At 44.6% G+C, this 72089-nt stretch overlaps 1 long non-coding RNA gene across 1 annotated transcript; it reads left to right on the forward strand.

Moving 5' to 3' along the window:
• Window positions 1-16492: 16492 nt before the first annotated feature.
• On the forward strand, window positions 16493-23968 carry LOC115086032. The gene is made up of 4 exons (XR_003855020.1): window positions 16493-16679; window positions 22389-22459; window positions 22547-22600; window positions 22690-23968. It is a non-coding gene; the product is annotated as an uncharacterized LOC115086032 (long non-coding RNA).
• Window positions 23969-72089: the final 48121 nt, after the last annotated feature.

Below are 72089 nucleotides of genomic sequence, written 5' to 3' on the forward strand. Positions count from 1 at the left end.
CACAGAAAAAGAGTCTTGGAAACAAGGCCCATCATGTTTCTGAGTTCAATAGTCAATGCAAACACTAATAACCTAACTGAGAAAATGAAGCTGAGTTATTTTCCATTCCCACGTCGCCAACATTTGCTAATAGCATGTAACCCGGTTCTCAAAAAGTACCTCCCCTCCCCCCTTATACTATACCAGGACTAGGAACTCAGGAAGCCAAACTGATTTTCTTTTTATTAGTGATTCAGACTTGTTCTACTGAGCCTGGGGTATTTAGCTTCTAATTGCCACTGGCACCAAGGAAAGAGAAATCAAGAAGTAGTTTGGGTAAAACTGAATGTTTTGTAGCACTCAGTCTCATCCTTGTCCTGGCTGAGAGTAAAATTGAGCTAAACCAGTTACTTTAATATCTTGGAGCTACAGTCTGCTGAATCTACCACTAAAAGGTTAACATGTGAAAGAGACGAGCTGTGGGTCTCAGCTTCTTTCCTTGAGTAGGAAACAACTCTCTTCCTCAAACCTTCCCTGACGAGGGATAAGGCCTTTCAGTTGTCCTCTGCAAAAAGATACATCTGCTCCCTCAGCCCTGTTATAAGGCTGATCCTTGATTCCCCCTATGCCATGAGCATAGGAGTTTTGTTAAAAACACAGACTCCTCTCAATGGGGAGTGGTACACCACACTAACTTATAGTATACTGACTTTATATATAGGGGCAGGATGTGGATGGAGAACTCTGACTCACACTGCTGGAAGGAAGACCTGTTGAGGCCACAATTGCCATTCCACTAAAGGGCAAATGCTGTTAATATGGAGCAGATTTTGCAGTCCCCTTACATAGAAATCTAAACTTTGCACTCAGATGGCTGTTTGGATGAATTTGATTTCAACCTAATTTTCAAACATCTCTAGTTTTTGCTTCTTAGACATCTAATAGAAAATGTCATAATGCCTCTGCATCGCTCCATGGTGAGACCGTACTTGAATACTGTGTATAATTCTGGTCGCTGCATCTCAAAAAAGATATAGTTGCAATGGAGAAGGTACAGAGAAGGGTGACCAAAATGATAAAGGGAATGGAACAGCTCCCCTATGAGGAAAGGCTGAAGAAGTTGGGGCTGTTCAGCTTGAAGAAGATACGGTTGAGGGTGGATATGATAGAGATATTTAAAATCATGAGGTCTAGAATGGGTTAATGTGAATCAGTTATTTACTCTTTCGGATAATAGAAAGACTACGGGGCACTCCTTGAAGTTAGCATGTGGCACATTTAAAACTAATCGGAGAAAGTTCTTTTTCACTCAATGCACAATTAAACTCTGGAATTTGTTGCCAGAGGATGTGGTTAGTGCAGTTAGTGTAGCTGTGTTTAAAAATGGATTGGATAAGTTCTTGGAGGAGAAGTCCATTACCTGCTATTAATCAAGTGGGAGCACTGAGAGGAGAGGATCACCTTGCTGGTAGCTGAAAGGAATCAGTAAGTTTTTGCTTAGGACATTGTCTTTTTTTAAAGTATTGAGGCAAAGTTAACTATTTGGGAATATTATTTAGTGTGTTTGTGCTTTTAATAGTCAGTAAGGCAGTGAATAAACAGAAGTTAGACTGTATTTTTAAATAGTCAGTCAGTAAGGCAACTAGTAAGCAGTAGTTAGTGTGTTTATTTTTAATAGTCTGTAAGGCAGCTAGTAAGCAGAAGTTAGTGTTTGTATATTAAAAACAAAACAAAAAAAAAAGTAGCCAGAAGCTAGAAATAAGCTAGGAGCAGTGTATACCTAAGTAAAAAGGTTGAAAAGGTCAATTCAGTTACTCACCTTGGAAAGGTGTTGAGGTAGTGTGATTTGGTTTGATTAGGTACCAACATTTGTTAATCAAGAGAGCAGTGAGTCACTCTGGCTGACTAACTGAAGTTAGACTGTTTGTATTTTTAAATAGTCAGTCAGTAAGGCAACCAAAATGATAAGGGGAATGGAACAGCTCCCCTATGAGGAAAGACTAAAGAGGTAAGGATGTTTCAGCTTTAAATCTGGGCGCACATGGTTGGCGCCACACGCCGGGCATTGCACGTACAAAGAAGGGCAAACAAAGGGGCAGGCCCCTTTGTGTACCCCTTTGTGCATCAGGATCCTCAAAAGCCAGCCACCCAATAAAGCCTGAAACTCTGGTTCTACAAAAATCCATGCATACACGAGATTTCAAGTGGACCAACAACAAGCACAACATACCCAACTAACGGATGTAACAAAATGAATACAACTACTCATCAACTAGAAACTAAGCCTCGTGAAGACTACAGAAGTCTCAAGAAAAAATGTGAGTACAACAGATCAAACATCTCATACAGGAACTTGAAAAATTAGAACAAATGTATGATGCTATCTTTCATACTAGTAAACACACAATCCATAGTGAAAGAAATGCCCATTCTCACAGATAACAAACCAGACTTTATAGCAATCACAGAAACCTGTATGAAAAACTCAGACAACATCCTAATTAATCAAAAAAAAGACCCAAACTACAAAACCATCTCGATCCCCAGACTGAAAAAGAAAGGTGGAGGTCTCATGCTAATCAGCAAAAAAAAGCTTGTAGATGAAACTAATCACCTCCAGATATCTACAACTTTTGAAATTGCAATTTTTGATGCACTTAATTTACAAATCTGTCTAGTATACTGTCCTCCTAGCTCATTGGAATGAAACTGCTCTCCAGTAATAGAATTCTTCATAGCCAACCTAATGCTCAATAAGCCTATCATCATATTGGGTGATTTTAACTTGCATATGGACTCACAACCACTCACACCCACATGCAAAATAATTATGGATGCACTAGCAACAATGGGTCTAGAACAAATCATCGAGGGACCAACTCACAAAGCAGGACACACCCTAGATCTAATTTTTATCAGCAAGGAAACCTGGGATACACACCATTTCAAAACGAAACTGCTCTCCAGTAATAGAATTCTTCATAGCCAACCTAATGCTCAATAAGCCTATCATCATATTGGGTGATTTTAACTTGCATATGGACTCACAACCACTCACACCCACATGCAAAATAATTATGGATGCACTAGCAACACTAGTACATCCATAATTGCACTAGCAACTAGCACTAGCAAGGGGCAGGCCCCTTTGTGCACCCCTTCGTGCATCAGGATCCTCAGAAGCCAGCCACCCAATAAAGCCTGAAACTCTGGTTCTACAAAAATCCATGCATACACGAGATTTCAAGTGGACCAACAACAAGCACAACATACCCAACTAACGGATGTAACAAAATTAATACAACTACTCATCAACTAGAAACTAAGCCTTGTGAAGACTACAGAAGTCTCAAGAAAAAATGTGAGTACAACAGATCAAACATCTCATACAGGAACTTGAAAAATTACAACAAATGTATGATACTATCTTTCATACTAGTAAACGCACAATCCATAGTGAAAGAAATGCCCATTCTCACAGATCTACTCACTGATAACAAACCAGACTTTATAGCAAGTCTGGTTTGGATTAGGGAGTGGTCAGACCACTCCCTAATCCAAGCCTCCCTTACAACAAAAACCTCACCAAAGGTGAAAACAATAACATGGGAAATTACACATACCACCACCCCTTTGATAGTGAAATACTCCATCAAAATCTACAAGATGAACTCAAGAACATTGACTTTACAAATGTAGAAACAGCCATAAACTCATGGATCAACATCACCAAAGACATAGCAGATAGAATAAACCCTACCATCATAAAGTCAATAAAAAACCCAAAATACCAAAATCAATGGTACATCGATAGCATAAGATCAGCCAAATGAGAACTCAGGAAAAAAGAGAGCTCCTTGCGCAAGAGCAAAACTGACACACTACTCAATGCCTACCGAACCCACCTAGCAAATTATAAAATCTTATACATAATGCAAAAATAGATTTCTACTCGAACAAAATAAACAAATATTACCATAACCCAAGAATGCTGTTCAACATCGTACAAACACTCTCTAAACCTGCAAATGAACGAAGAACACTCTCCAGCACTAACAACAGCAATGACTTTGCGGATTATTTCACCAATAAAATAAAAAATCTAATAAACAACTCCATCACCAACAACCCACTCACCCAAACACCAAAAGCGCAACAGAAAACTACATCAACATGGACTAGCTTAGACTCTGCATCCTCTCTGGAAATCCAAAATATAATAAAAAATGAACCCAGCAAACCATCCTATCGACAGTAACCCCATTCAGACAATTAAATTGATTATTAACTCAATAAACAAAACAATAACAGACATAGTCAACCTTTCCCTCATAGAAGGAATATACCCAAAATGCTTAAAATCAGCAATCATTAAACCATAAATAAGAAAGAACCACCTAAATCCAGAGAACATTCAAAACTACCGACCTACAATCGAACTTACCGTTCATTGCAAAAATCTTAGAAAAAATCATCCAAACACAACTCTCCGATTACCTTGACACAAACATTCTTCACCCTTCTCAATTCAGATTCAGGAAAAGCTTAAGTATGGAATCTCTCCTGCTCTCAGTAAATGACACAGTGCTCAGAGGATTTGACAAAGGAGAAAAGTACCTATTAATCCTCCTGGATCTATCAGCTGCATTCGACACAGTAAACCATTCTATCCTAATTGACAGATTATCTGAAATAGGAATCATGGGGAACACATTAAAATGGTTCTCTTCCTACCTATCACATAGAAGCTTCAAAGTAATGTACAACAACAACCTCTTGAAGAAAGTTAACCTCAGCACAGGAGTACCACAAGGATCCCCCCTATCAGCCACACTCTTCAACTTATACCTGCTACCAATCTGTCATACACTAGAATGCCTTAACCTGCTATCTTGCCGCGTCTTTAACCTACTAATTTACTGCCTACCCTGACCCTTGCGTTAGTGTGGTTCACTGGTTGCTCAGCATTTCCTTTATGCTGACGATATACAAATACTGGTCTCTGTACAGAATTCTCTGGAAGATACATATGATAGAACTGCTATGTACCTTGCAGAAATAAAAAAGCAATTAAATGACCTGAAACTAATAATAATTGATAAAACTGAATTAATCATCCTAGACAAAATAATAACAGCGCCCTCATGAAGCCACTCATAACAGATAACCCAAAAACTGTAATCTCACCTGTCACCCATACAAGTAATCTGGGAATCACCATGGACAAGGAACTTTCATTCAAAACCCACATAACTAACAAGATTAAAGATGGATACCACAAATTACTGACACTCAGACATCTTAAACCATTCCTCACACAGGATGACTTCAGAACAGTTCTCCAACTACTCATCTTCTCTAATCTAGATTACTGCAACACCCTACTCCTTGGGCTACCTCTCACTACCATACGTCCTCTGCAAATCCTACAAATACAGCAGCCAGAATTCTGACTGGTTAAAAAAAACATGAACACATCACACCAATACTAATCTCGTTACACTGGCTCCCAATAAAATACCGAATTGAATACAAAGTTCTTTCAACCATGCATAAAATAATCATAGGACAACAAAGCAACAGGCTAAGCAAACACATAGTAACATACAATCCAAGACGGAATTTACAATCTAGGAATAAAGGCCTCCTCAAGCTACCTCAGGCAAGAATCACAAGACTAAACACAACACGTGAGAGAGCCATATCCATTGCCTGCCCCAAACTATGGAACGCTTTACCAATTGGAATAAGAACTCAACCAAACATAAAAATGTTCAAAAAACACATAAAAATCCTGGCTGTTCATGAGAGCCTACTCAAACTCACTCAATCAGCCACCAGACACATCAAAAACGCAACCTAACAACATAAAAAAGATACATCCCCAGCTAAGTAATATGAATGCATAGGAAATACTTTGGCAATAAGAAAAACTTACAGTATGTAACAGTGTGTAGGAAATATCTTTACAGTTGGATATAACTTGCAGTATGTAACACTTTGCAGAATGTAACAACTTGATGCGCAAGAATCTAGCAGATAATACTATTTAATGATACTGTTATAATTTGTTGCATGTTTCTGTAAACCGTTCTGATGGCGAAACGAAATGACGGTATACAAAACATATTAAATAAATAAAATAAATAGTGTAATTTGGTTTGATTAGGTACCAACATTTGTTAATCAAGAGAGCAGTGAGTCACTCTGGCTGACTAACTGAAGTTAGACTGTTTTATATTTTTAAATAGTCAGTCAGGCGACCAAAATGATAAGGGGAATGGAACAGCTCCCCTATGAAGAAAGACTAAAGAGGTTAAGACTTTTCAGCTTGGAGAAGAGACGGCTGAAGGGGGGGATATGATAGAGGTGTTTAAAATCATGAGAGGTCTAGAACGGGTAGATGTGAATTGGTTATTTACTCTTTTGGATAATAGAAAGACTAGGGGGTACTCCATGAAGTTAGCATGTGGCACATTTAAAACTAATCGGAGAAAGTTCTTTTTCACTCAACGCACAATTAAACTCTGGAATTTGTTGCTAGAGGATGTGGTTAGTGCAGTTAGTATAGCTGTGTTTAAAAAAAGGATTGGATAAGTTCTTGGAGGAGAAGTCCATTACCTGCTATTAAGTTGACTTAGAAAATAGCCACTGCTATTACTAGTAACAGTAACTTGGAATAGACTTAGTTTGTGGGTACTTGCCAGGTTCTTATGGCCTGGATTGGCCACTGTTGGAAACAGGATGCTGGGCTTGCTGGTCCCTTGGTCTGACTCAGTATGGCATGTTCTTATGTAACTTTAGATATCTATTTATACAGATAAAGCTTTCCATGTATTCATCATTGATGTCAAATTGCACTCTCAAAACACAGACGACAGATTTACTAAGCATGTCTCCCATAGACATGAAAAATGAAATGAATGAAAATATGGCCACTTATCCAGCTAAATTCTAGCTGCTGTATAGTTTTGTCCTATTTGTACATCTTAATGATTTTGTGTGTTTTTATGTTCCTCACATACAGGCCGATACAGTAAAGCGCGGCCGCAGTTACCCCGTTTCTAACCCGCTGTTTACTCACAATTTCACCGCATAAGTCTAACCCGCAATTCACTATCTGTTTTTACTGATCCTTACCGCTTCTTTAACCCAACTTGTATCCCTTTCCGCCCACGGCATGTACATGGTATGTAAACGATCCGATTAGCTATTCCCTCCATACAGTAAAGTGCGCCCCAACTATCGCCTTTTTAACCTGCTATCTTGCCGCGTCTTTAACCTACTAATTTACTGCCTACCCTGACCCTTGCATTAGTGTGGTTCACTGGTTACTCAGCATATTCAATTTAAAGCTTTAACCTTGGTATTTAAGGCTCAGCATGATCCCATACATTCCATTGCACTGTCTGTATTCACAAGAATGTAATTATCTGATTCTACCACCAAAAGCCGCCCAGTCCCAAACCAACCCAATCCACAGAAAAAAAAAATGCTTCTCGCACTTAGCCGCCCAGTCCCAAACCAACCCAATCCACAGAAAAAAAAATGCTTCTCGCACTTAGCCGCCCAGTCCCAAACCAACTCAATCCACAGAAAAAAAAATGCTTCTCGCACTTAGCCGCCCAGTCCCAAACCAACCCAATCCACAGAAAAAAAAAATGCTTCTCGCACTTAGCCGCCCAATCCCAAACCAAACCAACCCAATCCAAGCCCCAGCAGAGAAAGACGAAATTTCACAGTCCCAAACTTTCCCCCAGTCCCCGCTCACCTGCCCTGGCCGCGGCCACACAAGCCCCCAGCAGCAGCAGTAGAAGTAGAAGGGCGGCGAGAGAGAGCGGCTTCAGCAGCCCTGCCGGCGAAGATGAATACGTGCACCCCTGTAGGTCCAATATGGGCGCTCAAGGCAGCAAAGGCGCATGCGCACATGCTGTGACCTCCGACGTCCAGCCGGTCACGGCGTGTGCGCAAGCGCCTTCGCTACCTTGAGCGTCCATATTGGACCTACAGGGGTGCACGTATTCATCTTCGCCGGCGAGGCTGCTGAAGCCGCTCTCTCTCGCCGCTCTCTCTTGCCGCCCTACTGCTGCTGCCTGGGGGCTTGCGTGGCCGCGGCCAGGCAGGTGAGCAGGGGCTGGGGGAAAGTTTGGGACTGTGAAATTTCGTCTTTCTCTGCTGGGGCTTGGATTGGGTTGGTTTGGTTTGGGTTGTCCAGAGGTGTTCCAAGGAGGAGCTGTTAACTGATATCATCTAGCTGTCCTAAAGTTAGCTAGATAAACTATCCAGCTAATTTTAAGATAGCTGGGTATATTCAGTGGCATGGCCAACTAGCAGAGCCGCACTGCAGTTGAATGTGGAGTCCAAGATGTATTAAAGGGTTTTTCATATTTGCCTCTAATTGTAAATTTAGATATCTATTTCTGAATCCAAAATGAAAGTTTTGATGGGAGTATTTTTATTTTTTAATAAATTAAGATAGTTTAGGTAAAAATGCTTGTAAGGTTATTAATTCTTATACAGCCTCTGATATTTACATTTGATAATACAAATGTGCTGTGGGGAGGACAATTTTCAAAGCAATTTATGTAGGTAAATATTGATTTATGCATATAAATATGCTGTCTAAAATTTGTCCTCCCTCAACATGACCAAAGTATGCTTACTTGTTGTAGCATTCAGGGGAAGTATTCCAGGTGATGTGTTTTGGACATAATCAGGAAATAATGCATGTACAATAAATTGTATTTTCAAGTCTACGCTGGTTATTTTAGGAAGAAAATCTACCAGCATGAACAAGACAGTGTAAATGTTCTTGGGCGCTTTGTACTTGCAGCAAGTTTCAAAGTGACAGGACATGCATATTTTCTCTTTGAAAATTGGTGTAATGTTTCCAACTAAAAAGTTTGTCTGCATGTAGCCAGTATGAATATTGCCTCCATAATGTGCTTATTTTTCTTTTCATAATTATGTAATTTCTTGAGTCAGCTCCTAATTGTATGAGTGTAAGACGATATGGAAAAAAAAAAGTTTCAAGATATCACAGAGAGATCCCTAGAAGGGGGGGGATATGCGATTAAAAAAATGCTTAAGTTTAAAGTCCAAAAAATCACTGTAAATACATCTGATTTCAAAGGGACAAGCTTGATTATGCTTAGGGCAACATATTTATTTATTTATTTAGCATTTTTTTTTCTATACAGACCTTCATGACATATACCCATGGATGTCTAACACTTGTATTACCTGTAAGAAAATGACTTTCGAATCCTCTTCCGAGGATTCTTTGGAAGACAAAGGTCCCACTACACTATCCTCTACAGTTTCCTCTGCTGCATTCTCAATTCCTTTTTGGAGGCCCTGTTTGGACCCACGTCCTCAGAGGAACTTTCAATCATGCAACTGTCTTCAGCTTGGCAGTCCTCCATGCAGTGGCGTAGCCACGAGTGGGCCTGGGTGGGCAGGTGCCCACCCAACTTAGACCCAGGCCCACCCAACTGGCAGCGGAACTGCAAGGCTGTCGCGGGATCCCATCCCCGCGACAGCGAACAAGAGAACCCACGCCTCGCGCGCCATCACGGCACAGGTGGGGAAGCGCTACTGCGGCCGTATGGCCAACCGGTCTTCCAGTTCGGGGGGGGGGGAGCGGAAGCGCCGCGCGCAGCTTCCGCTTCCTCCCCCCAATGCAGGAAGATCAGCTGCCTCTCCTGCTGCCACCCGTTCTCCTGCTATCTTCAGGTCAAACGGCCCGCCGAACTTCCTGTTTGGGGGAGCGGAAGCGCCGCACACAGCTTCCGCTTTCTCCCCCAAAGCAGGAAGATCAGCTGCCTCTCCTGCTGCCACCGGCCTCCTGCTATCTTCTTCGGGCGTCGGGCCGTACTGACCGCCGATCTTCCTGCTTGGGGGGGGGGGGAGGAAGCGGACGTTGTGCGCTGCGCTTCCGCTCCCCCCCCCGACAGGAAGTTCGGCGGTCAGTATGGCCCGACGCCCGAAGATAGCAGGAGGCCGGTGGCAGCAGGAGAGGCAGCTGATCTTCCTGCTCTGGGGGAGGAAAGCGGAAGCTGTGGCACGTGCTTGAATGTGTATGTGTGGATGAGAATGGGAGTGTGTGTGGGTGAAAAACTGGAGCCTGGGTGTGTATGTGGGTGAGAATGGAAGCTTGAATATGTGGGTGAATGGGAGCTCGAATGTGTGTATGTGTGGTTGAGAATGGGAGCCTGATTTTTGTGGGTGGGTGAGAATGGGAGCTTGAATGTGTGTATATATGGGTGAGAATGAGAGCCTGGGTTTGTGTGGGTGGGTGAGAATGGAAGCTTGAATATGTGGATAAGAATGGGTGCTTGAATGTGTGTATGTGTGGGTGAGAATAGTACCTTAAATGTGTATATGTATGGATGAGAATGGGAGCTTGAATATGTGTGGGTGAGACTGGGAGCATGGGTTTGTGGGTGAGAATGGGAGTCTGGGTTTATGTGTGTGGGTGAGAATGGGTGCCTGGATGTGCGTCTGTGTGTGCATAAGAATATAAGCCTGGGGAGGGGTGAGAAAGTGAGAACTTGAATGTGAGCTTGTGGGGGGGGTGGGGTGGGGGAGAGCATATGAGAGTGACAGCTTGAGTGTGTGAGAGGGAGTCTGTGAGCGAAAGCGTGTATGTGTGTGTGTGGAAGGGAAGAAGACAGTAATAGAAGAAAGACACTGAAAAGGAATTAGGAAATGAGCTATAAGGGAAAAAATGGGAAAAAGAGACCAGGACCAACTGATTAGAAAAATACAAAGATCAGACAACAAAGGTAAAAATATATATCTATATTTTGAGATGTTAGCAATTTAAATATAAGCAACACAACCGCTCTCTCAAAATTTATGGACAGGTAGGAGCCGTGTATAAAATCGTAATAATAAGAAGGCTAAAGTACCACAAATCACCGTGAATTATGTTTGTATCATTAAGTAAACCTCATACTTAGGCGTAGATGTGAATGCTATGCTGCATAATTTGGCATTATTTATCAGTAAAAAAACAACTAGTAGACCTGCATGCCTACAGCCCATCCATGTTAACCTTGTGCCCACCCAAAAAATCAATTCTGGCTATGCCACTGCCTCCATGGGACCAATGATTCACTCATTCACAACAGCAGTGATCTCAGTGTTACTCCCCCTTTGTTTGGTAGACTGAATAAAGGGGGCACACAGTTCTCAGGATGCTATCAACACCCAGGACCACTGATTCTCTCTGCCACCAGTTAGGATTATTTAGTGTGTGGGCCCTGGGCCGAGGTGAAAGATGGTACCGCCCACAGGGAGGAGCCCTGTGAGCCTCATCATTGGGAGGTGGAGTCTCAGCTGATGTCAGACATCGTAACAGTAGAGTCTTTACTAAAGAGATAGTGACACTACCCGTGGAGTGGGTGGTGCCAGAGAGGAGGTCTCACTGATCCAGAACACAGGGGCAGTGGAATGGTGGGTACCCAGAGGGGATACCTCCGTAGAGTTGGTAATGATCCACAGAGCGGGATGCGCTGATGAGATCTTCAGTAGAGGTGGTAGTGGTTCGTGGAGCGGAGAATGCCGAAGAGGTCTTTGGTAGAGATGGTAGTGGCCCGCGGAGCGGGGTACACCGCAGGAGGTCCTTAGTAGAGACGGTAGTGGTCCACCGAGCGGGGTATGCCGATGAGGTCCTTAGTAAAGATGATACTGGTCCATGGAGTGGAGTACACTGGAGAGGGTCCTCAGTAGAGATGATAACGGTCCGCCGAGCAAGGTACACAGAGGAGGTGCTTAGTAGAGATGGTAATGGCCCGCAGAGCGGGGTACACCAGCAAGGGTCCTCTGTAGCGATGATAGTGGTCCGCAGAGTGGGGCACACCAATAGAGTTCTCAGTAGAGTTAGTAAAGGCCTGCAGGGTGGGATAGGCCCGAGGGAGTCATCAGTAGAGATGGTAATGTTCCGCAGAGTGGGATACACCAGAGAGGTCCTCGGTAGAACTGGAAGTGGTCCGCACACGAGAAGAGTAGCGATGGTTCCAGAGAAGCCCCGAGGAATGTGGCAGGCAGCAATCCCGAGCGCAGGCCCTCTGAGGAGCAGATAGCCAAGACAAGGAGAGGGTCCCCAAGATATCTTACGCCAGGAAGCAGGAACTGGAACAGAGGGTCCTCTGAGAGCGAGGCAGTTTTAGCAAGGATGAGTCTCTTTGCCAAGTCATCGGTAGACAGGGCCAGCTGGCTTAAATATCCTGGAGGGGTGATGTCATCCGGAGGGGATGCCCTTGAGGTTCCCGCCATGATGTGCTAGATTTTGGTGAAGGCACCTTTTCTCTGGGGAGTCAATAGAAGCCATGTACGGTAGTCCAAGTGCAGCAGTATGAACATCTCAGAGTTCTAGAAGTCTATAGACGGTGCATGTTGTTGTATCCAATGAGTTAAAATACATTTCCGTGCTTGACCCAGTGCTTTACAAAAAAGTAAGCCATTGTGACCTCTCCAAAATATTTGCTTTTATTTCAGTTACTGTCTGCCAGTTTTCTTTTTTCTACCCTCCAAAGTTAAAATTTATTTTTAGGTAAATCAAGCCATATTATAGCTGACAAATATTTATGAATGAATTCTTAAATAATTTGTTCTATTTTCTCTGTAAAATGTAAGAAAGGAGGAATTATTAAAAGTGGCATATTCAGATTTGTTAGGTTCCTTTTGACAAGTGTTTGGCTATTTGCGTGCTTGTGTTTTAGGATCGTGCACAGAATTGCCACACAGTCAAGAAGTTAGTCTCCTTTTTTTTTTTTTTTTTTTTTTGAATGGATGCTTATTTTCAGACCTCCAAGCTCTACAAATGTGACAAAATGGTAACAGTGATTGACATCATTTGCATTCTGTTTCAAAAACACAGATGTAGCACACAGAATAATCACATAGTTGTTTTGTTCTGTTTTGTTGGAGAAGCTTTTCTGCTACATTAATAAAATCCTGTTGAGTGAAAACATTTATTTTTATTTTGCCATTTTCAGTAGGAGTTTTGCATTTTATCATTGATGCCAAGTAAAATGTTGTCAGCTCTGCAGTATGAAACTTCTTCTTTTCATTCATATGATCAGTGGGTCACTTCTTCTCCCTGGGAAAGGCAATATACAGGGATTCATGGAGAGAGTCCAAAATGCGTAGAAGGCTGAGGTATTTTCTAGAGATTGAACACCTTCTGTTGTATTTATTTGATAAAGTTTTGCACAGAAAGATTAACTTGCACATTTTTTTACTTTGACGGTTTTGATATGCATCTAAACAAATTAATCTGGTACTGAACATAAGACCAATGCAATTTATTTCCTATAAATATAAGATGAAATTAATATAAATATAAAATGATAAAATGAAAAAAAACAACACCTGTATATAATGTTTGGGGATCCACAAACAAGTGAAGTACTATTTTTGGAAAGGCAAGAGATGATGAAATGCCATTCTTGTGTGCGTCATATTAACTTTCTGTTGTGCTTCCCGGGTACTTGTGCCTCACAGCTGGGCCTGCTCACTTCTCCCGGCCATCCACGAGCTCAGGCCTCTCCTCCACTGCCGGTCCTGGCCATCCCCGTCACTCTCCTCAGCCCGCTCCGACTCCGGCAATGTCGCAGACCTCACAGCGGAGCTCCCGCCGGGGCTCCGCGTCCAGCGTCTCCTTGGCCCCGCCCCTAGGCTCGCGTGCAGCCGACCTCCTTCAATTTAAAGGGCCAAGCGTGGGAAACCCGGCCGGGTCGCTCTGTGATGACATCCTCCCTGCCTAGTGTATAAGAGAGGCCCTGTCCCCCAGGACCTTGCCTTGGCAATCGGGTCGATCACTCTGTGATAGCAAGTTTGCCTTCCTGTGTTTCCTGTGAATCCTGTTCCAGCGTCTCCTGCTCCTTTGTCTTTCCATTCCTGGTAGTACCCTTCGGACTGATCTCACGGTACTGACCTCTGCTTGTTCTTGACTACTCCTTGATTGCTGCCTGCCCTGACCTCTGCCTGGAACTCCGACTATCCTTGATTGCTGCTTGCCCTGACCTCTGCTTGGAATACAGACTACTCTTGTCTGCTGCCTGGAACCCGACCTCCTGCTTGACCTCACTATGTCTGGACTGACATTGCTACTGATCCTGCCTGGCTGACCATTCTGCATATAGACTCTGGCTTTGATTCTAGCTATACACTTGGAAACTCTATTCTGGCCTCCTGAGATCTCCTTATCTGAACACCTATTGCGCACCCTTGTTCATGGTGGGCACTCCTGTGAACTTCCTCTCTAGGAGACCCTGTGAGGCCCACCTAAGAAAAGGAGGCCTGGGAACCAAGGGCTCAATCTGAGGGAACCCCAGATTGCTACTGGTGAAGCTCCAGCCAGCCTGTGTCTCCTCCTGTGCTCCGCTTCCTGGTGGCAGGCGCTCTCCGGTCCGACCGGAAGGCCGTACCAATCCTGCACCAGGCCAAGGGTCCACTCCCAGGGCAACACTTTCCATGCAAAGGCCAGGGTTCCTATGTTTATCACAAAAGGACCAGATGTACTAAACATTTTTCCAATAGACAAGGGGAGAGCCATTTTCACATTGATTTCTATTAGAGATGTGCATTCGTTTTTGCCGAATTGGACAATTTCAATGAAATTGTCCAATTCGGCATGGATCGGAGGATCTGAAAAACAATCGGGCTTTCCCCGAAATTTCAGGGAAAATAGTTTTTCGGGTTAGCATGGGGGGGGGGGGAGGGGCACATTTATTTAAAAAAAACAAAAAACAAACCCAAACCCACCCCAACCCTCAAATTTACTTTACAACCCCCTCCCACCATCATGATCCCCCCCAAGACTTACTGAAAGCCCTGGTGGTCCAGCGGGAGTCCCGGGAGTGATTTTCTGCTCGCAGGCCATTGGGCCTGCCAGGAATCAAAATGGTGCCGGTGGACCTTTGCCCTTACCATGTGACAGGGACTACCGGTGCCATTGGTCGGCCCTAGTCACATGGTGGGAGCAATGGATGGCTGGTGCCATCTTAGATAATGGTGCAGGCCATCCATTGCTCCTTCCATGTGACAGGGGCCGACCAATGGCACTGGAACAGGTTTTGGCTGTATGTCCTGTGACCAGCCTAGGCAAAGCCTATTTGGTATCTATAAACTGTTTCACCTGCCCTATGGTCTGCTTGAGTTGGGGCACCTATTCTTGAACTCAGGATGAACAACCACTAAGAAATGTGGGGTGGAGTGGTTATTCATTTGCAGTCATTGTCAACAGGCATCCAGTGGTCCTGCACCACTGCTCAAGGTTGTGCCTGGGCTCCCATTGCATAAGCTGAAACTGCCTTATATGTCTCTGGAGTGATCACAAGTCTGACCAAGATTGCCATTTTTACTTTTTTATAGTTGCAAGCCTCCTTGCCCCTGAGAGCCCATTATGCTGTCTGGGTACCTTCTGTGAGGTACATAGCAGGATGGCTGGTTCACTATTCTATCTGCTACCCATGCTGTCAGGAAGGACTTGGACACCCAGATCTATGTGATGACTCTTTGGATTCATTACCAAAAGGGCCTAGTCAAATCTTTTGAGCTAGGAGAGGTAGCAGTAGAGAACAGGGGAGGTACCATTTATAAAAAAGCTCCTCCCTTGAGGTTGCTGGAATGGCCAGCCCCTGGGAGTATAAAAGCAGCATGCAACAGTGCAAGAGTGGGCGGCATAGTTTGAGTTTTGGAGTTAAAAAAATCAGGAGCGTTTAGCCTAGGTTGTTTTTGGGCCTACCCTTCAGGCTTAGGCACTTTAGTCTGACATTCTCGGGAAAAGGTCAGGAAGCTGTCTTTTGTGAAGGTTTGCCACTCCCAGGAAGATCCACAGCTGCTCTGGACCACCAATGCTTCTTTTCCCGGCGTATACCCTCCGTAAACTCAGCAGTAATTAACTTCTCCGACTCTGATGTGGGCCACTGGTACCTTTACAGGGCTTGCACAAGTGCTGTAAAGTCCCCTGCAATAGGTCCCTACCAGCTCTCAGCAAAAATAAATGCAAAACACAGTTTGTATCACCAAACAGCCCTTTTTATAATTCCAACTGGAACTCCACAATAAGTCCCCAGACTTTCAGTTCATAGGGGAAAACACCTCTGCCTGGCTTTCTCAGCCAGCAAAACACCACCCTGCCTGGCAGTAGAACAACTCTCCCCAACTCCCCTCCGTTGTGCTGCAATCCTTAAAACACAAAACCACCACCTGACCAGGGCTTAAAGAAAAACAGTCAAAAATTCCAGAGTAATCTTTCACTGTCTCCATGTCTGTGTCCTGAGCTTCCTCTGCAGAGACCTCCAACTCCATGGCATTCTCCTTGTCTGAAGAGCTGAGCTTTTCTTTCAGCTCCCCCTCATCTGCAATTATTGGGACAGGTGTGTGCCTTTCCCTGGTGCCCTGTTCAGCTGTATAATCAAGCTCCTCCTATCCCCATTGGTTCAACTGAGGCTCAAAGAACCTGGGAAGGGTAGTTTTTGTTTGGCTTGCAGGCAGCTTCTGCTATCTGGAGGCTGCTGGTTTGAGCTTTCTCTGAGCAGAGAGGAGCTGCTTTTTCTGCTTCTTTTCAGGGGAAAGTTTTCTTTCCTCTGGTTCTTTCTCCTCTCTAAGAAGGGGAGAATATTCTTTTTTCCTTTCTGTCTTTCAGAGGAGTTGGATTTGTTGCTGCTGCTACTGCCTCATCCAAGGTAAAACCATTTTCAAATGTTCTGCTGAGGTTTTCCAGGCAAGGCACCTGGGGTGGGCAGTAATAGCTGCAGTTTTTCCCCTCTCCCCTCCCCAATTTTCTTTAGTTTCTTTAGTTATATTCCTTTAGAGTTTATTTTGAGAGTTTTGTCTTTGTGCTTGATTTGGTTTGTTCCTTTGTTTGTATAATTTGTAGGGTTGGTTCTTGCTTGTGGGTTAGTTTTGTAGTTGTGTGTTTATTCCTTTGTTTCTTTAATTATGTTGAATTAATTGATTTTGCTTGTCCCTTTGTGGTTGTGTTTGTTTTATGGTTTGTTCCTTTTGTGTTCTTTGAGTTATAGTTTTAAGTTCCTTGTTTAGTTTTGTCACCCATTTTGTTTGAGTTTTCCTTCCCCCATAGAGGCAATAACAGTGGTTCCTCCACAGTTCCTGATTTCCTGAGTTTGTTCCCTTTCCTCGTCCACATTACCCCTGCTTTTCCCCCTTCCCTTCCTTTATTATTTTAGTTTTTTTCAAGCACATTGAGGACCAGGAGGGCTGTGTTCCAGAAGAGGTTTCACCAATTGTGACACAATTAAGGCCTCTGTATTGTGGAGAGGCCCCTCCCCTGGTCATCAGCGGCAGTGCCACCAATACCTCAGGACCATACTTAAGGTCGTTATGCCCTGGAAGGGCCCGGCCAGGTGGAGGCAAAAGGACTCTGGCGCACAACCTAAGTTCAGGAAGAAGAAGGAGCCAGGGAAACTGACCCAGGTGCCCTGTCAAGAGCTGAGGCCAGAGAGTCCAGGGGAGAGAACCTGTGGAAATTTACGGAGACCTTCAGAGATCAGTATCGCCCAGCGAGTGCAGTGGGCCCATTACCATGGACAAACCAGGGTAGAGATAACCCTCTCCGTTCCGCACCCGATTGAGGCACCCGTCATGGAGGAACCCCTCCCTTGAAGGAAGTCCTCAAAAAGGTAGATAAACCCGGGGAAGACTCAAGGCTGCACTTGTAAAACCCACATGTGACCCCAGGGTAAGCAAACCAAGACTGATATCGGTAAGAACCTCAAGAGTGGTTTAATGGATGGACACCCCCCCCCCCCCCCCCCCCAGCCTAGCACCAGCAAAGACTTCATGGGTAACCCTCATGGGGCATCCACTGCAAGAGTTCCTGATCTTGTTACTACACCGGAGGTCAGCATTCTAGCAAACAGCAACAAGTCTGAAGGCAGGTCTATTCCTCCCACCACCATACACTAGGGCGCAGACAGCCAGGACATCAGGGGTCCTGGAGGAGAAGCCCAGGGAGGAAAAAGAAAAAATCAGGAGGAACCGAGACTGAACACACCACCCTAAGGCTGTACATTATATACAGACATTGTGGCTGGAACCCTCCCCACTCCTCCCACCAAAATGACCAGGAACAGGCCCCCCCCCCCCCTCACATGTCATCACAAGGGGCGTTGTGCCTGAGCTGCAAGCATGCGATCTGGTGCGAGATGCTGACCACGGATGATTATCCATGATACGCACTGGCGGCAGCACAAATTGTAGGGGCAGGAGAATGTCCACTCTGCAAGCAGGGGAAAGGGCAGAGCAGGAGCGTGATTTATTTACACTCCCTAGCTGCCGTCCCTAAAGCCTTGATCACCGGGCTAATTGTGGAAGATATTTTCCATTCTCTGGAGCCCCTGGACACACAAAGGGTACGAATCGTACTATCGAACATGCCACTATTCCTGATGGAGGCTGGACTGAAGCAGCAGCTCAGCTCCCTGGGGGAAGTGAGACTCCTATTCTTTATTGTTTGTTTTTTTTTCTATACCGACGTTCAACAAATGGGTATCACATCAGTTTACATGATAACTTGTGGGATAGTTTTGACAACAGGTCATATTATCTTTACAGTGTAACACACCACATCTTATTATCATAACAATATAACGGTAATGTTTACAGTATAACAGGTGAACTTATAATATAACGGGTAAACATCTTAACAAAGTAACAGGTAATATTCATAAACAGTTTGGAGATTTGTTTGGAGTCTTATGTGTAGTAACGTAACTGCATTAGATCATTGAGGTGATTGTGAGCTCTTGGTATGAGGTATGCAGCTGTTCTGGGGGGCAGGGGGCTTATTTAGATCAGTTTGGAGGTCAGTCTATCTCAGTCCTTCCCCTAGGTTTTAAATCAAGGGCAATGAGGCATGTGGAGTCTCATAGGCGTCAGGCTTGGAAAGTGCTTCCAGGGGGAAAGATGGCATCAAGGGATGGTTTCCTGTGTGGGATGGGACCGCTCTTCTAAAATATTACACCACCCTGGAGGACAGTGCTACCTATGTAAGGAGGCCAAGACATATCAGGAGATAGTGTCCTCTGTGGCGAGGGCAACCCCTGAAGGGGCGTGAGACCATCCTGCAATCAGTCCTCCAAGAGCTGCAGAGCTCTTGAGCGGTACCCCAGATGCCAGGACCGCCCTCCACTCCTGGGAGAGCCATCCACAACACCTGCTTCATTAGTGGAGCCTAAAAAGAAGAGAGCTGCTTTGTCTCAGCAGGCCCTCGGGGATCACCTCCCCCCGTCAGAGGTAAAGGGGTGCTCAACACATACCATCTTTTTCTGGAGAGCTGGCTGGAAAGCACAGTACTGGAAAAAATATTATAAGCAGGGAGAAGAGGACTAAGCCGCCCCCTGCTTGTAGAATGGACACCTCTTCCCTCCCCCCTCTTAGCAGTGAGTCAGAGGCTTCCGGGCCCCCACCCAAGAAGGGAAGTGGAGCTTGTACCAACCCAAAAGGAGATACAGTTGAAGGTTGTTCGGGATTGGTTCCATACTGTACAAACAACCCCTCCAGGGATCCAGCAACGGGGAGGGTCAGGAAGTTAACATCAGGCAAGGAGGTGGGTGAGAGGAAAAAATGATGGAGGGAAGGCACTCGATAGCGCACCTTCATCTGGTCAGGCAGGGCATGAGGTTGTCATGCCCACACAAAACCCCCTCCCCCATCACCTCTAATAACAGGAACAGGGGACTCCTAGAACATGGGTCAAATCACAAGGCCTCTGCAGATGGGTCAGCTTGGAACTTTACTTCTGAGGCTTGCCCACCCAGCCCTAAGAAAAAGGCCCCTCCGCCTATATCCGGGCTACCTGCACTGGATGCTTCAGGGGCACCCATCCACAGCTGGGATGCAGACAGTTTCCTGGAGCTCATCTGTGGCAGTCCTTTGGAGTCCCCCTTACCATTTACTTCCATTCTAGACCTCCCCCTGTATAGGCCACTCCCTGGCGAAGGCTCCAAAGAGGTGAAGGCTGGAACATCTACCCCTTCCCTCTCACTGAAGAAGTTGAACCCATCCTTCGGGGAAGTGATAGTGGGGAGGAAGGCCTCCGGAGTCCGAGCCAGGAATCAAATGGAGCATAGAAGCTTTAGACACTCTGACTGTGCATCGGCAGACAGGGAGGTGCATGGATGGAGGTGCAGAGCCCCCCTCCCAAGTGTTTAGCAGCTCCTGTTGTAATTGAGTGGAGATCCTCCATGAAGTGCACCTCTATCTGCTAACCCTATGGTTCCCACCTCAAGCTCCAGGGGGAGGTCCGATTCCCCATACAGGGAGGTAGGGAATGAAGGTCAATCCACTATGGGAGGGCCTACGGATTCCGCGGAGTCCCTTGGCCTCCCAGAATCCCTCATTCCCTTGGCTGAGCCGACCTTTTATCATCTGAGGAGGTGCTCGGCTAGCCTGACGGGCTGGAGAAAGAGGACCAACATGGAGCAGGTGACACCTTGTAAGTTGCCACCCCATGTGGCCATCTGCATTGCTGACAGACAATGGTTTTGATGTTTGGCACTTTGAATGTCAACAGCTGTAGGAGGGGTCTCCGGAGGCACTGGGTGCTCTCCTTCCTTAAGGAAGGAGAGCACCCAGTGCCTTCCTACAAGAGACCCTTTCCACCCCGGAGTCTGAGATAGCTTGGCTCCTGGGGTGGCGCAGCAGGGTGGAGCTCAATCACTCCTTCAGGCGATCCGGCAGGGTGGCCATCCTGCTTGCTGAATCCCTGCAGGCCGAAGTGCTGGATGTAAAACCTGTTGTGCCCGGTTGGATGCTTTACCTTCGGGCCCGGAACAAGGGTTACACGATTAACCTAGTTAACGTGTAAGCCCTGAACACTGGATCCGAACGTGCGGCATTCTTTCGCCGGATGTCAGCCTATTTGGACACCTTGGATGCAGACGAGGAGATTATGCTCGGGGGGTGACTTTAATTGTACCCTCGAATGCGGCGACCATATGGATGTGAATGGCATCCCCCCTCGTCGGCTGTCCTGTGGGAGATGGTTCATCGCCTCTCCCTGGTTGATGTCTGGTGACAACATCACCCCAGGGCAACTGATGGCCACACCTTTATCAGGGTATCATATTGTAAGAGGGATTCACGAGGGGAAAATTTGGCTCTTTTGTAAGCCCTCTTTATCGTAGTGGTTGGATATCCCCTTTCCTTAAACCTGTCACTCAGGGCTGCGCTTTGTTGAAAAAAGTCTTGTTGGTCAGAGCAAATCCTGCGAATGCGGAAAAACTGTCCCACAGGAAGACCCTCCTTAAACCTTCGTGGATAATGACTTTCAAATTTTAAAAAGTTGTTGTGATCAGTAGGTTTCCTAAAGAGGGTTGTCTGAATTATGCCTGCTCTTTTGGAGATGAGAATATCCAAGAAGGATAATTGTTCTCTATCAAATGACATGGTAAATTTAAGAGCCAAATTTTCCCCTCGTGAATCCCTCTTACAATATAAGAGCAAGAAACAGATGTCACAGATAGTGTGTGTGTTGGAACACATGGATCTTACCCAACAAATTAGGCAGTCCATACAGCGTAATTGGCATGTCCTTAGCCCCCACCAGATCTTTTGTACCTCACCCATGTTTGCATATAGTCGGGGCACTAATATTAAACAGCAAGTGGTTCGTGCCACTCAAGATCAGGATCATGCTCCCGGTCCTCCGGGTCAGACACAATGTGGAAATTGCAGTTTTTGTACACAAGCAATTACAGGTATCGAATGGCAAGATCCTAATACTCAGGTGCGAATTATACGGCGACACTCCGTTCACTGCAATTCTGACTTCGTTTTGTATGGACTCATATGCCCATGTCATAAAATATACGTGGGCAGAACCAAACGCAAAATTAGAGTCCATCTTATTGAACATAGGAGCAGGATCAAGAATTTGAACCTTAAGGCCCCCATGGTGCAACATTGTGTTACGTATCAACACACGTTTGAGCAATTCCAGTGGCTTATTATCGAACAGGTCATACAATCATGGAGAGGGGGGGACAGACTTTCAGCCTTAAATTTAAAGGAACATCAATGGATTTACCGCCTTCAATCTGTGGAACCACGGGGCCTTAATGAAAAGATTGAGTGGTACACCCTCATTTAGACTCTCTTCATATTCTGCCCTCACATTATGTTTCCCCTTTCCGCAAGTTTTTCACTTTTTGAAGATACCGATTTCCCTCCCTTCAAAGATGGCGGACAGTGACGTATTTGCCAGTACAAGGACAGTTTTGGGGCGGTCCCTTGATTGAGAGTTTCCAAGATGGCCTCCGACGTCATTTTCCTTTTATGGATAGTTCACGATCTCAAAATGGCACCGACTGTGACGTAAGTGCCCATTTTTGGACACACTCACTGGTTTGGCGCTCTTTTTTTCTTTAAAGGTCTTTGCGTCTTTCCCTGCCGATAGATGACTCACGGCCCAGCGATTGACTACGTTCCAGCATGGTTGCAAGTTAGTAATATGTGGGGACCAGGTATTTATTTCAGTATAAAATTATGTTGGCCTTTTATTATGCATTACATATTGCTTCATTTACAGAGCCATATCGAGACGCCTTTCGGCGCAGCCATATAAATAACAACTTTTGCACCAGTAAGTGTTCCTTCAAATTTATATGCCATCACTTTAATTTTAGTGGGATCAATTATGCACTTATTCTCTTGCATTCATCTTATCCACAGCAATGTCAAGTACCTTTGGACAGCGATAAAGCCGGTAATAGTGGTACCCGACCCCCTGAGGAAGGAGGTTTCCTCCAAAACACGCCGTGTCGGAACAACGTCGGACTTTACCATTTCACCATCATTACTTTGTGGCTTGACGACGGACAAAGTTGCAAGTTAAGTACGATTTTGAAGTACATTTAGAGACTTTAAGTACATCGGGGCAGCTATATATTGCATAGCGCCTTTCATTAATAGCTCATTGAGACCAATGATTAAAAGAACTAAAGAAAAGCTTGCGCTATTAAAAGTTTACACCAGCTTAGCCTTTGGGCACCTAATTATGAGGTCTCTCTGAGCTTACCCACTTCCTATGTGTTTCAGGAATTGTTTATTACGGGTTTAAATACCCTGCAGCATCTGACGTCATCCGGGGCATCCACTTTGTTTTTCCCGCGCTGGCCATGAGGATTTTGGATTACAGTTTACTAGTTTTGACCCAAGTTTGGGATTATAAAACTGTTTTGACTTTTTGGAACCCAGTTTGATATTTCGTGCTTGGGGAATACCTTTTCCACCTGGCCAGTTTTTATGCTGGAGCTGGAGTTACACTTTAGTTATTCCACCCTCATTGGTGAGGATATATTTTCTATGGATGAAGGTGCAAAGGGTAGGAGAGCTGAAAGAACATCTTCAATTGACGAGGAAACCATCTGCTTTATTTTGGTGTTGAATGCTGATTTTGATTTTTGTAATTTTGGGCTGGATTCTTTTCTTTAAGTTGCAGTAAAGACTTTGTTTTAGATTCCTTTTGATTTTTCCTGCAACCCAAATGCAGGAACGGGATGGATGAACACAGATTTTTTTTTTTCTCCCTATTATTAGTTCTGGTTCCTTATTCTTATTTTGGACAATTTGACATCTTCAGGAGATTCTAAACCTAGAGTGTGAGATAAGACTGAGACAGTGATTGACACTGCCAGGGGCTTTGAAAGATATTTTTTCTCCCCTATCCAGACTTGGACCGAGGCCCATAGCATCCCTGGTTGAGGCTAACCACCCCCTTGGGGGACCGGCTAGATACATGTGTACTTCACTTTTTGAAAATTGGTGCACAAAGTCCATAGGTAAAATGTAATACTTGGATTTTGACCCAAGGCAGACAGCTTGCAAATTGCTTTCATTATGTTAAGTACATGAAATAGACCTTAACTATGTGTCTACAATCTGCAGTCTTCTCTATTTGGGGAACTTCAACTTCACTTGTAGTACATGCACAGTGAAGGTCCCAATATCTTATGTTTTAGAATATGCATTAATTTAACAAAAGCATTTTATTCTTTATCAAATACTTTCATTTGGGGGATTTTTGATAATGGCATTCTAACCCTCAGCTGGAAGCAGAACCTTTCTGAAAAATGTGAATGAAACAGGAGTCAAGAATATTTTAGTGCAGATACCATCTGCCACTGTCACAACAGAAGTGAGCTGACAGTTTGGGCATTCATTTTTACATCAGTATTATTAATTTTTGATATTCTATGTATTCACTTGAAGGGACATGTGTTGAAATGCTTTCCCGTGAGATTTCAATGCTTTTTATGGTGCTATCTGTAAGAAGAAGCTAGTGAAAGCTATCAGATTCTAAAGAGCCTGTGGTCTATGTTTCTCCATAGTGTCCCACTCAGGCTCCAGTGCATGCTATTCTTTGGCACACACCATTCTCAGTAATTATTTCCCAACCCTCTAAACTAAATAAGCCACATCTCTGCCAAAATCCCTCTGCACCCCCAAATTGTCATACCCCTACTTCTAGTTGTGTCCAAGTAACAAGGAGGGAAAACAAAGAAAGCCATGCATACTGCAACACACAAAGACATCAGTACAATCCCATAAGCCTTTGGATAGAACCTAGGCCAAAAAAATATGGCTGCCAGAGAGAGTTTGTTCAGAACTGTGAAATAGATTACTCCAGAATTATTGAGCTTCCTCTTAGGTGGTGCTCTAACCCCATGCTGGACCTTATCAGCATACCTGGGAACTTTTTGAGTTGTGGTCACTCTGAGATTGCTGTTAATTAGCAGATGGCTGGTAGAAGGAATGGAATAATATGTATCAGCTTTCTCTTTTCCACTCCCCCCCCCCCACCACAGCTTTCTCTCTACTACCCCACCCCTAAAGTTTCTCTTTCTTCCACCCACCATCATCACCTGTCCCCCCTCCAGAGATGATCCCAGCATACGTCCCCTTCCTCTCTCCCTGACCCCAGCATTCTCTTTGCTCCCACCCCCTATAAATCACAGCTCCATGACTCATGCATTCTCATTCTACCTTTGGCTGAGTGAGTCCCAGGTCCTGGGATCACAGCTGCAGACTTTGTAGGTGTTGTAACCCCTCTCCAGTTTCTTCCCACAAGCTGCTTGCGGTGTCTGCTCCAGACTCACCTTACTTCTCCTGTTCTGTGCAGGCTCACTGAGAAAGGGGAGAGAGGCCCTGAGATTTCTGGTGTCCCTGCCACTGATGCAAATTCCTTGAGTCTCAGGGTGAAATCCTGAGAGTTCCCAGGTATGCTTATCAGAAGTGAGTACAACCAGCTCCAGTGTGAGGGTCAAATAGCTGCTGGCAGTGCGGCCTCCAGAAGAAGCTGCAGAATCTTTCAGGCTGACTTCATGCTGATTTGACATAGCATACATAACCTTAAGCAGCCTAATCAGTAAAGGGCACTTTCAAAGAAATAATGGTCCTCCCAGGGGCGGATTGCAGGCAAATATCAGCCTGGGGGATGTTTTCCAAAACTGGCCCACGGGGTATCTGACTCATGTGTGCGCTTTCTTTGAGGCACGTACTTTAAAAGCTCCCAAAACTACACTGAGCTAATCATTGAAATGTGCATCTTGTGACCTAAGCCTGGCAGAATTTAGAAAAATTCTCCAATATAAATTTCACATTTTTCCTAACAAGCCAAGTAGAGCCCACCCTAGACCGGAGGTGAGCAAACAGAGTTGCAGTCCCCCCTCCTAGCCAGGCAATTGGTTGCCCCCACCCCCCACACATACACACACTTCTGGATACATCTCTCATATATTCTGGATTCCTGGTCTAGTCTTTGCCAGCCAATCTGCTCTTGAACCAGATGACGAGTAGTGAGACAACCACACTGCCAGCCAGTGGTTCAAATATACACAGACATTGGCTGTTGTGCTGCTTCTTTTTGTCTCAGTGAGCCCTTCCTCCCTTTCTTATTTTCACCCCTTCCTGGCACCCTCCCTCTCCAGAAGACTCCTTAGATCCACAGCCCGCGGCCCCCCTCTCACAGCTCAGCCCAGCCTCCTCCTCACCAAGGCTGCACAGGAACCTCCTTCTGGCTCACCCCCACCCTCCTTCTCTGTTCCAGCTGCTTGCCTCCCCTTCTCCGGGCTTCCCCCAGTCCCATACAGTCTGCTGCGTTTATAGTTCCCTAGGCTCTGCTCTGCCTACCTACTGCTAGGGAGGGGGACCAGAAGTGATCCCTACTGCTTGCTTCCTCTAGGATTTAAGAAAAAGAAAATTAAAGCCATGTCAAGACTATATGCATCCCTGCTGCAGCTGAGGCTAGGGAGAGCCTACCCGTGTCAGCACAGCTGCAGATGGCATTCTGCTCTCCCACATGGAGCCAGTATAGCCAGGGCTGCTGCTAGGGTATTAGGCATCCTAGGCAAACCTTACAGCCTTGTACCCCCAACACGTACACAATTAGAAATTATGCATTTGTAATAAGATTTTGCATGACAAAAAGGACATTCAAAGTACCATCTTATGAAGTAAATACATCAACATGTATACTATCTTTACATGCACTGCTATGGTGCCAACTAGAAAACCCTGAAAAAGTGAAAAAAAAATTGTAACTCATATGGTGTTATGGCTATTGTAATATGCGTCAGGTAACAAACCTACTCTTGAAAAGGCAACACTGCAAATATTACACAAAGCCCTAAAACAGCAATACACTCTTATTAGGAAAACACAAGCCAAGCTGCTTTCTAAATATCCCTAGACAGAAACTATACCCTAACAGAATACCTCACCTCAGTCTGACACAGGCAGAGAACACAGACAAAACCAGAATAAATGGACCATAAAAGTTTAAATAGAAATATATACACAAAACTGAACTGGAAACCATAAAAAGCTAGATACTGTATGTGGGGAAAAAAAACGTATTCTTCACAAAACAAATAAAACCAAGAAATATAAAACATAATAGTAAAAGCATACTAAACAAAAGAACAAATACTTAAAAATAGCAGATGAATAGAATATCCAGTAAGTAAAAATTAATATATATATTTTTTAATTTCCTTTTCTGACAAGTTTTTTTTTGGTGTTTGGGAGACAGCAAAAGACACCCAATAATGAAACCTAGCAATAATTTTAAAAAGTCCCCTGCTTTCCATACCTGGGAATGTTTGATTTCCAGTCATCTCACGATTGTAGTGAATTAGCTGGGGAGAGGGGGTGCCCAGATTTTCTCCTTCCCCCTCTTTCTCACTCACAAACACAAGCAGGCTGCCTCACACATATACATACACACACGAATTGTGCCTTATCCCATTCTTCCACCACCACCAACCTGAGCTCTGGCAGTGGCCCATGGCCTCCTTTCCTTTTCTTTGACCGCCACCGGCTTGGGTTCCAGCGGCGGCTCTTGGCCTTTTTTTTTTTTTTCTCTTTGACATCACTCTCCTGTGTTCTGGCGGCGACACTTAGGCTTCTCTTCACTTTTTTCAGCCTCCGCCAGCTTGGGCTCCGACAGCGGTTCGAGGCCCCTCTTCTTCTTCAGCTGCCATTGCCTTGGGCTCCGGCGGCGGCTCACGGCCCCTTCTGCTTGGGCTCCGGCGGGGGCCTGCAGCCCCTCTTCCATTCTTCAGCTGTTGCTGGCCAGGATGGGCTCTGCCGCGGCCTTGCAGGCCTCTCTTCCGGCCCCCGCATGGCTGCCTTCCGGCTGTGGCAGGATGGTTCTGCCGTGGCCCCGCAGGTTTCTCTTCGGGCCGCAGCGCCAGCAGACCCTCTTCTTCTCTTTGGCCGGGAAGTCAAAAAATAAAAAAAACCACGTGATAGGAGCGACCGGCCCACCGGGGGAAGCCTGATCCCCCCCCCCCCCCCAATAGGGCAATCCGCCCCTGGGTCCTCCTATAAGTCAATCCTGAATTGTTTTGAATGAAACTAGACATTCAGTTTGTCCTATCATTTAAAATCAATCATAGACAGTGCTAAAAGGAACATACATATTTGGCAGTAATCTTTGGCACTTGTGCACACAAATACTGTAAATATACCATAGCAGTTTCTTTTTCTGAAAAGGTTAAATAGTTAAGTAACATTGGCCAAGGGAAATTCACTAGCTACTTATTCCTGGATATAACGTTTGACCCTGGCAGGGAATTTATACCCAGCTGGAGTCCAATTCCAAAGTTATTGTTGCCGCCTTAACAAAATGTGTTTGGAAAAGCTGCTCTACTCCTTTCTGCAGGCTGTGCTGAGTGCACCAATGATTAGCTGCTGTGTGTTTTTTTTTTTTCCCAGGGAATTACTACAGCGGCAGCTGTCCAGGAGGCATCATTTGTGTCCAATTTTAGTTTATCATGTTTTATAATTTAAAGCTCAGTAGCATCTAATCAAGAAGCCTTAGGATTTTTCCCTTGGCCTCAACTATTATGTACTGTATACCTAGCTGGACACGTTCCTTCCTGCCAAGCAGACTAGTTGACAGAATTGTTCCCAAGAAGCAATTACTGAGAATAGGGCCTGCTGGAAACAAGGGGACATTGCAAGAGAAAATAAGAAATTAACATCATTCACACTTACATGCATTAGTTTATTTTTTATATTTTTTTTTTTACTGAGAGTGCTCTCAAGGAAATGTCTTTGTAACTTGCATAGAGTTTCTAGGTAGTTATGGGAGAAACTCTGATCTGTCTCTTTCTTTTTTTTAATTTATTCTTGTAGCATCATATGCTTTATTCAAATCTATTTGGGCAGGGTGTGATTTGGGGATTTTTTTCTGGTATATTTAAAAAAAAAAAATCAAATGAAGCTGTCATGTTTGGAATCAATAATGTATATATTATGGAATTTATACAGCAACCTAAAACTGGATGTCATACTATAGACTGCATATTGGCACAATGAAACTCAGACTCTAAGAATTAACAATCTAACAATTCATTTCCCCCCATATTATAGTGTTTGGACAGATGTTCAAAGATTCAATTGAATTAAAACATTTGCATCCAAAATTTCCTGGGCTTCCAGTATTCCTATAGCCTGGGGATATTTGGCTATTACATCCATCATTGGCATGTGAGAGTCACATAGTAACAGTGTATTTATTGGCAACTAGGGACCTCTTCTGAATGCTTGCACCCTCTTAATGTCCTTACAAAGATTTGGCTTCCAGAACTGTACACAGTACTTGACATGGGATTTCCTCTAATGACCTGTACAAAGGGAATATTACTGTTTTCTTTTATTACTGACAAGCCGTTAAGCCCGTTAAAATGGGCTACATTAACATTTTTTTTGGATCATTTCCTTCCCCCTCATTCTCCCTCCCACCTCCCCCACTCTCTCCCCTCAGTCACTCCTCTCTCTCCCTCCCTCAGTCACTCCCCCCCTCCCTCCTCCCCTGAGTCACTCCTCTCTCCCCCCTCCCCTCAGTCACTCCTTCCTCCCTCCCTCCTCCCCTCAGTCACTCCTCTCTCCCTCCTCCCCTCAGTCGATCTCCGCCGAAGACCCAGAGCGGCGACCCGGAGCGGCGGCGGCATGCGCGCGAGGGAGGGACAGACTTCCGTCCGTCTGTCCCTCCCTTGCGCGCATGCCACCGCCGCTCTGGGTCTTCGGGCTGCCGCTCCGGGCCGCCGCTCCTGCCCGGGTCTTCGGGCCGGTGCCACCGCCGCCGCTCTTCGGGCCGCCGCTGCCGCTCCCGCCGCTCCGGGTCTTCGGGCCGCCGCTCCGGGTCTTCAGGCCGCCGCTCCTGCTGCTCCGGGTCTTCGGGCCGGTGCTGCCGCCGCTCTGGGTCTTCGGGCCGCCGCCGCCGCTCCCGCCGCTCCGGGTCTTTGGGCCGCCACTGCCGCCGCTCCTACAGTGCCATTTTTATTTTTAAGAGGCACACTGTGACCGACGTGCTCGCATGCGCGGTAGAGCTGCTCTCTACTGCGCATTTGCGGCACGTCGGTCAACCTTCGTTTATTAGGTTGACAAGCCGTTAAGCCCGTTAAAACGGGCTACATCCCTCTGTCTCTCACCTCCCCCTCTTTCTCTCTCCCCTCACTCTTCACCACCCCCTCCCTCACCCACTCCTCCCCACCCTCCCTCCCCCTCTCTCCCTCCCTCACTCAGTCCCACTCACTCTCACTCAGTCCCCACTCCCTCCGTCCTCTCCCTCAGTCCCACTCCCTCACTCAGTCCCTCCCTCTCACTCAGTCACTCCCTCCCACTCTCTCTCTCCGTCCCTCCCTCGCTACCGCCCGCTACCACCGTCGCTACCGCCGTCGCCGCCCGCTGCCGGTACCGCCGCTGCTGCCACTGGACGCCGCCATTTTTTTTTTCTTTCTGAAGCTGCCTCAGAGCGACGTGCTCGCCCGCACATGCGCGGTAGAGCTGGTCTCTACTGCGCATTTGCGGGCCGTCGGTCACAGGCCATTTATAAGGTAGATTACCTATTTTTCTCTAAAAATAATGCTTATGGTTAAGGTACATAGCTTACTGGGATGTGAGAGACAGTAAGCCCCCATAAGTGCAGTCAATAGTCTTGGTCACACTTAGGGACCAAGTTTTCTCATAGAAGTCCTTCTCTTGCATCTTATAGGGAAAATAGGTGCATTGAGGAAATTCGGATACATGGCACTCAAGAAGGAAGGTACATATCTGGGGACTTAGGAAAGATGCCATAAGTGTTTCCTATCAATTTCTGATGGGAGTCAATGATCAGTGTAATCTCCACCTCATTGTGTGTGTCCTGCATGGGTGGGCCATGAATGCATTTATACATTCTTGGGAGAAGGAACCTTGGCTAGGTCTTTTCTGTGCCCCTTTCTCCAGAGTTTGGATCCTTTGGCTTGGGTCCCAGTGCAGGGGTGGCTGATATCCTTTTGGTATTCCCTGGGAGAGGGGTCACTTCTTGTGTGCTGTGTGCCAAATGAATACACTGGACACATTAAAAACGTGCGTCCAAACTGGGTGCACATTTTCTTTAATATGCGCACAATCATCTCTTCTGGGTGCCCAATGAAATAAGCAAATGAGCTGCCATGCTAAAAAGGATGTACTAGGCATAAATTGTACATCCCCCAGTGCGTTCATGGCATCGGGTGCCCAGGAGACATGGCTGTGTGCAGGTTAGGAAAATGGATGCTCAATTTATGAGAGTCCGTTTTTTCCCATGGTAGCTATTTTACCGGCACAATACACATGCACAATATACGTGTATTGCAATGATACTAAGTAGGAGGAACCACAGAAAAGCAGTTTGTTTTTAAGTTGAGCCCTTGGCATGTGGGAAGACTTTACACCTGCTTTAGGGCTTGCATAAAATTTTACAGGTTACAAAATGCGCCTTGGGTCACGGGGATTTGTTGCATTGCAAGGTAATAGCTAATAGCTTCATCTACATATAATTTACATGAGATGAGTGCTATTAGCTATGCCTTTATTTGGATGCACGTTTTGGACGCGCTGATACCGCTTATTGCATCGGGGGTTATGGACACGCATCCAAAATGCACATCCAACCCCTTGTTAAGCTATGCCCTAGGCTGGGTGCACTTTATTGCATCGGCTTGTAAGTTAGTGTCCAAACGAACGTTTACTGAATAAAATAGCTGCAGATGGCAACTTAGAAAAAGCAAAGGACAGTGTTTCAACTGTGAAATGGTGAAAACGTAACAGTTGTGAGTAATGTGAAACATGCAATACTGAACTGATACGGGTGTCAGCAAGCTGGGAAAGTATATGACCTCTCAGTCTTCTCAATCATTCAACCTTAATAGATTTTCTTAAACATTATTTTCCTTTTGCATTTAAAAAAATCAAGTATATTTGACATTTCATTTTTTAAATGCAGAAGGAAAATAACACCTGCATCAGAACTGCATGATTCGCATTACTCACAACTCTTAAGTTTTCGCTGTTTCACAATTGACAAACTGTCCTTTGTTTCTCGTAAGGTGAATATGCATGTTGGGTATATGGGTAGTTTGAGTTGAGATCACAATAAATATGTTTCCAGCACCACAGTCTCTTCCCTTCTCAATTACAGTTTTCACCTCTATCTGTGCAGCAATCTTTCAAAAGGCAAGGGATCCATCCACCCTCTTGGATCAGGTGAAATGGAGTTTCCAATGGGCAGGGCAATCTTTAAGCTGGTTAGGAAAACCCTTTCCATGGTTGGCCAAAAATTCTGTCCTTTCACAGAGAGTAAACTGCCTTTCTCCCCAGGGGATGAAGACTCCTGATGGGTGTCCTCTAGAATCTCTACAATTCTGTTACTCATGGTTAGTACGTTCTTCCACTTCTTTAGATTTATTTCAGTCTCTGACTCTTCTTGGAGGCCCAATGTCAGGATTCCTGGAAACAGGTTCTCTAATCCTGCTTTACTGCAGGTAGGAAGGGGCAGCCCTATAATCTTCCTCCTGGATGTCTATCTTAATAGTCTTTTCCCTTAACCAAAGATAATACTGCAGTGGGTCACCACCTCGGATGGGCAAGTCATCTCTATCCCTGGGCATTCTGAACATAGGGTTCCCTGTTCTCTAAATCCAGGAAAGGCCCAGGTGTCCAGCAAGGCTCCTATCAAGAAAAGCCAAAATCCCAAAAACAACCTAGAGGGGTATCCAAAGCAGCTGGAGAATAGACTGGCATGACCACCCTCCTGACCCAGCCTGGGTTATCCTGTTCCCTCTGACTGGGCCTGAAAAGTACAATAAAAGTTTAGTGCCTACCACCTAACTCTCCAAAAATTATACTAGACTTCTTCCAGACTCTCAGGAGAGAGCTATAATAAAGCCTCCTAGAGGGATGGCCATTCCTCAAGGCTTAAAGGTAACTGACAAGGTGGTCAGATTACATCAGGAAGTGGAGTGTTAGCAATTTTACCTCTGCAGACTATTTGTGGGGGTGGTTTATGTGAGGTCTCACTAATAACTCTGAGCTGAGAAGAATTACTTACAGAACTCTGAGACAAGAGGGCTATTTAGGTGAAAGTAATTCAAGCACCATTTCTCGGTTAGCAAGTAACGTTTTATAGAGCATTCCACCAATGCTGAAATAATAAAGCCAGTGCAGTGTGGCCTGCACTGTGATCTACTGTCATATTAATCTCAAAGTACATTTAATAGATTAAAGTGATATAGTATCTGCTCTTTGGAATTTGTTGTGTACTTCCTAATGACATAGACTGGCCATTGTTGGAGACAGAATGCTGTGGTGGACCATTAGTCTGATTCAGCATGGCATATCTTATATTCTTATGTAGATATTCTCTATTAATGCAATGTTTCCCAACCCTCTCCTGGAGGTACACTTAACCAGTCAGGTTTTCAGGATATTCATATGCATAAGATAAGAACATAAGAACATGCCATACTGGGTCAGACCAAGGGTCCATCAAGCCCAGCATCCTGTTTCCAACAGTGGCCAATCCAGGCCATAAGAACCTGACAAGTACCCAAAAACTAAGTCTATTCCATGTTACCATTGCTAATGGCAGTGGCTATTCTCTAAGTGAACTTAATAGCAGGTAATGGACTTCTCCTCCAAGAACTTATCCAATTCTTTTTTAAACACAGCTATACTAACTGCACTAACCACATCCTCTGGCAACAAATTCCAGAGTTTAATTGTGCGTTGAGTAAAAAAGAACTTTCTCTGATTAGTTTTAAATGTGCCCCATGCTAACTTCATGGAGTGCCCCCTCGTCTTTCTACTATACGAAAGAGTAAATAACCGATTGACATCTACCCGTTCTAGTCCTCTCATGATTTTAAACACCTCTATCATATCCCCCTCAGTTGTCTCTTCTCCAAGCTGAAAAGTCCTAACCTCTTTAGTCTTTCCTCATAGGGGAGTTGTTCCATTCCCCTTATCATTTTGGTAGCCCTTCTCTGTACTTTCTCCATCACAATTATATCTTTTTTGAGATGCGGCGACCAGGTATGCGGCAACCAGGTATGCAAATCTATATCAAGCATATTCTTTGTGGAACTCCTGAAAACCTGACTGGTTAAGTGTACCTCCAGGAGAGGGTTGGGAAACATTGCATTAATAGTCTGTGGATGTCAAATTCTGTTACAGAGTTTATTAAAGACTCTCAGGCTGATTCAGTAAAGTCCGCGGGAGAGCGCGATACAGTATTTAAATGAGGCCCGGCGGTAGAAACTGGCAAAAGGAGGCGCTAGGGACACTAGTGCGTCCCTAGCGCCTCCTTTTTGACAGGAGCAGCGGCTGTCAGCGGGTTTGACAGCAGACGTTCAATTTTGCTGGCTTCAGTTCTCGAGCCCGCTGACAGCCAGGGGCTCGGAAACCGGACGCCGGCAAAATTGAGCATCCAGTTTTCGACCTGACAGCTGCCGGCCGACTTCCAAATGTTTTTTCTTTTTTTTTTTAACTTTTTTTACTCTTCGGGACCTCAGACTTAATATCGCCATGATAATAAGTCGGAGGGTGCACAGAAAAGTAGTTTTTACTGCTTTTCTGTGCACTTTCCCAGTGCCGGAAGAAATTAGCGCCTACCTTTGGGTAGGTGCTAATTTCTGAAAATAAAATGTGCGGCTTGGCTGCACATTTTACTTTCTGAATCGCGCGCGAATACCTAATCGGGCCATCAATATGCATTTGCATTTGTTAATTTGCATTTGCATGTTGAGGGTGCTATTAGGTTCAGCGGGTTGGACGCACGTTTTCCGCCACTTTCTGATTAAGGGGTAAGGGAAAACGCGCGTCCAATGGCAGGTTAACAGTGCGCTCCGTCGGAGCGCACTGTACTATATCGACCTTTCTGTGAGTGCAACCTTTTGTAACCTCGTCTGATGCTTTAACCTTCACTTTGGGGTGGTATGAGTCCAGATTCAGTTCAGATGGGGAGGAAAAATAATCTTCCAAGGTCCTCTGGTGTGTCTATCCATTCTTTACTTTCACTATCCCCACTAAAGGTGGAGAATCTCCAATAAGTGCCAAACAGTTCAGAGAAGGAGTAGTAAAGGTAATAACAACTACAAAGGCAGTAAGATCAGGAAAAACACTCTCAGACCAAGAATGGTATTCAAATAAAATAGTCTTTACTGCAACTTAAACAAAATAATCCAAGCCACAATGCCAAAAATAAAGAACAGCATAACAAATATAATAGTAATGAAGATGATTGTTAATTTGCTCATTTCAGGTGTTACCTTGCTTATGACTTCTCTTGCACCATTTTCCATGGAGAAAAACTGCTCCCCTTGCAAGGTGGGAAAACTGGAATAGAGTTCCAGCATAAAGTCAATCAGCAAATAGGAGAAAATCCCGAAGCACAAAAACTGCAGGACAACTGCCCCCAAATACAAAAACATCCATCTTTAATTGGTTTAAGTTTGTACTTTTCTTCAAACTGGAAAACTTTCACTATTGAATCCTTGTATCAAAACTTCTTACCCTTGCTTCTTCAGATTGCTCAGGCAATCAGTCTCTTGTCCCAATCTTCTAAGATGCCCAGAGTACGCCCTTCCCTTCATACTGGTCAAATCAAAATCCAAAAAAATCCTTTAATCCAAACTCTTTCAATATTAGAATGCAAAAGTGATGAGAAATGGCCCTTCCAACAAGTACTTAGCACTCTTTCATTTGAGACCTGTGGAATGTCCCAAAACTCTTCTCTCTTTCTCATAGATCCTGGGAGGATCCAAAGCTCCCCCGAAAGCATTTGAAATCCTGAGGGGGAATATAAAAAATACTAAATCCCCTTGCTTGTAATCCTATAGGAATTTTTATGTTATGGTTTCGAGGTGTTTGAGTGGATTCCTGTGTACTGTGGAAGATGACCATGCCCATGGGGAGGAGCCCCATGGGGAGCCACAGTACTGGGCTAGACTCAGGATGCACAAACACAGAGTTTTGTCTTTATTGTACAGCTGATATATACCACCAGAGATGGCAGTAGTGAGGTGATCCAGAGGCGCAGTCCAGGGACCCTCTGCAGAGGGAACCCGTCTCATCAAGATGGTATAAGGATTTCCAGGTGTAGGTTTCTCAGCACAGCAGAGCTGTAGATGAGACAGACTGAGAGTAAGATTACTCACTAGATGGTAGTTGTAAGGGTGACGATTCTACTAGGCAGAAGTAGATGGTAACAGGTAGGGATGTGCATTCGTTGTGAACGAATGCGCAATCCGCAATGTATAGGTCCCTATTTGTTGCATTCGTAGGTTCGCGAAACGTATGGCGAACCCCAACGAGTGCAACAAATCCTGAACAAATAAACCCCCCACCCTCCTGATCCCCCCCCCCCCAAAACTTGCCTAAAGTCCCTGGCGGTCCCTGGCGGTCCTGGATCGATCTCCTGCACTCGTGCCATCGGCTGCCAGTATTCAAAATGGCACCGATAGCCTTTGCCCTTACTATGTCACAGGGGCTACCGGTGCCATTGGTCGGCCCCTGTCACATGGTAGAAGCACAAGATGGCTCTGGCCATCCATTGCTTCCACCATGTGACAGGGGCCGACCAATGGCACGGGTAGCCCCTGTGACATAGTAAGGTCAAAGGCTATTGGTGCCATTTTGAATACCGGCAGCCGACGGCGCGAGTGCAGGAGATCGATCCAGGACCCCTGCTTGACCATCAGGGACTTTAGGCAAGTCTTGGGGGGGGGGGGGGTCAGGAGGATGGGGGGTTGTAGTTAATTAAATTTAAATGGAACAAATGCCAAATTCAACGTATTAACGAATCGGGCTTTCCCCCCTTGACCGAATGCAATGTATCTGGGCCCTGACGAATACGTATCCCGAATCCAACGTATACTTTCCAGCTGCACATCCCTAGTAACAGGCACCGATGCAGGGAGAGCAGGCCCTCGAGGAGCGAGTACCTGATCCCAGTAAGGCACCTGAAAGAAAGCAAAGGGCCCCTGACGAGTGGGTACCCAGGTTAGATGAATACCCCGAAGGGCAGAGAGAGCTTCCAGCGGCAGCACGGAAGCGGCAGAGTAGTTTAGACTGGACGAGTCCAATCCTTGCTAACTCAATGAGCCAGCAAACAAGTGTAGGCTAAATACCCGGATGGCGTGACGACACTCGATGGGGACACCCTCAAGGTTCCTGCCATGACGTGGATAAAGACGTGGGTGGTGTGTGCACCCTAGGAGGCCCTTAGGAGAAACATGGTGTCAGGCTTTGCCATAACTGTTCCTGAGACCCTGGAGAATGCGGCTTGCAGACGCGGCGGTAGCCATCTTCCCAAGGCTAGTGGGGAGAGCTGAGAAAAAGGTGAGGCACAAGGTTTGAAGCCGTCTGAGACCAGATGCAACACTTTACCTGTCTTCTTCCCTCTTGGCTGCTTCAGTCATGCCTTACCCTTTGATGTTCTGAGCATGTTCCTGGTAAATATATACCTCAGACCATACCCCCAAAAAGGTGGGGTTATTACATAGGGAGGAATAAAAAATCCTAGACCCCTGTTGCATCCATTGAATGTTCAAATTATAAGGGAAATATTAGTGATGGCTTGGTCTCTCCATCATAATCAGTTAAGAACAGAGGTCTTGTTAAGTAATTAAAAGTCTCGGGCCCAGGTTCATTTTTTTATTTTTTATTTTATTATTTTTTATATACCGACATTCGATCTGAGATATCACATCAGTTTACAGGTCTACCCCTTGAGATTTTGATAAATCAATTCAACAATCACAATCAGCAAATCCATTCCCTCAAGTGTTACTTAATCCTGCTGGCCTTATGGGGAAACTTTACAAAATCAGCACAAATCCCACTGGAAGAGTCAAGGGGATACAATATACTGGTTGAGTCTTACATAATCAGTGATGTACTGCAAGTTTCTAATCTAGGGCCTCTCATCAATTCTTGTTGCGGTCCTGGGCCGTGCCCCGGGTCCTCCACTTACCTCGGGGCGGCCCGGGCCGTTTCGGGGCTTCCCCGGGGCAGCCGCGGCAACCTCCAGGCCTGCAGGCCTTCCAGCGCGTCTCTCCCTCCTCAGGAGAGACGCCGACGTCCAGACGCGGCTGGCCCCGCCCCCTGACGTGCGCGCACGCGCGGGTTGGAGCCCCATTTAAAGGGGCCAGCGCGGGAAAAGCCTCAGCTGCTCTGAGGATGACGTCAGACGCCTCAGGGTACAAGTACCCTGCATCAAGCCTTCATCTGTGCCTTGCAACAAGGTTCCTGGACTTGTCCTGTGATTGCTGCGTTCCTGGTTGTCTTCGTCCCGCTTCTGCCTGCTTCCCTTGCTTCGGATTCTTCTGGCTTTGACTCCTGGACTGGCTTCGGATTCTTCTGGCTCTGACCCCTGGACTGGCTTCGGTTCGCTCTCTGGCTCCGACTCTGGACCAGCTGCGGATCACTCTTGGACTCTGACTCCTGGATTTCCTACGACCTGCTGGAGGCGCCAACCATCCGGAACCACGACCTGCAGGAGGTGCCTGCATCCGGACTACCCACAACATCAGGAAGTCGCCTAAGTCCCAGCAGCCGAGTCCCTACGGGCCCCTCCTGGGGGTACTTCGGCTTCCAGGGTGAATCTTCTAAAAGTCCCAGTGGCTGGACTCCTAAGGGCTCCTCCCGGGGGAGTGCCGGTCTCCAGGGCGAAGAATCTTCTTCGGTCCTACACAGTCCATCCGTCCAGAGGAGGTCTAGTCCTTGGTTGCAGAGGAATTCTCCATAGGCCAGAGCGTCAGCCAGCACCGAGTTTCCGAACCGCCTCCTGGTTGGGACATTCGCTGTGGTCCTCCACGGCACTCCATCTTCTGTTCCAACCAGCCCAAGGGTCCACAAACACAACAATTCTTTTCTACTTGGTGAGGCACTTCTTGTTTTCACAAGATTATTTATCCCTCCTCCAATTCCCTCTAACAATTTTTTTTTTTACCTAGGTCATGCAATAACTTTAGACAGAAAATTACATTACAAACGTGGACAGTTCTTTGAAATCCTTGGTTCAGCACGTGGCGGAGGTCAAAATAAGCAAATTGTTAGGAATAGAGAATAAAGCAGTTAATATCATAATGCCTATGAATTGCTCCCTGTTGAGGCCACACCTGGAGTATTGTGTGCAGTTCTGATCGCTGCATCTCAAAAAATATATAGATGCATTGGAAAAGGGACAGAGAAGGGTGACCAAAATGTTAAAAGGGATGGAATGGCTCCGCCATGAGCAAAGGCTAAAAAGGTTAGGGCTGTTCAGCTTGGAGAAGAGATGACTGAAGGGGGGATATGATTGAGGTCTATAAAATCATGAATGGAATATAATGAGTAAATGTAAATCAGTTATTTACTCTTTTCAAAAATACAAAGACTAGGGGATACTCCAAGAAGTTAGTAAGTAGCTCATTCAAAACAAATCAGAGAAAATTATTTTTTAATCAATGCACAATTAGGCTCTAGAATTCATTGCCAGATGATCTTCTTAAGGCAGTTAGCATAGCTGGGTTTAAGAAAGGCTTGGACAAGTTCCTGGTGGAGATGTCCATAAACTGTTATTAACCAAGTAGACTTAAGAAATAGCCACTACTTATCACTGCATGATAGCAGCTTGGGATCTATTTACTCTTTTGAATCTTGCCAGGTACTTGTGAACTGAATTGGCCACTGTTGGAAAAAGGATACTGGGCTTGATGGACCTTCAGTCTGACCCAGAATGGCAAATTCTTATGTTCTTACACAGCACCCGAAACCTTTTATTGGACTACCATACACGTTATCTAAAAATATTATGGGGCGGATTTTAAAAGCCCTGCTCGCGTAAATCCGCCCGGATTTACGCGAGCAGGGCCTTGCGCGCCAGTGCGCCTATGTTCCATAGGCCTACCGGCGCGCGCAGAGCCCCGGGACTCGCGTAAGTCCCGGGATTTTTCGAGGGGGGGCGTGTCGGATCGGCACGGTGTTTTGGGGGCGGGACGTGGCGTTTCGGGGGCGGGCCCGGGGGGGCGTGGTTTCAGCCGGGGGTGTGGCCGCGCCCTCCGGAACCGCCCCCAGGTCGTGTCTCGGGGCGCTAGCGGCCCACTGGCGCGCGGGGATTTACGTCTCCCTCCAGGAGGTGTAAATCCCCCGACAAAGGTAGGGGGGGGTCTAGATAGGGCCGGGGGGGTGGGTTAGATAGAGGAAAGGAGGGGAAGGTGAGGGGAGGGCGAAAGCGAGTTCCCTCTGAGGCCGCTCCGAAAACAGAGCGGCCTCGGAGGGAACGGCGGCAGGCTGCACGGCTCGGCGCGCGCTGGCTACACGAAATCGGCAGCCTTGCGCGCGCCGATCCAGGATTTTAGCGGCTACGCGCGTATCTACTAAAATCCAGCGTACTTTTGTTTGCGCCTGATGCGCCAACAAAAGTACGCGAAGGCGCGCTTTTTGAAAATCTACCCCTATACGTGAACTTTTGAAACCACAGAGTTCCCTTCTTCAGTTGTCACATAAGAGACATTATTCACATCTAAAGAAATACTGAGAAGGTCTAGATAGTTCATGTACAACATTTTTGGATAGTATTTTTACATTGATCCAATAAAAGGCATCACAGCCTGCAAAGAATCCAATTTGATCCAGGAACCATTACGGATATGCATTCATTTGAAATAAATGGGTAAAATTAAAAAAAAAAAAAAAAGACCATTTTTGTTTTATTTGTGGACCCTCCAAACAAATGGAGGATGCCCACAAATAAAATAAAAATTGTTGTTTCATTCATTCATATATCTCATTCAAGTCTGTCACATTGAAAAGTGCTGCATTGAAACTAGTAAGTATAGCAACCAAAAATTTCCTAAATGAGGTAGTAGGCAGGACAGAGCCACTGTAGGAGAAGAGGGCAAGTAGACAGGATGGAGGACGAGTTAAGGTGGAAGCTGCCCTGATCCTGATGATACACCTTGGGACCTTGCTACCACTCAGCCTTGCTGTCATACCCCAGATGCTACTCATTAGGAGTCTTGATGCAACTTTGCCTTGCTGTGATGCTGCTTATACTACACTTGGTGGTCTTGCTGCCACTCTACCTAGCTGCCATGCCCTTGACACTACCCTTGGGGTTATCGCTGACACTTTGCCTTGCTGCTATACCCCTTATGCTAAACCTTAAGGGTGTTGCTATCAGATGAGGCCACCATCTTCTAGAAGGCTAGCATTGGTTCTAACCCAGCACACTCCCAAAGTGCCAAAATACCCTCCAGGGGTCTTTGAAGACATTGTCCACCCTGTCCCACTGCCTGCTGAGGTGGCCCTACATTAAAAATAATAAAAAAATAAATACTTATAATGTGTGCAGCAATGCCCTGCCCCCTACAAAAAAAACCCTCTTCTTTAAACAAATATCTCAACTGGGTTCCAACCCCCCAACATTAGAAGTAATTCCTTGTGTCTAGTGGACCTCCATCCCCACTTGACTCTCTCTTCCTTGAAAAATGTCCCCTTTTGTCTAGTGGCCTAATCCTGGACCCCCTTATGCCTTTATATGAAATCCATGGTGTCTAGTGGGGGTGCCCCCCATACGTCCTGGGCTGGTCATCACCATTTTTCAAAATGGCACCAACCAGCCTTTGTCTCATCAAGTCTATCTTGTTGTACTCCTTTTCCAGGCTCTCTTGTCCATTAAACGTTTTTCTTTTTCCTGACTTCATCACTTCCTCCCCAAGCTGATATCTTTCCCATTCTTCAAATTTTCATTCATTTGTCTCTTCTCTGCCTCTGAAACTCTCCCATACACCAACATCATTCCACACTCTCTATCTTCTGGCACTTAGATCTCATACCTCTTCCCTCACTCCTAGTCTTCATTTTTTATCCTCCACTTCTCCCTGTCCAATATTTCCCTTCCCCAACTCATTTATCTATCTCCCCCTCACACGGTTGTTCCCCCAATCAATCTATGGCTTTCTTTCTCTTCCTCACCCACCACTTCCTACATCCCAAAACTGACTTTCTCACCCTCTCTCAATCATTTTCTGCTACTCATCTCCTCTCAAATTCTCCCATCCCCTCCAGTTTGTCTTCCTCATCCTGTCATCCCTGCTCTGACTCCTTTGCCCCTAATTATCCCTCTCATACCTTTCCTCATCACTCTCTCTCTCAGATTTACTTGCACCCCTTGTCATTCCCTTCATACTTTCCCCTCCCTTCCAATATCCTCTTTGGCTTTCTCACACCAAGCCCTCCCCATCACCCCTCTTCCTGGAGGAAACGTCCATAAACCACTATTAACCAAGCAGACTTGGGAAAGCCACAGCTTATCTCTGGTTCTGAGTAAGAAGGATTGGATCTATTCTTTCAGATTCTACTCGGTACATGTGACCTGGATTGGTCACTGTCAAAGACAGGATACTGGGCTTAAAGGATCTTTGGTCTAGTTCGGTACGGCATTTCTTATATTCAGGGATGGTGACTTTCAAACTGGCGTGCGGGTGCTCATGTGCGCACATGAATTGGTCCGCGCCCATGGATGTGGCTATCTTATAACTTGCACATGTATATGTGCGCATGTTATAAAACATTTTAAGTGGGTACACGCATGTGCGCACAAATGCCGTTTCTATCACGTAAACTGGGGGATTTTTAAAAGGGGCATGTGCCAATGCTATTCCTAGTTTTACCAGTTTGTCTCCAGTTCCCTCAATTAAGAGAGAGGTCCTCCAAGCCCCTCTAGTTTTAATAGCCTTCATTCCCCCCAGTTAGCCCTGACCCTTAAAACCACGCAGATTTTCCTATTTTTCTTAAATTTTTAGCTTACACGGCATCCATACCAGAAGCAAAGTTACAAAGCGGGTAATGTCCATGGGTGGGGGGCATGGACATTTCACCCTAAAATGTCCATGCCCCCACCCATTCCCTGCCTCTTTTTGAAAACCTCCGAGATGTGCATGCTCCTGGAGATATGTGCGTATCCAAGTGGCTTTTAAAAATCAATCGATGTGCACGAGCCCGACTTATTCATGCATTCCCCGATTGATGCACGCACCAGGCTTTTAAAATCCACCTTTTATGTTCTTAACTTTAAAAACAGAGCTGCCAAAGTAAAGAGAAAAATATAGCAAGTAGCAGAATGCTCTATTTGCCAAAAACATGACTATAAAGTCAAGCTTTAATTTCCTTCCTAAACTTTGGACAATTGATTTTATGCCTAAATCATTTGGGAGGGAATTCCACAAGGTGAGCGCCAGACAAAAGAATGACACACTGAGATTATTTTCCATTCTATGACATCGGAAGATTAGCTTCCAGTCTAATTATACATGGAGATGGAACTACTGAAGGATATTGTGAGGCTGAAAAACTGGGTATCTAAAAGGCAGATGAAATTTATTGTGCACAAGGCACATAGAAAAAAATAATTCTATGTATATATTTATTTATTTAGCATTTTTATATACTGACTTTCCAATAACAGAATTACTGATCAACTCGGTTTACATTATAACAGAACAATCACATTTACAAGTAAATGTCTTACAATGATGCTATATGATTATATGATTATATGATGCTGGGTTCCATATTAGGAGTTACCAGCAGGACTTACCACTAGGAAAAGGTTCTTGGGATCCTTGTGGGCAGTACATTGAAATCTCCAGTTCAGTACGTAGCAGTGACCAAAAAAAGAAAATACAATGTTAGGAAGTATTTGGAAAGAATGTATTGATCAATGGTTCAACCACATCCTGAGTATTGCATGAAGTTCTGGTTGCCCCATCTCGAAAAAGATATAGAGGAGCTGGAAAAGGTACAGAGAAGGGCAATAATCGGCAACCTTATCCAGGCTAAACAGGTTGCAGAAGAGATGATTTAAAGGGGATAAGATAAATTGAAAGAAGGAAAGTAACGTTCAGAGAGAAGTCAAGTGATGAGTAAAGAGCAAGGAATTGCTGTAACAAACAAAGACATTTTCAACATCTAGAATCTCCCACAGTGGAGGGGTGTGGGCAAAGGCATGCTAGAAGCTTACAAGTAAATTTTTAAAATTCAGCGCCTGGAAATCCCGGGAGATACGCGCGTGGCTGGGCCGAGTGCGTGCCAATCACATTGTCAAAATGGCCCAGCCATGTGCGTGGAAGAGCTGGGGTTTTGAAAAGGGGCGGAACAGGGTGGGGTTTGGGTGGGGTGGGAACTGGCTGGGACAGCACCATTAGGCGCCGTTCCAGTGAAGCGCATTGCTGGCAGCCGGCCAGTGCGTGGAATTAACTTCATCTCTTCAGATGAAGTAAGTTCCAAAACAAAAAAAAAAAGTAGCTGAATTGGGGTGGGTTTAGGGGTCGGGAAGGAAAAGGGAGGAAGGAAAGGTAGGGGGTTAGGGAACTGGGCAAAGGCCCGATAGTGTCGCCGCACATGTATTTCAAAATCCTCCCCTCGCATGAGCGAGTGGGCACCCGCGCGCACATGTTATAAAATTGGCACATCCATTTGCACGTGCCGGGAACTGCGCGCACATGGACACGTGTGTACGGCCTTAAACATTTAGGGCCAGATTTTAAAAGGGTTACGTGCATAAGGTACACGCGTAACCCTTTTAAAACGCCCCTGCGTGCGCCGAGTCTATTTTGCATAGGCTCGGCGGCGTGCGCAAGCCCCGGGATGCACGTAAGTCCCGGAGCTTGCAAAAAGGGGTGATCGGGGGCGTGGCCAGAGGGCATGGTGTCAGCTCGGGGGCATGTTCGGGGGCATGGCCGAGTGCCCCAATACAGCGGCCTGTGTCAGGGCCTGCCGCGCCAGCAGACTGCCGGCGTGCGTAAGTTACTACTGCCCGGAGGCAGGCGTAACTTTTCGAATAAAGGTAGGGGGGTAGGTAGGGGAAGGGAGGGGGGGTGGAAGGAAAGTTCCCTCCGAGGCCGCTCCAATTTCGGAGCGGCCTCGTGCGTGCGTGCGTGCGTGCGTAGATTTATAAAATCTACCCCTTTGAGTTTAAGGGAGAACATGGGAGCAGAGTGAAAGACCCTTTCCAAAATGACTGGCACTAATGGAAGTAATTACGCTATCAAGTTAAACAGCATATTGACCTCTAAATTCAAATCCTCAGGAACAGTTGAATAATTTTGTGGAATTTCATTTTGATGTGAATTAAAAGAACAATGTAAAAGCATTTTTCCACTGGAGCATTTTTATCTATTTGATTTAGTATAGCAAGAAAGCATGTGGCAGTTGAAGTTCATGAGCAAATTCCAGTTGCACCAGAACTTTGGTAGCCTTTAATTTGTTTCATCTAAATGGATTTTGGCCAATCCCACAAAATGTTGAAATTTGCCAATGTGCTATTTAAGCACCAATCCACCCACATGTATACATGACAAAAACTGGAAATGAAAAAACAAGTAAGTGCTTAATTAGTTGCTGCCAGAGATGCAACACTTACAAGTATTTGAGCTAAACTGACACAAGTCAGAACCATTCAATATGTGCTTGCCGGAGAAAGAAAACAAACATCAATTATACTTCAAAAGCAGACCATTTTCTTAATTAGCAGTATGCACTGAGGAAACCCATATGGAAAATAGCCCAAAACTCTTTTAGAATAAAAATTGACAGCATAAGCAAGCTATTGTACCGGCTCTGCAGTACTCCTTGCTTGGTAACTGTGCGACTCAGTTGCAGAGAGACTGATATTATTAAGTATAGACTCCTAGAAATTCTATGGTAGGAATGCAATCAAAGACACTGGAGAATATGACACAGCAGCAGTGCTATTGGGAAGGACCAGTCAGAATAGCCAGTGCTAGAGATGTTTAGCTTTTACATGTCAGCTCTGGCTTGGGCTCGGGCGACCTGTGGAAAACTTCGTTTTCCAAAGGGTCGGTTTTTTTTTCCCGGCGATTTTTCACTAAAAAAACCCCCACCCCAACCATGCTGAATTAGACAATTTATTTGACATTTTCCAATTCGGCAACAATTAATGCACATCTCTAGCCAGTGCTAGCATTATTGCTGCTCCCTCACCTGTTCTGTTTTTTTTAACATTACATTTTTGTTGTTTTCCCCAATAACCAACACACAATAGAAACTGTCAGTCCCATGCTCCCTTTCACTGCTGAAAATAGCCCTGCTCCCTCTGGCAATCCAAACTGTCAAAATTAATGCACATGCTGAGCCTATTTTACCCCATCCGCAGATCTAAAATTTCTAAATTGTGCAGGAATGAACCCCAGGTGTTCCTGCCCCTCCTACCAGTAAATACAATTGATGCTGGCTAGGTCCTGTAGCCAGCATCAGTTTTTTAAAAAAAAGAAAAACATGCACTGCTGTGGTGCCACCCAGAAAACCCTGCAAAAACCCCACTTGGAACCCATATGGTGTTATGCCTATTGTAATGCGCGTTAGACGTGGATTTGGCCTTTGGTCAGCCTCAAGTAAACTGAATGACAATATAGTAAACTTCCCATTCCTAAACAGTACTATCTGTCACCCGAGGGGGAATTCAAGATGGTGGCGCCTAAACAGATGTATCCACAGCAGCTTCCATGATCTTTCCTCTTTACTTTAAGCTCTAATCCTTTGCTTAGTGGTAAAAAGAAAAGGAACTGTTAGGAAGGGGTAGCCATTATGTTGGCTACCTTTAATCAATCCACCATGCTGGAAAATGCCCTTACCCGAACAGCGGCAGAGGAGTCTGACAGCTGGAAGTGAGGAGGCCAGCCCGCTGGTGGCTGAAGTTTCAATCGGCCCCAACTGCCGATCCATACCGCGGGGCCTGCCGGCAGTGCTGCCTTCTTGGCAGGTGTTTCACCTCCCTGCAGCATCATCAGGCAGTGCCTTCCCCACTCAGTCAATGAAGGAGTTACGGCTGAGTTTGTTGGGTGCGGATTATGATCGCCAAGAGCTGCTGGATAATGTTGAGGCATTGGCTGCATATTCAGCTGCATTGGCTGGGAAAACTGATGCAAGTTCTATGATTTTCCCATCTTAATCTCTGGCTCTAATTTCTGACTTTCAGGCCAGGGCTTCCTTTGAAGAACCTGCTGTGATAACTCTAGAAATTTTATAGATAGTTATGATGGCCATTGAAAAATCGGTGTTGTCTCTTGTTGTTCTAACTGCAGAGTTAGATTCTAAATTTCAATTTCAGGAAAACAAATTTCTACTTGTTAGAAGAAGATATCTGAAGTTGAGACTTCTTTAGTGCAAGTTAAATAGGTACCGACCAACATGATTAAAGATTTATCTTTGTCTTCTCTAAGGATTGAAAATATCAAGTGAGAGTTCTTAATTTTCCTCAAATTTCTTTAATTTCTCCTTTTGTGCTTTTCCCCTCTTATTTAAAGAAAGTTTTGCAAATTCCAGAGAAGATCTACTATTTGCCTACTTCTAAGAAAGCAACTGGAGTTGCTTCGGTGGAAGTTCTTACTGATTTATCAAATTATCTGGAGAACTCTGTAGCGGAAAATGTGGTTGGCCGAGCTACTTTGCTTATGACTTCTGTCTTCTTGCAGGATTGTAATAATATTTCATCTATATTTTCATCAGAAAGATATTATGTTTGAATGACAGAAAATGTGGATGTTTCCTGATCTCGCTAGAGTCATGCAGGAATGTAGGAGGAAGGTTTTAGTTATGAAAACTGAAGTACTGTCTCTAGGGGCCACATGTATTATCCGTTATCCTTGCAAATGTGTTATAATCTTTGATGCTTCTAGGTTTCTTTTTTTTTGTTCTGTCACAGTTGAGAGAGTTATAGATGCCAAAGATAGCATTGTACTGTAACCTGCCTTTGTATTATGGGTAATTTGAGATTAATGGGTAGTGTTCTGCTCTGATGTTTGCATCATAATTTTCTTGTTGATTTGTATTATTTATTTTGTAAGTCTTATACCATGATTTTTTCTGTCCCCCCCCCCCCCCCCCCCTTAATGGGAGTCTAAAGTTGGCTTATGCTATGGTATAAAATTTGTATTTATTTTCTTTTTCTTTTGTATGCCTTTTTTCTTCAAATATGTTTTATATTTGATTTGTTTTAAAAATGCATAAATAAAAAGTTAAAAAAGCAAAATTACCCTATCTATTAAAAGGCAAATATTACACCAGGCCTTAAAACACCTTTCTATGTAGAGATTTATAGCCTCAAATACAAATTAAAGAGATCATAAAGTATAAATAGAAATGTATAGACAGAAAGGGGTAGATTTTAAAAAAGTACACCCGTGCATACTTTTTTCACGCACCAGGCGCAAACAAGAGTATGCCGGATTTTAATAGATAACGCGCGTAGCCTTTAAAATCTGGGGTCGGCGTGCGCAAGGCTGTGCAAAATCGGCAGCCTGCGCATGCCGAGCCGCGCAGCCTATCTCCGTTCCCTCCACCCCCCGCACCTTCCCCTACCTAACCCACCCCCCCAGCCCCATCTAAACCCCACTACCTTTGTTTGAAAAGTTATGCCTGCCCGAGGCAGGCGTAACTCGCACGCACCAGCCACGCGATTCCCTGGCCCGGGAACAGTTTCGGAGACCTCGGCCATGCCCCTGGGCTGGAACCACACCCGTGGCCCCGCCCCGGATGACATGCCACCATGCCACGCCCCGGCACACCCCTGACACGCCCCCCAGGAAAGCCCTGGGACTTGCGTGTGCCGCTGAGCACATAGTCTAGGCACATGCAGGGTTAGCTTAGGGCCAGCTTTCGGGGGGGGGGGGGGGGTACACGCATATCTTACACGCATACCCCTTTGAAAATCTGCCCCAAACTGAACTGGAAACTGCAACAAGTTAGAAGCAATGGAAAAACAGAAACATCACGTCCTCATAAATCAAACAATAAAATCAAGAAATATAAATCAGTCATAATAAACCATACTAATAAAAAGAGCATTGCCAAACAGATGATAAATAGAATAACATCCAATAATTAAGAACTCATATAAAAAGTTAAAAAAATTTTCCAACAGTAATAAAATATTTCAAAATAGTAGACATAGCAAATACTCAATTAAAACATAAAAATGGAAAAAAAAAATGCCCACTTCCCATACCTAAAAACCTTTGATTTCATTTCCAGTCACCCCTGAGCTTGTCGTTGCTTAGTTGGGGTGGCACAACATTTTTCATACTGAGGCAAGCTCCCATTCACACATATCCATCCACCCCAAGAAAGGCTTCCATTCTCATTCTCTCTCTCTCTCTCTCTCTCTCTCTCTCTCTCTCTCTCTCTCACACACACACATATATCCACTCATACCAGATAGGCTCCCATTCATACCCAGCCACCATCCCATCCCAGACAGGCTCCTATTCATTCATCTATCCAAGGCAGGCTCTCATTCACATCCACACACACACACAAACCAGGCAAGCAGAGTCCGGGGGGTGGTGGGGGTGTCTATCTCATTCCTCTACTGCTGCTGCTACCCAGTAGCTTGCTCTCTGGGGAAGAGGACAGGATTTATTCCACAGCTGTAGGAGCCCTTTCTGTGGTTCCTTCTTGTGTGCCAGCTCCCTTTTTTTCAATAATTGCAGTGTTAACACTTCCTCTATGCTCATCTCATGATGCACGAGGAAGTGCTAGCACCATGAGTGTTGAATACCACCCATCGGCCACAGTCTGCAGTCGCTGTCACCAGACACTGTCACTAGCAGCAATGAGTGAGCCTAAGAGTCAGGTCATAGCACTCAGGTCATAGCATTGGTGTCTTTTTGGCTTCAAATCCTCTTCCCTATCACAGCTGCTCTCTTCCCCTCATTTTACTCTCTGCTTTTCTCTGACTATGGAGTAGATTTACTAAAGTGCAAAATGATTACTGCATGGAAAACTACTGTGGGAAATACAAAACTGTTGTACTGAGTATTCTAGTAATTTTCCATGCATTGGCTGTGGCTTGGAATGTCACAGGTCTCGGCCCTGGCAACATTCTGTGGTGGCCCCACTTTCTGGGGATGCCATGTTTTAAACTGGTTGCCTGGTCCCAAAATTCCCTCCACCCCAGAGTAAAATTTTTCCTGGGTTTCTTGGGACCTCTCTTTCATACGCCTTCCTTCCTTCACCCAAATACAATTTTAAATTAAATTAAAGGACCTGTTAGGCCTTGACCCACAGGAAAAAGCCTCCCCCTTGCAAACATTTTCTATCTCCCATAATCCCCCCAAAGTTAACTTTAACTCCCTGGGATGTAGATGGGGCAGGAGCTATCTTCACTTGCTCCTGCTGCCCCCCCCCCCCACCGCACCGTATTTCAAAATGGCACCAGTTGACACTTGATGCTCCTTTTTCTCTCTACATGGAGGGGTCCAAGGATCTTCATAATCAACAGCACCATTTTGAAACATGGCACCTGTGGGGCAGGAGCAAGTGGGAAGTGCTCTTGTTTCAGAACACTCCAGGGAATAAAAGTTAGCTTTGAGGGGATTTAGAAGGGATAGCACTATTTTCCTGAGGGCGGGGTCCTAATAAGGCTTTTAATTTTAAACTAGATTCAAGTCAAGTTGTGGTAGAGGGAGCTCTATTAGACCCCCTTGGGATTATTTTACTTGGGGCTGGGGATTTCTGGAGCAGGGTTTCTCCTTTAACTGAAGATCCCGGGAGCATTCTGATGCTCCCAAGGGGAGTTAACAACACCTCTTGATGTATAATTAACTTCCTAGTGAATAATGCAACTTGTGAGGTTAACGCATGCTGTGTTATTTGTTTTACATAGTAATGTGTAATGAGCAATGAACATCTGCATGCAAAGCAGCTCTTTGTCATATTTGCATTTTGCTGGATTTAATGCCCAAGAAATAATGCATAGAAATTACAATTTATGCATGTTATTTTTATTATTTTTTTGCCTGTGCTAATGCCTTTTAACGCACAGCAAATGCTATTTACTGTGTGCTAACAGATTATTGCAGCTTAGTAAATAACCTCCTATGATTAATATTTATTATTTCCCTGAACCAATCCTTGGCTTTTTTGCTGACTGGATTCTTTTCCTTCACCTCTTTGTCATTCCATCTCCCCTATAGTCTTCTTGGGTGACTTCAGCATTCACCTTGATAATCCTACTGATGCCTTTTCACTCCTCTATCTGCAACTTTGTTGCATTATCTATCTTTACATTCTCTCCATCCCATTTTGAAAGCAGGAGCTTGATTTAAGAACCTATGCACCAAAACTTAGCAAGCATAGTAATGCTATTTAGCGAGCATGCCAAATAACTTGTGCACCTGTGGATGAATTCTGAAAGAGTTGCTCGCATTAAAAGGCCTATAGATGTGAGTATATGGGCTGAGCACGAGCAACACTTATTTTAAAACTGGCAAATTATGTGCATAAATATATATGAACAAGCAACAGAACATGTGAAAAAATGGGGCAGATTTGTGGAAGGCCAGGAGCATTCTGGGGCGGGGCCAACATTTACATACGTAAATCCCGATTTAAAAACCTATGAACACAGTGTGCATCGGGCTGTTACCTGTGCATATTTACTGCTGCTCTTTATCGTGTAAGTCTGTAAAAAAAAAATTGTTATAGTCAAAACCTGGCTGGGTGAGGGGTCTGGGTAAACTGGGATGTGTGCAAAATGAAGAACCAGAAAGGTCTTGATGAGATAGACTAGGCAAACTGATGGACTAATAAGTCACAAGAACATAAGAAACTGCCATATTGGGTCAGACTAAGAATCCATCAAGCCCAACATCCTGTTTCCAACAGTGGTCAATCCAGGCTACAAGTACCTGGCAAGTACCCAAAAACTAAGTAGATTCCATGCTACTGATGCCAGTAATAGCAGTGGCTATTCCCTAAGCCATCTTGATTAATAGCTGTTAATGGACTTCTCCTCCATGAACTTATCCAAACCTTTTTTAAACCCAGTTACACTAACTGCACTAACCACATCCTCTGGCAACAAATTCCAGAACTTAATTGTGCATTGAGTGAAAAAGAAATTTCTCCGATTAGTTTTAAATGTGCTACTTGCTAACTTCATGGAGTGCCTCCTAGTCCTTCTATTATCCAAAAGAGTAAATAGACCTCTAGACTGTTCTAGACCTCTTGTGATTTTAAAGACCTCTATCATATCCCCATCAGCTGTCTCTTCTCCAAGCTGAATAGTCCTAACCTCTTTTGCCTTTTTTCATAAGGGAGCTGTTCCATCTCCTTTATCATTTTGGTCACTCTTCTCTGTACCTTTTCCAGTGCAACTGTATCTTTTTTAAGATGAAGCGAGCAGAATTGTACACAATATTCAAGGTGCGGTCTCACCATGGAGCAATACAGAGGGTAACATTTTCCATTTTATTCACCATTCCCTTCCTAATAATGCCTAATATTCTGTTTGCTTTTTTGACTGCCGCAGCACACTGAGCCAATGATTTCAATGTATTATCCACAATGATGCCTAGATCTTTTTCCTGGGTAGTAGCTCTTAATATGGAACCTAACATCATTTAACTACAGCATGGGTTATTTTTCCCTATATGCATGCATCACCTTGTACTTGTCCACAATAAATTTCATCTGCCATTTGGATGCCCAATTTTCCAATCTTGTAAGGTCCTCCTGCAATTTATCACAATCCGCTTGTGATTTAACTACTCTGGATAATGTTGTATCATCTGCAAATCTGATTACCTTACTCATCGTATTCCTTTCCAGATCATTTATAAATATATTGAAAAACACTGGTCTAAGTACAGATCCTGAGGCCCTCCACTGTTTATCCTTTTCCACTGAGAAAACTGACCATTTAATCCTACTCTCTGTTTCCTGTCTTTTAACCAGTTTGTGATCCACAAAAGGACATCACCTCCTATCCTATGACTTTTTAGTTTTCTTAGAAGCCTCTCATGAGAGATTTTGTCAAAAGCCTTCTGAAAATGCCAAAACACTACATCTACCAATTCACCTTTATTCATATGCTTATTAAGCCCTTCAAAAAAATGAAGCTGATTTGTGAGGCAAGACTTCTCTTGGGTATATCCATGCTGACTATGTTCCATTAAACCATGTCTTTCTAAATGCTCTGATTTTGAGCTTTAGAATAGTTTCCACTATTTTTTCTGGCACTGAAGTCAGGCTCACTGGTCTATAGTTTCCTGGATTGCCCCTGGAGCCCTTTTTAAATATTGGGGTTACATTGGCTACCCTTCAATCTTCAGGTTCCATGGATGATTTTAATGATAGGATACAAATTCAACTAATAGATCTAACATTTCATTTTTTAGTTCCTTTAGAACCTTGGGGTGCATACCATCTGGTCCAGGTGATTTGCTACTCTTTAGTTTGTCAATCTGGCCTACTACACCTTCCGGATTCACAGTGATTTGGTTTAGTTCATCTGACTCATCACTATTTAAAAACCATCTCTGGAACCATTATCTTCCCAATATCCTCATTAGTAAACACAGAAGCAAAGAATTCAATTAGACTTTCTGCAATGGCCTTATCTTCCCTCAGTCATCTAACAGTCCAACCATCTCCCTCACAGTTTCTGCTTCGGATATATTTAAAAACATTTTTATTATGAGTTTTTGCCTCTATGGTCAACTTCATTTCAAATTCTCTTTTAGCCTGCCTTATCAATGTTTTACACTTTGAAAATAGGAAAATGCTTTTCCCTATTTTCTTCAGATCAATCCTTCCAATTTTTGAAGGATGTATTTTTGGCTAAAATAGCCTCATTGACCTCACCTTTCAACCATGCTGGTAATCATTTTGCCTTCCTTCCATCTTTCTTAATGTGTGAATACATCTGGACTGCTCTTCTAAGATTGTATTTCTAAATAATGTCCACATCTGTTGTACACTTTTAACCTTTGTAGCTGCACCTTTCAGTTTTTTCTAACTATTTTCCTCATTTTATCAAAGTTTCCCTTTTGAAAATTTAGTGTTAGAACTGTAGATTTACATATTGTCCCCCATCCAGTCATTAGTTCTAATTTGATCATGTTATTATAATCACTATTGCCAAGTGGCCCCACCACTGTTACCTCTCTCCAAATCCTATGTTTTGGCTTGTTTTCCGGACCAATCCTTATCTTAGCCAGAATTGTCTTCCAGACCAATTCTTATCCTAGCTAAAATTTGTTTCCCCTCCCAGTTTCTTGTACCCCTTGTTCTATGTACCTTGTATCTTGTTCCATGTACCGCCCCCGGGCGATTTCTTGGTTCACTGTTTTAATGTTTCAATGTAAACCGATGTGATTTGTATGTAACACAGGAACACCGGTATATAAAAATTAAAAAAAAAATAAAAATAATAATAAAATAAAGAATTAAATCTAAAATAGCTCCCTCTCTCATTTGGTTCCTGAAACAATTGTTCCATGGAAGCAATTGTTTATTCCATCAAGGAACTTTGTCTCTAGCATGTCCTGATGTTACATTTAGCCAGTTAATATTGGGGTAATTGAAATCTCCCATTATTACTGCAGTGCCAAATTGGATAGCTTCCCTGATTTCTCTTAGCATTTCATCATCTGTCAAACTGATTATTTCCTTCATGCACGCATGTTTTCAAATGTGCTCACTTGCGTTTGTAAAAGCTGACAAGTCCCAAGGAAAGATACACTAATAATGTTTCCTCGCATTACCACTTAAAACTAAAAGTTCACTTATGTTTGCTAGGCTTATTTTAAATAGTATGTGCACACTTGGGCAGACAATTTAAAATTCCAGTGTATGTGAGCTCGTGTCTACATACACACGTATATGGGTGCATGCATGCTTGCTTTAAAGTTACTGTCCCTGACTAAAGTGTGCACACTAAATGGGTCCTTGAAGATGTTATTATTTAGAGATGTGAATCGGAACTAGAATCGGTTCGGATTCACATTGTGGTTTTTTTTTCGTCCGGCCCGATCGCGGTTTTGTTTATCGGCTGCGCCCAAGCCAATAAACAAAAAACGCACCCCGACCCCCTCAAAAACATTTTACAGGTACCTGGTGGTCCTGTGGGGGTCCCGGGAGTGATCTCCCGCTCTCGGGCCGTCGGCTGCCACTAATAAAAATGGCGCTGATGGCCTTTGCCCTTACCATGTGACAGGGTATCCGTGCCATTGGCCGGCCCCTGTCACATGGAGGGAGCACTGGATGGCCGGCACCATCTTTAAAAAATGGCACGGGTCATCCAGTGCTCCTACCATGTGACAGGGGCCGGCCAATGGCACGGATACCCTGTCACATGGTAAGGGCAAAGGTCCATCGGCGCCATTTTGATTAGTGGCAGCCGACGGCCCGAGAGCGGGAGATCGCTCCTGGGACCCCCACTGGACCACCAGGTACCTATAAAAAGTTTTTGGGGGGGTCGGGAGGGTGGGGGAAGCTAAGGGATTAGATTGAAAGGGTCAGGGTGGATTTAGGGGTTATTTTTGTGTGCCTTTTTCCCGCCCTCCCCCAAAACGATATAAGAACCCCCACAAACAATATCGTGGGGTTTTCCTATCGTTTTGGGGGAGCCTCCGATTTCTGACAATTTTGAAAATATCGACGATATTTTCAATCGTCCGAAGCCCGATTCACATCCCTATTATTATTATTAATAAAAACTTACTTGCTACCCCAAAGTTTGTAGTGGATTATTCCAGAGGCATCCATAAGAAAAACAATTATTATAAACCATAATACAGAAGTTACTCATGAGAGACTTCTAAGGAAATTAGAAAGTCATGAGATAGGTTGCAGTGCATTATTGTGAAATGTGACCTGGTCAAACGATATAAAACAGAGAGTAGGGATAAATGGTCAATATTCTTAATGGAGAAAATGAATAGTGTTAGAGTACCTCAGAGATCTGTTCTGGGACCTCTGTTTTTTAGCATATTTATAAAAGACCTGAAAATGGAAACAATGTGTGAGATGATTTGGACAGAAGACAATGTGTGATGGTCAATGGAACTTACTCTAAAGAGAGCGGTGATGAGCGGAGTGCCGCAGAGGTCAGTGTTGGGACCAGTCCTGTTCAATATCTTTGTGAGTGACATTGCAGAAGGGATAGAAGGTAAGGTTTGTCTATTTGCAGATGATACTAAGATCTGCAGCAGAGTGGACACACCGGAAGGAGTGGAGAGAATGAGACAGGATTTAAGGAAGCTTGAAGACTGGTCGAAGATATGGCACCTGAGATTCAATGCCAAAAAGCGCAGAGTCATGTATATGGGCTGTGGAAATCCGAAAGAATTGTATTCAATGGGGGGGTGAAAGGCTGATGTGCATGGAGCAGCAAGAGAGAGACCTTGGGGTGATAGTGTCTAATGATCTGAAGTCAGCGAAACAGTGTGACAAGGCAATAGCTAAAGCCAGAAGAATGCTGGGCTGCATAGAGAGAGGAATATTGAGTAAGAAAAGGGAAGTAATTATCCCCTTGTACAGGTCCTTGGTGAGACTCACCTGGAATACTGTGCTCAGTTCTGGAGACCATATCTCCGAAGGGACAGAGACAGGATGTAGGTGGGCCAGAGAAGGGTGACAAAAAAGGTGGATGGTCTTCATCGAATGACTTATGAGGAGAGATTGAATAATCTAAATATGTATACCCTGGAGGAAAGAAGGAGCAGGGGTGATATGATACAGATGGTCAGATATTTGAAAGGTTTTAATGATCCAAAGTCAACGACAAACCTTTTCCGTTGGAAAAAAAAAATCAGCAGAACCAGGGGTCACGATTTAAAACTCCAGGGAGGAAGACTCAGAACCAATGTCAGGAAGTATTTCTTCACGGAGAGGGTGGTGGATGCCTGGAATGCCCTTCCGGAGGAAGTGGTGAAGACTAAAACTGTGAAGGATTTCAAAGGGGCATGGGATAAACACTGTGGATCTATAAAGCCTGGAAGATGGGAATGAAGAGAAGAGGTATGGGGGTGGCTTGCAGGAATGACGGCTACTACTGGGTGATTAATACCCTTATTCAATAAACATTCACATGGTTAATACGACTCCAACATTGCTCTATGCTTCAAAGGCAAGAGGAAATGTGGAAAAGAGGAATTGCATTCAGGCAACAACCAACAAGGTAGCACAGTCTGGGTAAACAAATAAGGGTGGGAGTAGCTTGCTTGTTGCGGCGGTTACTACCCCGAACCAATTAAGCCTGATACTTCACTTTGAATGCATATCCAGTGCAGCTCACTACTTCAATGGCAGGGGGGAATGAATAAAAGAGGATTTACATTCAGAGAACAACCAGCAAGGACAGAATTGCACAGTCTGGGTAAACAAATAAGCACGGGAGAAGCTTGCTTATTGCGGCAGTTACTACCCCTAACAAATTAAGCCTGATACTTCACTTTGAATGCATATCCAGTGCAGCTCACTGCTTCAACGGCAGGGGGGGATGAAGAAATAGGATTTACATCCTGAGCAGTATGACTATACAAACATCGGGGTAACTTGCTCGATAGGACGGTTACTACCGTAAAAAATTAAGCCTTATACTTCACTTTGATGCAGCTCCAACATGTTCTGGATTTGCTATGGAGTTAGCAATCTGTTCTGGATTTGCTAGGGAGTTAGCAATCTCTTATGAAACCGATGGGAGGAGCAATCAGATAGGAGTTAGCAATCTGTAATATCTCAGATATCGTCGCTAAGGAGTTAGCAATCTGTAATATCTGTTAAGAATCTGAGATAGTAGTGGTGAATCCCTGGGCTGGTGGGAGGATATCCCGAGAGGGACTACCGGCTAGGGAGTATGGAGACAGACACACATAGTTCTTTTATTAAACAGGTTTTGAGGTGGCAGAAGTGAGCTGATATTTCCGGCAGGGCTGTAGTCCCTCAGGCACTGGAACTGCAATCCAGGATGGCTGAGCTGTTGAGAAACTGTAGAAAGTGAGTAGGTAGAGTAGACAAGGTTCATGAACAGAACTAGATGATAAAACTCACATAAGGTCTCAATGACACTCAGGAGCTGAAAAGGTTTAGGCCCTCGAGGAGCGAGTACCTGGTTCCAGGGAAAGCTCTGAGAGAGCGATGATAACTCATAGTTGTTTGTAGCAGCGATAGCTTCTAGGCAATAGAGAATCTTCAGAGTGTCCAGGAACATGGGCCCTCGAGGAGCAAGTACCGGTTCTTATCTGTAATCTGAAAGTAAAGAAAAGAGCGAGGCCCCCGAGGAGCAGGTACCTCTGGTAAGTCCGAGGAGGCAGAGTAGCTTGGGAGTAAAGCTGAAGCAATCCCCTCCTAACTCAGTTAGATAGTGAAATAGAGACCTTAAATATTGGAAGCAGATGATGTCATCTCAGGGGGACGCCCCTGAGGTTCGCGCTCTTGCTGGTACTTCAATCAGAGTGCGCGCGTGCGCGCCCTAGGTCTTCAGGCAACATGGCGGATCTGCAACGTCGAGCCGGTCCGGGGACGCTGGAGGGAGACGGCATGGAGACGCCGCGGCAGCCAGCCGTCCATCAGACCCAGAGGGAGTCGCCACAGAGGTAAAGAGGGTGGAGTGAGGGCGTCGAGCAGCGATGGATGCAACACAACACTGCTCTCTGCATCAATGGTGGGGGTGGAAGGAAATTAGAATAAAAAAGTTACCAATAAGGGTCCTGAAGTCAGCGGTCAGAGTAACAGATAAGTATGAGAAAATAAATGTGAAAGCTTGCTGGGCAGACTGGATGGGCCTATTGGTCTTTTTCTGCCATCATTTCTATGTTTCTATGTTTCTAACTATGATCAAATTTACAATTGATACAAAAATATTCAAAGTTGTTAAATCATAAGAGGATTGTGAGAAATTGGAAGAGGACCTTGCAAGACTGGGAGACTGGGCACACAAATGACAAATTATATTTAATGTGAACAAGTGCAAAGTGATACACGCCAACACGCCCCATCCCCCTTCCATGACCCACCCTTCCATCCATGCCCCCTTCCCCCTTCCTTGAGCGATCCTTCTATCCATGACCCTCTCCCCCTTCCTTCCATCACCACCCTCCCTTCAACCAGTCTGCCATCATCTAAAATAAACACACCTGTGGTAAACTGTAAAAACATTTATTTTAACACTTATAAAAAATATTTTGTATTTTAAAGAACAGTTTTTTCATAAAATGAAAAGAATGGGAATGGAGGAACTAGGGACCAAAACACAGAAAAGAAAAAACCCCGGGGAGTTAGGGAGGGAGGGACAAGGGAGGATGGTCAGGACAGCGGATGAGAACAGCCAGGGCCCTTACAGCTGCACCCAGCAGCTGTATGGCCCTGAGGATCGCATCCGTGTTCCAGACCATCCTCTCCTGGAAGGCATGCATGGCCCTCAGTTCCTCTCGCACCCCCCTCACGTAAACGAGGAACTCAAGCGTACTCAGAGGCTTATCATCGGGAGAAGGTGCTCCTGATAATGAGCTTCTGCGCTACTGATGTGAGGGAGGGCGTAGAGGAACCCAAGGGCCTTGTATGCCTTCCTGGGCCGGCAAAGGCTGGCGCGCCTGTTTCCCCATATTCCTAACTCCCTGGACAAATCGGGGAGGACGCCCTATGTGTGTGGGGGGGGGGGGGGGCTAGGGAGATGCCTGAGTTGTGCCTCTTCATGGGGAGGTGGCCACCGCCTGCGATGTTGCCTGGCCATCTAGCTAATAAGCAATACAATTAATCTTTGGGGTTTACATTACACTCTCCATCTAAATCCCTATACTATAGCACTCTGTTTTTCACTCACTTTCACCTTCCCAGGCTTAACCCGATCTTCACACTCCCACAGTGCCCCCATCTGCAGTAGATTACATAACTATTAGAGATGTGAATCGTGTCCTCGATCGTCTTAACGATCGATTTTGGCTGGGAGGGGGAGGGAATCGTATTGTTGCCGTTTGGGTTTTAAAAATATCGTGAAAAATCGTTAAAATCGTGAGCCAACCCCCTAAAACCCACCCCGACCCTTTAAATTAAATCCCCCACCCTCCCAAACCCCCCCAAATGCTTTAAATTACCTGGGGATCCAGCGGTGGTCCAGAACGGCGGCGGTCCGGAACGGCCCCCTCAATTGAATCCTTTTGTCTTCAGCCGGCGCCATTTTGCAAAATGGCCACCGCAAAATGGCGGCGGCCATAGACAAAAATGATTTGACGCAGGAGGTCGTTCCGGACCCCCGCTGGACTTTTGGCAAGTCTTGTGGTGGTCAGGAGGCCCCCCCAAGCTGGCCAAAAGTTTCTGGGAGTCCAACGGGGTTCAGGAAGCGATTTCTTGCCGCGAATCGTTTTCCGTATGGAAAATGGCGCCGGCAGGAGATCGACTGCAGGAGGTCGTTCAGCGGGGGTTCCAGGCCGCCGCTGAACGTCAAAAAACGATTCACATCCCTAATAACTATAAAGACTGTCAACTTACTCCACGTGGGTGCGAAGCTCACTGGTTGAATCGGGCCTGCACCTCCCGCCAGGCCCTCCTCAGGCGGGGGTAGTTAGTCCTCCAGCCTCGGATTGGGAGCAAACGTAGTTCTTTCTCCACCACCAGGAAGGCAAGCAGAGCTACGTCCATGGTGCTGAAATATGGCTGCCTCCCCCTCCAAGCCATTTTGCACACACTGAGAAGCAGGAAGTCCTGCTCTCGCTTTCGTGTGCTCGTGGGCTTGCGCGTGAATGTATGGTGCGTACAAATACACACACTGCGCACAGATGCGCACAAGTCGCGGATGAAACATGCATGTATTTTGCATAATTCACGCACATATGCGCAAACTTTGTAAAATACATGCCACCCGCAATGCGTATAGCCGTGCTCGTGTTTATAACTGCGTACACACATCTTTTAAAATCTACCCCTTAGGGAAGAGCAATGTAAATTATAGCTAACAATAAAGGTTCCACTTTAGGAGTCACCACTCAGGAAAAGGATCAGACGATATGTTGAAATGCTTTGCTCAATGTGCAGCAGCAACCAAGAAAGTAAATAAAATGCTAGGAATTATTAGGAAAGGAATGGACAATAAAACAGAGAATGTCATAATGCCTTGGTATCGCTTCATAGTGCAACCACATCTTGAATATTGTGTGCAACTCTGGTCCCCATATCTGAAAAACGATATAGTAGAATTAGAAAAGTATAGAGGATGGCAACCAAAATGATATTAAGGGATGGAACAATTCCCCTATGAGGAGAGTTTAAATAGGTTAGGGCTCTTCAGTTTGGAAAAAAGATGGCTGAGAGGAGATATGACAAAGGTCTATAAAATCATGAGTGGAATGGCAAGGGTGAACACAAATTGGTTGTTAACTCTTTCAAAAAGCACAAAGTCTAGGGGATATGTAATAAAGTTACTGAATAGTATATTTAAAAAAATAGGAGAAAATATTTTTATTCAATGCATAATTAAAGTCTGGAAATCATTACCAGAGGACATGGTGAAAGCTGGGCTTAAAAAGGTTTGGCCAAATTCTTGGAGGAAAAGTCCATAAACCCCAAGTCCACCATTATTAAGAAGGACTTGGGGAAATCCTGTTTATCCTTAGTATACACAGCATGGAAACTATTTATCTTTTGGAATCCTACCAGATATTTGTAAACTGGATTGGACACTTTTGGAAACAGTTTATGGGGCGTGATGGACCTTTAGTCTGACCCAGAATGGCAAATCTTATGTTCTTATATTAGTTATGTGTTAAAATTAGTATGTAAATGAAGGAGTACTATGCAAAAAATAGAAATCTTAAAGAGCGAAAGAACAACAAAAGTGACCAAAAATTCAGTCAATGTCTTGCTAAAATAAAGATATGAATCTAAAGATAAATATGACCATTATACATATGAAGGATGCTGCTCAAATCTTGAGTCATGGATATAGTATCTGTTCTTAGCGTCTATGTAATATAATCATAGGTCACACACAGTCTATACATATAGGGCCGTATTTTCAAAAGGTTACACGTGCCGGGCCTATTTTAAAAAGGCCCGGCGACGCACATAAAGCCCCGGGACACATGTAAGTCCCGGAGCTTTACAAAGGGGCATGGGCGGGGTGGTCCGGGGGCGGGGGCAGGGCCAGAGGCCTGCAACACAGTGGCCATTCCTACTGTGTCGAGGGATCGCATGCCGGCAGCCTGCCGGCGTGCGCAACTTGCACCTGCCCAGAGGCAGGCACAAAAGGTAGGATAAAACTTTTTTTGTGGGGTTAGAGTAGAGCTGGGGGGGGGAAGGTTAGGCTAGGGGGGAGGGAACTGAGGAAGGCAGCACGGCTTGGCACGTGCAAGGTGCACAATTGTGCATCCCGTTGCGCGCGACGACCCCGGATTTTATAACATGCGTGCGCATGTTATAAAATCGGGGGTACGTGTGTGCACGCTGGGTAGCACGTGCAAATGTTTTAAAATCTACCCCATATTTTTTTTTTAATTTACAGATTAAAATTGACGAAGTTGAATTTTAAAAGCCCAACACGCTTTTTATGATTATGTTGGGCTCATGTGCGCGCTGAGCAGATTTTAAAAGCTGCCTGGATATGCACATAAATGGCATAGCACGTACATCTCAAAAGTTTTTGAAAAGGAGTAGGACATGAATCTGAGATGTGCGCATAAATGTGATTTGGCATGTGCTGAGGCCCCCCTGCTGTGAACTTTACTTGTACTATTTATTTATTTTTTATTTATTTAAAATCTTTTCTATACCGTTGCTAAGTTATATACCATCGCAATGGTTTACATGTAGGCACATAAATGAAGGTAGGTGAGAGCGTACTATAGTACATTCTAACAGGTGCTGCAAAAGGTTCGCTTACAAAAATCATTATAAGACAGTCAATTGTTTAGTGCTAAAGGTAATGACCAGTTGTACCTGAAAGATATGGATGCCATGTAAGTTTTAAGATAAAGATAAATAGGCAGATCTGCGGGGTTTTAAGGTTTGGGGATAGCTGGGGAGAGTGAAGGCTATTAAACTAATGGGGTTTGGAGGACTTATCTTTTAAGTGGCAAACTGGGGATGACAGGTAAAATTGTAAATTGTCGGTGCATGCCCCTTTTAAAATCACTCAATTTACATAGTAGAAGCGGCATTTGCTTGCACTTGTATGAACCCACTTAAAATTTGGTGCACAAGTGCACATGGCCAGGCTATTTTATAACGTGCACATATACGCATGCAAGTTATAAAATAGGTGCATCTCTGGGTGCGGGCCGACGAACGCACACACGTGTGCCTGCATTCTGGTGTGAACGTTACCATCTAATCTTTTTGCTGAAGATCTGCTTATGAATATAATATCATCCCAATCTCAACACTGATCCATTGTTTTAGTCTGCATCTGAGTCAGGGGCATAGAAAATAAAAATAGATCTATTCTAATGATTTTATTGAACATAATATAAAATGTGATAATACGTCATTGCTTACATTTCTGCTTAAGATAATGTTTTATATATTGTACTCTGAACAAGACCTCTTTCTTATCTACTTGCATCATTATAGGCAGGCTGCAAGTACACAGTATTTTGACTGAAGCTTGCTGATCTGTTATCATTTTCTATGCCCCTAATGCAGATGTAGACTTCGAAACACCTAAATCAGGATTGGAATGATATTATCTTATATGATGGTAAACGGGGAGTCTGCCTGGGGCCTCACATTTTAGTCCTAAAAGTTTGCAACAAATTTTTTGGGTGATAAAATTTTTGCAAGCATGTGCCTCAATTTGCTTTTTTAATACTTGATAATTTATTTTAGTTAGGTAACTCTGGTCCAGAGTACTGAAAGCTGAATGCATCTCATGAATATTAGAACATAAGAAAATGCCATACTGGGTCAGACCAAGGATCCATCAAGCCCAGCATCCGGTTTCCAAAGGTGGCCAATCCAGGCCATAAGAACCTGGCAAGTACCCAAAAACCAGGTCTATTCCATGTTACCGTTGCTAATGCATAAACTTGCTTGCAATGGAGGTGATGCACCTCAGGCATATTAATTGTGGATATCCTGAAAATATGATAGTCAAGAATCAGAGTTGCCTACTCCAATTTATTTAAGTCCCCCAAAGAAAATTACAAAGAACTATGATTCAGCATCCATAGGGCAAACCTAAATTGAAATAAAGAATGTCCTGCTTGCTTACAAGTCATCAAGATTATGTCTCTAATCACTTCCAGAACTTGAGGGCTACTAGTACTTGAGGGCTACAAATAGGTCAGGTTTTTAAGATATCCCTAATGAATATGCATGAAAGATTTGCATGTCTATTGCTGCAATTGTATACAAATCTATGTTGTTGCGGTTGCCACCGCTTCCCCTCGCCTTGGGCTCAACCCTGCATACCTTCGCTTCAGGAACCGCCTCGTTCCGCCGACTCTGGACCCCGGGGACTTCTCTCTCTCCACGTGGCGGCCGCCATTATGTGCCTGCTTCTCCTCAGTCTCGCGTGCGCGCGAGGACGCCTGTCTTGAATGCTCAACTCCCGGAAGCCTGGCCCCGCCCGTGCTGCTGACGTCACGCCCAAGCCCCGATATAACCGGCGCTCAAACTCTCTCTCATCGCCTTGCAACGAGGTTCACAACTGCTTAGTTGTTCTGAGTTGCGCTCCTGTTGTTCTCTACGGTTTCCTGCTTCTGACTCCGGTTTGCCTACGACTCCGCTTCAGCCTGCTGCCTGCCTCTGACCCCGGTTTGCCACAGACTCTGCCACAGCTACAGCCTGTTCCAGTTCCGGTTTCCTACAGACTCTGCTTCAGCTCACAGCCTGCTTCAGCCTCCGGTTTGCTACAGTCTCCGCTGCCGCCCGCTGCCCTGCCTTCAGCTGGCCCTCGGCCCTGTACTGCCGGCTCCTGCTTTCCGGGTACCTTGGACTTCCTATACTTCCAGTTTACTCTGGTCCCGGTCTAAGCACACCTCTGCCTCTGGACTCTCTGACTATACCCCAAGTCCCGAGGTCCCAGGGCCCTACGGGTAACAAAAACCTAAGGCTTAGAAAATAAGGAATAAATATCGGGAAAAGTGAAACAAAGCATTTAGAAATCTTCATCAGGCAAGCAGATCCTCAACCCAAATTCCAAAGGGTGGTTAAAATTGACTTTCACAGAACCAAACACAAAAAGTCCCCTAAGGAAGGGGGGAAATATTTGCTCTGTCTCTTTCCTCTTTCCTTGTACTTCTTGGCTTTTGGCTTTCTGGCTAAGAACAGAGGAGCTCTTCCTAGATGATCAACAGGCCATGAATTGAGCTGAGCAAAGTGCAAGCCACAGAGCCATAGCCAGGAAATTTGGTATCTATGACCAGTGACCCCCTGTTTCCTGCTGAAAATTTTTAAAGATTTTGTGACAATTATGTGGCAAATTTGCATAATTGTGTACATATTTGTATATTAACTTTTATTTTAGTTTGGGACCATTTCTCTGATGTTTTTCCTCTTCAGATCATTAATATTATTCAGTCCCTTTATTCCACCACCTATGTTCTTGATCTTAGTTCACCATTCTCCTAAAGTGATGTCGTGACAACATCCGCTGTCCTATTGCAGAAATTGTCAACTTGTCACTACTATCTGGTGCGCTACCCTCCTGTTAAAGTGGGCTCTGTAAGGCCATTATTAAAAAAATATATCATTGGATCCCACTGAACCAGACAACTATCAGCCTATATCTTTCCTTTTTTTGCAAAGGTAGTAGAAACATCAGTCCTACACCAGTTACCCCGGTGTCTCGACGACCACTCAATACTGAATCAATAACAATTAGGTTTTTGTAAGTTCCACAATACAGAGACCCTTCTTATCTCCACCTTTGATACCTTTCATCAAGGTTTTGACTCCGGCACATGCTATATCTTAGTCTTTTTGGACATCACTGAGGCATTCGATACTTCTTTCATGTCTTAGAGAGGTTGGGATACTGGTGAAGTGCTTTCCTGGTTTGCTTTGTACCTCACGAATTAAACACAGCAGATAAAACTTGAGTCATTTTGTTCTTCCTGGTTTCCCACCCAGTCTGGTGTGCCTCAGGACTCTTCCTTTTCTTTGGCACTTTTTAATACCTATTAGACCCCTTTGTGTCATGTGTTGGGACAAATGGGTTTGTCATATAAGCTATTTGCTGATGATACCCAGTTTTCCTTCTCTCTGTTGCCAACTTGGTCTGCTATGAGTCAATTTTTCTCTCAATGTTTAACCACTGTTCAGCACTGGCTTTCAGCTACCACCCTTTCCATGCCTCCAGCATTTGTTCATGAAGGTATCTCTCTGCCTTTCTCACACAAAGTATGCAGTCTTGGAGTATACATTGATCCCAGATTATCAGTGATGCCTCGCATATAATCTATCATCCAGACTTCTTTTTTCAAACAGACTTCTTTTTTCAAACAAAGGTTATTGCATCGTCTCAAATACTTTCTGGAACCAGCCAACTTCTGTCCTGTCCTTTTAAGTTCTCATCCTCACCAGACTTGATTATTGCAAATCACTCTGCACTGGCTTGCCACCTCTCAATGACTCACCCGCTCCAAATATTACAAAATTTAGCAGCCCGGATACTTACAGAAACACCCATTTGAGACCATATTATGCCTGTCCTTAACTCATTACATTGGCTTCCAATACAATAATGTATACAATATAAAATTGCTATCATTATCCACAACCTGCTGTATAGTGTTCCCTCTCTTTGGATTAAATCTACCCTGCAGATCCATACTCCCTCACACTTACTGCACTCTTCTGGCAAATATATATTGGATATTCCCTCCTTCCCCCAAAAGCACTAGGGAGTTATTCTTCTCTATATATGGCCCCACTTTGTGCAGCTCCTTGCCAAGTTGCATTCGCTCGAACCAGGATAACAAAAGCCTTTAAAAACTAATAAAGACACACTTGTTTTCAAAGCTTTCCCCAGTGAATAACATGCCTTTTTAAATCTTTTTTTTTGACCTCCACAAAATTCATGCGGATCCTTGCTAACTGAAACTCCCACTCGTTCGCTTATACTTGTTCCTTTCCACCTTTTTAGCACGATGATATTTCGCTATTATTGTACTTTGTCTTGCTTTCAACTGAGTATGATTATTGTTCGCTGCCACAAAATATTTTGGAAGGGAGGGTAATAAATAATGTTAAATAAATAAAGTATTTTTCTGACATTTCTATGTATAGTTCATTTATTTGGTTCTTTTCTTGGGGTAAGGGATAAGAGATATGTTACTGGGAAGGGGGTAGGGGGATAGAAATAAAGGGGCAGATTTTTAATCTTACGTGCGCGGGGTACATTTGTGTGCGCTACCCGGCGCGCACAAATGTACACCCGATTTTATAACATGCGTGGGCTGTCGTGCACATGTTATAAAATCCGGGGTCAGCGCACGCAAGGGGGTGCACACTTGTGCACGCCGAGCCCTAGGGGAGGCCCGATGGCTTTCCCTGTTCTCTCCGAGGCCTCTCCGAAATCCTTACAGCCGCTGTGCCAGAGGACTCGGGACCGCCCCCAGACCGCCGCCCTGCCCCCGGACCGCCCCTTTTTCAAAGCCCCGGGACATACGCGCATCCCGGGGCTTGTGCGTGCCGCCGAACCTATGCAAAATAGGCTCGGCGCGTGCAGGGGCAGGTTTTATATTATGCGCGTAACCCTTTGAAAATCTACCCCATAGGGTATTTGAGGGATGGGGATGGAGTTAATTTGAATATTACTATGTTACATGCCTAAAATGGTAGAGAATGCAAGAAATAAATTTTGATAAATAAATTAATGGTTGGAGAAGAGAGAGAAGATAACAGAGAAGGACAATAAAGAAGGAATCTCAAGCAAGATAGGCATAGAAGGAGGGGAAGATTGAGGAATTAGAGATCTAAGGGGAAAGGGCATGAATAGAGAGTATGAGGGATTATGGAAGGGGAAGAGAAAAAAGGGGATCCAGGATCAGGAAAGGGAGGGTGATTCCCTCACACCCCTCATCTTTACACCAGTCTCTTCTTTCTTATCCCTCTGATCACCTTGCTCTCACTATGCACTCCTCCTAAGATCCCCTTACTCACATCTTACAGCTCAATCTCCTTACTTTTGCTCCGAAGCCCCCTCTGTCACTTTCAAATACCATCAAACTCTTGCCCCAATTCCCTCATTTACTCTCTTGCTTCATCCCCACAATCTCTGAGCCTCCCCACACGCTCCCTATGATCCCCTCTTTCACTCTCCCTCCCTTCCCATGTAACCTCTGAGCTCTTCATTCACTCTTACCCCATCCCTTCATTCTTGCCTTATCCCCTCATTCACATTTTCTCCTTCATGTCCCCGCCAATCTCCTCATTCACTCTCCCTCTCTCCCTCCCTCCCTAACTGACCCCTTTATTCACTGTTACTCCCATCCCCTCATTCACTCTCCCTTTCCCTCACACCACCTCCAATCTTCTGACTCACTCTCCCTACATCTTCCGCACCCTCTATGATTCCCTCATCAAAACCCCATCCCCTTATTCACTTTCCATTCTCTGCACTCCCTCCAATCCCCTCACTCATGCTACCCCACCACCTCAGCCCCTCGTTCTTGTTCCATTTTATACCATCCTCAAGCAGCGAGAGAGAGAGAGAATGAACTGTACCATTAATAAAGCACTCTGTAATACAATGCCAGCTGTCATTATAACATAGGTGCATATATGTGCACATGGTATCAGATAGGCTAAAAGTGAGAACATGTGTGCCCTATTTGAAATGTACGTGTACATGTTTGTGCAAATTCCACTTCCATCACGTTAGTGGGCCAGTGAAGCACCAGTATCCCACTATTTGTACACTTCCCCCTAATATAGATTTAGGAGAGAGAGCAGGTAAGAAAAGGTTATTTTTTTTGGCCCAGCAGGGCTGTGTAGGTGTGTATGAGAAAAGCCCTAGTTTAATCATGCACAATAATAGCCGCAACATGCAATAATGGCAGCTATCCTGTGCTAAAAAATTTTCTCCTCTACCGCCAAAAAATGGAGTTATTTCCTATGTTAAATCTCAGGTTAATGTGCGTAAAATTTTCATGACATATGGTAAGAGTCCTTCATTTGCATAAAAAGCTAGCTTTTGCATGCTCATTATAATATTTGCATACAATTGCGGGAAGGGATAAAGATCACACATTTATTGTGTTAGATCCCTTTTATCATGCGATGTGGTACTAACATGATTTGAATGACCCAGTAAGACTGTTAATTTAGATTTTAATTAATTTGTTATTTACTATTAACATTTCATTGATTATTATTTGCATTTATCTATTGCAACAGCTCATTTACATCAACATCTTCACTGGATACCAGCAGAGAGAATGTGTGACATACAGACAGATTTGTTGTATTATATACTGCTTCTAGTGTTTAACTTTTCAGTTCCAAATTTTTTGGCTGAAGACAACTCATGCTATCTACTCAACCTAGCTTGATGTTACCCAGGTAGAGAGTCCATCAAGCTAGGTTGAGAGAACATTGCCCAAATCTCATCTTGGAGTGAGTTTCCTCTCTCCGTCAGTCCTCAGATCTTCACAAGAGGCCACTGTTCTGTTTGTACGTCTCACATTGAATGTCAAAGTGGCCCCTAACCCCCTACACCAATACCTAACCCTCACCTCCAGTTACTAGTTGGGCCTACCATAGGGATACAAATCCCTATCTAGGGAGAGGATACTATGGCTAGTCTCTCTCTCTCTCTCACTCTCTCTCTCTCTCTCATCTACTCAAACAGGCCTTTCAGGAGACAATGCAATAAAACCTTACCGCCCAGTAATGCAAGCTATTGCACAGCCATGCCCGCCCCTAACTCCTCCAAATTTGCATCGCACCATACGATATGGTGCTTTGCATGCGATAAGTCCTTAATGTATGCAAAAATGCCTTAGGGGGTCATTTATCAAAATGCGCTATGTGAGAAACAATCTCCAAGCAACTGAAATGGCCACCTAACTCAGCCTGTCATGCAGCCTGCTCTCCATCAGGGATCCTCAGCAAGCTTAATCTTCAGCCTTGCCGCCTGCACCACTCCCAAGCTCCAGCCCTATTTAATCCTGCCTTGCCAGAACCTAGACACCATTTCATGCATTGGCTCTCTGACCTGGCCTTTCTTACCTTGCTCTATGCCTTGTGGCATCAGGGCCTTCCCCTGTCTTGTTCCTTGCCTTGCAGCCTATCTAGGCTTTACCTTGCTTTGTGGCATCCAGACCTTCTTCTCCTTATACCCTGCTTTGTGTCCTGTCTAGGCCTTACTTTGCCTTGTGGCCTCCAAGCCACTATGCCTTGCATAGTCCTGTCCTGTCTGGTCTTGTCATGCCCTGCCCAGTAATCTAGAACAAGGGGAGAAACTGACAGTCACTCAGCAGTGCATGGTTTGGAGGAATGTAACTTTGAAGAATATTAATGAAACAGGGGAGTTAGGGCATCCCAACACAGAGGTTCCAATAAAAGCAAAAGAAGCCCATGTGCCTATAAGTAAAGAATCACCTGAGCTAAAGAATTCCACATTTTCCATATCAACTGAAAAGAAGATTGTTAATACAAACAAAAAAATCACACTTTGAAATGTCTGTATGCCAATGCCAGAAGTCTAAGAAGAAAGATGGGAGAGTTAAAGCAGTGAATGATGAGATAGACATAATTGGCATCCTAGAAACCTGGTGGAAAGAGGATAACCAATGGGACAGTGCTATATTAGGATACCAATTATACCACATTGATAGGGAGGATCAACTTGGTGGGGTTGTATTATGTTGTTTATGTCTGGGAGGGTATAGAGTCCAAAGATCATACAAGAGACAAATTGCTCAGTAGAAAATATATGGATAGAAATCAGATGTGTGTTGGGTAAGAGTGATAGGAGTAGACTATCGTCCACCTGATCAAAATGATCAGATAAATGATGAAATGCTAAGAGAGATCAGGGAAGCTAACCAATTTAGCAATGCAGTAATTTATTTATTGTATTTATTTAAAGCTTTTTTATACCGAAGTTCACAGAGCATCACTTCGGTTTACATGTAACATGTGAGGAAACAGAATATTAAGATCCTAACTGTGCAGTTCATTAAACAGGAAACAAAGAACATCTTGAAAAATATTGAAATATAAAATAACATAATATAATATAGTATAAAAACTAGATAGAATGGTAGAGTTGGAAATATAAATAAATTATATGGTGTAGCAATATACTATAATATAAACTATATAACATAGTGGAGTAGGGGAAGGGGAAGGGATCATAAAAACCTTGATAACATTGTATGTCTGGGATTGGAACCGCGGGGAAGAGAGGAACCAGGGGTTTTAGGAGACCCCGTGGTTATAGGGGTGGCAAAGTGCATAAATAGGTTTGAGATGTACAGAGTGGAGTTAGCAGGGGTGACTGCATACTAGAGGGGTGGGGTGTATTATGCAAAGGCTTCTTTGAAAAGCCAGGTTTTTAGGTTTTTTTTTAAATTTGTGGTGGCTGGGTTCGAGCCGTAGATCTGATGGCATAGCATTCTAGTTTGTGGGTCCTACTATGGAAAGTGCTCTTTCTTTTGTGGAAGAAAGGCGGGTGGGTTTAGTATGGGGTATGTGAAGTATGCCATTGTATGCAGATCGGGTGGGTCTATTAGAGGTGTGAAAGTTCAGTGAGTCATTGAGCCAGTGTATGTCAGGGTTATGAAGTGTCTTGTGTATGATAGTGAGATTCTTGTAGAGAATTCTGAAGGAGATTGGGAGCCAGTTAAGGTCTCTGAGGATGGGGTTGTTTTAGTGTGCCGGTTTTCCCGCCCTCCCCCTTCCCCTCCCCCCTTCTCCGATTTACGATTTTTGACGATAAATCGGGGGAATTCCTATTGTATCGCGCCTCTAACGATTTTTGACGATTTAAAATATATCGGACGGTATTTTAAATTGTCAAAAAACGATTCACATACCTACATTCTATCATGGTGGAGTTTATGAACTTTTTGAGGTTCAATTGGGTATCTATTATAAGGCCAAGGTCTCATACGTGTTGGTCAAAGGGAGTAGGGGAGGGATGGGTGTTGAAGTCAGTTGTGTTTAAGGTGTTGGGATTGTGTGAAATTATGAGTTCAGTTTTAGAGGAGTTGAGGGAGAGATTGAGGTTAGAGAGGAGGTGGGTGATTGATATGAGGCAGGTTTCCCAGATTTTGAGGGAGTTAGAGGTGGATTCAGTAATAGGGATAAGGATTTGGACATCGTCCGCATAGATGAAATGAGTAAGTCCTAGACTGGATAGCAGGTGGCAGAGGGGCAGCATGTATATATTGAAAAGGGTGGAGGATAGGGAGGAGCCTTGGGGAATGCTTTGAGTTAGATTAATGGGATCTGATTCGCAGTTGCCAATTTTGACTGTGTAGTGTCTATTTTGGAGATAAGATTCAAGCCAGCTAAGGGCGATGCCA

This window comes from Rhinatrema bivittatum, chromosome 2, assembly GCF_901001135.1.
Source record: "Rhinatrema bivittatum chromosome 2, aRhiBiv1.1, whole genome shotgun sequence".
Classification (NCBI taxonomy): Eukaryota; Metazoa; Chordata; class Amphibia; order Gymnophiona; family Rhinatrematidae; genus Rhinatrema; species Rhinatrema bivittatum.